Raw genomic sequence first — 71,885 nt, forward strand, 5'->3', positions numbered from 1 at the left:
TGAGAGAAGGAGCTGCAGGCTTCTGAGAGAGCGGCTGATACCCTCTTTCCACGTAGTCACAACCACCAGGACCCCGCATCCTAGTTTTTCTCACTGTGGAAAAGTAACACGACCATTCAATTCGCATCCCAAAGTTACAAATGCAAACTGTAAATTCCATGAACTCGTTTCGGTTTTGTTTGGTCCTTAAAAAGTACAACTTGCACTTGCAGATGGTGATTTCTGGTGTGTTCTCTGCTACTTTCTTTTTCTGTATGGAAATGCTGTATTGTTAACGCGTGTTTGTTTTGTGGTTGTTTTTTCTTTAATTCCCATTGGTGCACTATACAATGGGGTGTTGTAATGTACCATGAAGAACGAGATGGTATGCAGATGTACTATAAGTGTGTTTTGTTTTCAAATGACTGTGGTGTTGACAATATTTTGATTCATCAAAATACTAAGGGAAAGTTATAAATTTACCAAAATGTGTATATTTTAATAAATGCATAAAGCTTTATTGTGTGCCTTTACATTTAAATTTTCGGTTATTAAAAAAAAAAGTCAGAAACGAAACTGTCTTGCTGTTAAATATTCATAGTAATTTAAGGCTTTTATTCGGAAGATTCCAGAAGAAAGAGGAGGGAAACAGGAGCTCCTCCTGCTATTTAAGCTGACCTGCCTGAGCTGCTGCTCTCTTCCATCTTCCATGGAGATGAGTAAGTGACTCTAGCCTTACATGTTTACGGATCCTTTGTAGAAAAGATAGAAATGTGCTCTCACTTAAAACTACTCGCGTGATTATGGAACATCCATTTTTCAGCCTCAAAATATTTTAAAAATCACAGTAATAAATGTAAACGGGAATAATGTCAGAGCCATACAAGTTTTTCTGTTCACCTTTCTCCTTGGAGGACAGCACGGAGTCTCCGCTCCAGTGGACTTTTCTGGAGAGCCTTCCTCTGGCCATGTGCTCTTTCTGGGCCCTGCTCATGGCTGCCACCTTTACTGTCCCATCTCCAGTGCCACAGCGCACGCGCATACACACACACACACACACACACACACACACACACAGACACTCACACACCATGATCCTAAGATTACTATGGAACATTAAACTCATTTTTCCTATCCACTTAAAAACAAATTAGGAAAATATTGCCTGCCCACCGTCCCAACCCAGTCACTATGGCATAAATGCTGGCTTAATGTTGTCTTTTCTGATGCCACAGTATTATACCTGATAATGATCCAGCCTGGTGACATTACCTATAAACCCGGGACTTATGAGATGAAAGCAGAAGCATCAGGAGTTCAGGTAGTATTGAACTATGTTGCAAGTTCAATGCCTGCCTGGGCTGCCTCTTACTCCCACATACACATAAAAACTTACATGATCTCACAAGGAAGGCAGACAGAGGACGCGGGTGAAAACTAGCATACTCTGGACCATCAATGGCACAGCTGCACACTGGCCACATAGGCAACTCCCTGGACAGATGACCCCTAAAAAGGACTGGCCCATCTGGTCATCTGGGCTTCAGGATGACGCTTATTGTCCAAGTCCACCATCTGACACACTCGGCTGTGGTTTTCCTGCAAACTGGTGCCTCTCCGCTCAGAATGAAAGCCTTCACTGGTTCACTTTAGAAGCCATTGCATGTGGCCCTGAGACCTGAGGGGGCAGAGGCACCAGGTCAGGCCCAGGTGCGCAGCCGCATACCCGTCCAATAACACACTGTGGTTTCTGAGCTCCGTCCGCGCAAACTCTGAGCCGGCGTGCGCCACAGGTTCCTTGAAGAGGATGAATACTTTCCATGAGACCATTATTGAAATTTACGAAGAAGCTAATGTTGTTAGACAGAGGTCTAACAGATAACTGTTTTTTTTACTAATTTTTAATTTGTTGATTTGTTGTTGTTGTTGTTGTTGTTATATTACAGTTTACTGTCTGGGTTCTTGAGGTTACTTAAAGCTCTTTCATCTACGTGAAGGGACCGCTAGACAATGATTTTTACCTTTCTCCCCAATTCCATGAGGGTTAGTTCACATCGCTGGCTTGAAATTAGCCATAGTAGAAGTAGGTACACCATGCCAGTTGACAATTTTTTAATGGCGCTGGCTTTTGTTTTTCTCAAGGAGTTTATTATATATATTATAAGCTGTACATCACTGCTTTCGTCCCTTTCAATTAACTGTACCACTGCCCTGCCCACTGCCGGGGGGGCTTCCCTGCTCCTACCCTATCAGCTACTGTGGGGAAGGTTTGAATAAGTGTTTTCCCCTTCTCCATCCCACCCGTTTCTCTTCTTCTTCCCATCAGATGGTGGGAACATCAGGTAAGTTTTCAACCATCCTTTAGTCTGACTAAACCTCCCTACTGCATATTGTCCTTCGTCTTGGAGATGATTAGTCTCATAACTGGCAGGATTGCCTAATTTTCTTTTCTCCCCCCTGTGGAAAAAACTGCAAATTGCATCAGAAAGAGGTGACAGGACAGCCTGGCACCAGAAATGACCAATATTAAAAATGATTAGATTAGCATTCTAAACTACGGCCTTACTGCGTGTATCTCACAAGTAGAAGACTATGGAATAAGTGTTAGATTGCGGTTAGATTGGACCTGTGCACAGTAAGAGGCAGAAATGTAAACTGTCATAGCTGCTGTGGAAAATAATATGCTATCACCTCCAAAGCACTTCACAAGAAAATCACCGTACAATCCAGAAATTACATATATATATTACATGTTTGTGGAAGAATTAGAAGCAGGGTTTATAAATATATGTATACCTCTGCCTGCCCACACCTGCATTATTCACAATCGCTAAACCATGGTGCCCAACAGTGGACTGGCAAAAGTGGAAAATAGCAACAATGGAACATTCCACATTCGAAAGGACAGAACATTTGACACAGGCCACAGGGTGAACTTTGAAAGCATTATGTTAAGTAAAATGAGCCAGTCCCCAAACAGCACGCGCTGTAGGATTCCACTCCCGTGGGGTACTGGCAGAAGCGGAAAGGGGCTGCCCAGGGCTCTGGAGCGCAGTGGGGTGAGGTTTAGAGAGGCAGGGTTTCACTTTTGCAAGCTGAAAGTTCAGGAGGGAGCATTGGTGACAGACACAAAGCAATATCTCTGATGCCACCCAGAGACGCTGAAGATGGCGGATTTCATGTCACGTATATTTTTACCACAGGTTTGTCTCAATGAAAAGTTGTTTTTTTTATTCAGAGTGTCAGAGCTGCTTCAGAGGCAACTGCCCCTGAAACCATAACTATTTTTTTGAAAGCAAATATTTCAGGGGCTGAGAAATGGGTCAGTCAACATACTACTGGCAACGCACACATGAGGACCTGAGTTCGGATCTCTGGAACCCACATAAAAGCCAGGCGTGGCAGAGCACCTGCAATTCTAACTCTGTAGAGGCAAAGGCAGTCAAGCATCTGGAGCTCTCTCGCCAGTCAATGAACTCCAGGCTCAGTGAGAGGTCCTGTCATCATCATCATCATCGTCGTCGTCATCATCATCATCATCGTCACGTGGAGAGTAATTGAGGTACACACATGATATCAACCTTTGTCTACACACACACCTCTTTACACAACCTACATATACCATACACACTTGCACACACAATCATATGTCCCATTAGAAATTTTAGAAATGCCCTATCCCAAACATTGAAATGACAGCTTTTCTGTGTTTTCTTTCCAGTGTCAACAGTTCACTGGCCAGCGAACAGTCTATCTGGTTCTAAATTCCCTTCCTCTTCTGCCCATACGGTATGCATAGCTCCCCTGGCCAGGGTAACTCCTTCCATTCTCGGGTCTACCTCCCACAACCCCACTGCAGCAAAATTCTAGGCTGCACAGATCCAAGAAAATACCCGCAAGGCCCCATTCTGTGACCCAGAAATCCCAGGTCTCCAAGCTTTTATGACAGATATGTCAAAGCTGTTCACCCAAGGTCATTTGAAATAGTTTTGGGAAGGAATGAGCCTTCTGTTCATTTAGCTGGATGAGATAAGTCCTGTGACAGACTCTTCTTGTGGAGAAGGGAAACAGGAATGATTTGTGGCTCTAATTAACATCAAACACTGAACGGGAATGCAGTTTGGAACAGAATCCAAACTCAGCTGTGGTGGCTAAAAGACAATGATTAAATTTCCTTCCGAAAAGAGACACTCCTCAAGGGGTGGGGTGGAGCAAAGAAAGGGGGTGGGGTTTCTGGCATTAAGGTTTTCCCAGTCTATGAAGCTCTATTTCCAGTGGAGTCCCTTGAATGGGCTGGGGTTAAGTTTGTCCTAGGTGTGATAGTAATACAATGTCCTTGAACTGTCATCCCACTCAGCCTTCTGTCTTGTAGGAGAAGATGGAGATTGTGTTAGCTGAAGTAGGAAAGAATAGGCAACTAGAATCCTTTCCTATCAGTCTGGAGATTTGAGGGCCTATTGAGAAAGACCTTCTGTTGTGTCAGCAGATAGGTAACTGGACTTCCTCCATTGGAAACAATGTCTGTTGGTCCTCAGTTGAAAAAAAAAATCTCTAAATGCCTTCTGGCTAACTGCCCCCACCACTCTGCCACCACCGCCCAAAGAAGGAACACAGTGTCTTAACTCATCCACAGCAAGATAGGAATGGCTGATACCATTCACTCCTTCTCAACAAACAGGTTTGCGTAAGCCTTTAGAAATGATCACAAGGTCCCTTGGCTTGATGGGCAGAAATTGGGGGAATCCAGGAGGAGAAAGGGGCACCTCAGGAAGAGTCAGGGTAGCAGAAGACAGATTTGGCTCTCTTTACCTCACAATCTTGCCCAGAGATACCACAAACCAGCCCTGATATGAAGCTCCAAAGACCATTTTAAGGAAAGAAAGTGTGTGAGTCTTGGACCGAGCTGTCCATCACTTATCACTAATTACATGAACTAGGGCAAGACACTCTTTCTGTTTCTTCATCCTCAGACAAGTTGACCTTTGATTTCTAGCTTCCCAGATCACTGCCAGGAGAGTCATGTATCTGTCTTTCTTCCTTCTAGTGCATAGCCTGTGCTGCAAAATGCATTAAATAAATATTGGTTGGAAAAATGAATGTTGAAGCTGTCTTTCCTACCCATCCAGAGTACCTTGCTGTTCTTTCGCAAGAGCGAGACTAATTAATTTTCATCATTTTAGTCAAGTGTTCAGCCGCTCACATGTCTGACAAATCCCAGGTCCTCTCTTTACATTCACAAACTGGTCCTAAGAAAATAAATAGAGATACGGTGAAATGTTTACACCAAAGGATATATTTATGAGCAGCAGGAAAAATGTAATCAACCATGCCTCAAAATGGTGGCTGGGGTTCCAAATTAGTTCAATTACTACAAAGTAATGGGAGGCATCCATCCTTTGATTATCCCCATATGGGATGATTTGAGGTCTCCCTTAAAGTTACCAAAATGCACAGATGCTCAAGTGCCTCATACAAAGTGATGTGGTATTTGTATGTAAGTACATAAATCCTCCCATGGGATTTAAATTATCTCTAGGTTATTTACAAGAACAGCACAAATGCTGTGTAAACACTTGTCATATTGTAACATTTTGGGAGTAACAACAAGAATGTCTACATGAGTACAGTACGGTACAGACGTCTCCTCTCAAGCACTTTCAAGCTCTGCTTAATTGGATCCCAGAAAGGAGACACAAGGAGTCCTTGCACTCTGCACAGCATGCGAAGCGTGTGTTATCACGTGTGCATCCTTCACTCCCCACGTTAAGTCCCAAATGGAGGATACAATGGCTATAAAGAACTTGAAAATATGTGTATTCTACATCGTTTTGAAAAAATATTTAGAAGGAAATTATACGCAAGCTCAATCAATACCAACCCTAAGAAGTTTGGCTGAAGCTGGTTTTGTGTTTTCTTCTTCATATTCTTATCTTTTCTCTAGATTTTATTTCAAATGCAATTTTACTTTTATAACTCGTATTAAAATGCAATTCATCTTAATTCATGTAATTTTTACTCTTTGTTGCATGTGGCTGTAGACATGTGGAGGTCAGACGATGCCTCTCCTGAGTCGGTACTCTCCTTCCACCGTGGGTTCCAAGATGGAGCTCAGGTTGTCAGGTGTGAGTGTCAAGCCTCCCTTCTTGCTGACCCACCTCGCTGCACTGTCCCTAATTAATTTCTGGCCTGCTGGAAGTTTTGGTGTTTTCTTTTGTTTTGTTTTCAGATAATTGTTATGTCCTTAACAGATGACCAAAGGGTCATCCTGGTCCCTCTCACAAGTAATGCCACAACAGAAGCTGTGCTCTCAAGTTCACACTGTCCTGACAGCTCTCTCCATCTCGGTACGTGCTGGTTAAGGTACCTCATCCTTGAATGAGGATGTCTCCATCAGCCTCAAACATTTGCGTGTTTGGTTCCTGGCTGGTGAAACTGTTTGGGGAGGCTTACAGGTGCCATCTTGCTGGAGGAAGCATGCCATGGGGAGTGGGGAGGGTTTTGTCAGTTAAAACCTTATGCCACTTTGTTTTCTCTCTCTGATTTGTGGCTGTGTTTGGAGAGGTGAGTTCTCAGCTCCCAGTTCCCATCACCGTGCCCGACACTTGGTGCTCTGCGCCTCCCCGCCTCAATGGGCTCGATGCCTCAAGAATGAGAAAGCCAAGTAGGCCCTTCCTTGTTTTATCACAGCAACAGAAAAATAAGTAATGGAATTCCATGGAGTGATAGACCGCACTCAGTCAAGTGCCCCAGCTTGGGCTTGGGCGCTGGCTCAAAACTACACCGGGAAGACAGGATGCAAGCATCATTTAATGGATAGACAATAGATGATAGATAGATAGATAGATAGATAGATAGATAGATAGATAGATAGATAGATCGATCACTGTGGGGTGGGATTTGAGGTCTCCTATGCTCAAGCTACATCCAGTAGCACAGTCCCCTGCTGCTGCCTGAAGATCAAGATGTAGAACTGTCGGCTCCTTCTCCAGCACCATGTCTGCCGGCATGCCACCATGGTGATAATGGACTGAACCTCTGAGGCTGTAAACCAGCCCCAATTAAATGTTTTCCTTTATAAGTGTTGCCTTGGGGGCTAGAGAGATGGCTCAGAGGTTGGGAGCACTGGCTGCTCTTCCAGAGGTCCTGAGTTCAATTCTCAGCACCCACACCATCTATGGTAAGATCTGGTGTCTTCTTCTGGCGTGCAGGTGTACATGCAGACAGAACACTGTGTACATAATAAATAAATAAATCTTTAAAAAAAAAAAGTTACTTTGGTCATGATGTCTCTTCACAGCAGTAGAAACTAAGACAGCAACTGACTTTCATGGAAAGATCAGTTTTCCCAGAGATATTTGTGCAAATATCTTACTACTTACTTACTACTAAAGTAATGTATCTCAATTATACAAACAGTTGATGATTGTATATGAAGAAATTTTTAAATTTTTAAATTGGGATAATAACATTACAAATCAAGATGAATCTCTAGCTTTCAAAACATGTCTTGGAATTATAAAGTATAATGTAGTCAGATGAGTTTGCAAGAACAAAAGAAAAGCATCCATGAAAACGAGAACTGTCAGATTTTAACACAAGCCTTTGTAAAATTGGGGAAGTTTGACACAGAGTGTAATAATCTACTGATGTATTCTTCCAACTATGATTCTATATACGCTGAGGAGATATTTTTCTGCCAAAGAAGAAATTAAGGGACTGAGGGTGTAGCTTAGCGATCCAGTGCAAACTTCATGTGCATGAGGCTTTTGCCTCAATCACCAAAAAAGAGAGAGAAACAAAGGGAGAGACACACACAGAGAGAGAGAGAGAGACAAAGACAGAGTCAGAGAGAGAGAGCAAGGCTAGAGAGATGACCCAACAATTCAGAACATGTACTGGTCTTGCAGAAGACTGGAATTCTGTTCCAAGCACCCACACTGTATGGCTCACAACCACCTTGGAGATCTGACATTCTTGACCTCCTCAGTCACCTATACCCACATGCACATACCCACCAAAGACACACACACGCACACACATGCAAGCATACACATAATTAAAACTACGTTCCTTTTTTTAAAGATGGGAAGGAGAGACAGGAAAGGAAAAGGAATAACTAACACTATGAGCTATTGAATTTTTTAATATAAATATTAAATAGTGAAAAAGATTCAAAAATACTGGTTTGGGAAAACAGCAGTAGTTAGCTCTCTTTTAAGTTCTATGGCCTAACCAGCAATGATTAGTTCGCTCTGCTTCTAGTACCAGGTGTAATTTCTCTCCTGTTAAGTGGGCCTTAAGGTCAATTAGAGTTGGTTCTCGCTGAGACATAAGCAGCACCATTGCACCTTGGGGCTATCTTAACGATCACCCAGCATGATGAGCATTGCTGTGGTCCACAGGCGTCACAGCTGGAAAGGACTACTGACTACTTTTCTCTCCTGACAGACTGCATAACATCTTCTGGTACTATAAGAGCTAGTCCTCAGAGAGAAGGTATTCAGGTCAGAATCATTGTCTCACTAAAATATCATCCCTGGCATTAAAAGATACAAAAAAGAGTTTGTGTCTTTGGTAAATAATATGAAACACAATTTAAGTCGTGCTTTGTCTTTTCCGTTACTCCAATATTTTGTGATCATCTTATTCCGTGAATAACAGATTTATATAATTATACGTCTAAAAATAACTAAACGTGCTTACATCTCTAGACAGAAGAGACAGCTAATACAAGTTCATATAATGAAAATCTGGTAAGGTGTATTAGCATAGATATCATGAAGCTGGGCTCAGTGGTGCAAGCCTGTAATCCCAGCGTTCTGGGAGGCAGAGGCAGATGGATCTTTGTGAGTTCGAGGCCAGCGTGGTCGACAAAGCTAGGCCAGGACACTGCAGGCTACACAAAGAAACCCTATCTCAAAATAATAATAATAATAATAATAATTAAGATACCACGAGTTCTCTAAGGAAAGACACAAAACTGAGGAAAGGAAAAAATGGTTAATCTTTGCTGTCAGCTGGTTTTCGAATCACCCACACCCACGTCTGGGAGGGTTTTTCCAGAATGATTTAAAGGAGGTGGGAAGACCCAGCCATAATGTAGCTGATACCCCTTTCATGAGCTGGGTCTCAGCCTGGGTAAAAAGGGAAAGGGGAAGCCAATGGAACCCCAGCTTTCATCTTCCCCTGTTTCTGACTGCAGACAGAACGTGTCCAGCTACTATGTGCTTCTGACACCATGCCATTCCTGTCGTGTGTGTGTGTGTGTGTGTGTGTGTGTGTGTGTGTGTGTGTGTTATAAAACATATCCAATGTAGCGATTTTGGCAAATTCCTAAAGAATGATTATTAAAGAAATATACTTTACCAAACAAAAGCACATCTATCATCTTTCCTAAGAACACACTGACTTCATAGATATGATGAAAGCCTGTGGTGCCAGAAAATGCCCAGCAGTTAGGGGAAAGAACACAGAAAGAATTAGGGGCATTTTCATCATCTATCATCCTGCAGCAGTTTAGTGTTTTGAGAACGGGATTGGAACTCGTTTCGTTTTCTTCTGGCACGCTCGGCAGTGCTTTTGTTTCCACTTAACAGGTTAGAAGACGGATGCGTTTGAATTGCCTTCGCTCACGGCCCTGTCCAGGAAGCCTGAAAACAGTTAGCTGGGCTTCTTCCTCAGAGACTTTGGCCTGTGCACCGCTTTTCCAGGTGCTAAGACCAGTGTAAAGCCCTCATAAGCCGGGGGCGGCCAAGTGAACACTGGATGGGGTGAAGCAAGCAGCCTGCATGACACAATTTGAGGACAAACGAGAGGAAAAAACTACTCTCACCATGGGTGGTAAACATATGGACCTTGTTAACTCCAAGTGACAGGCTGGCTGGAACATTTCAGGGTTCAAGGAGGGTTCAGAGAAATTCGTGGAGAATAACCTCCAGCCAGCTAGGAAGAAAGCACTGGATTTGGTTGGGGGAGGCTGTCTTTGAGGAGGGTCCTTAGCCCCTCCACCTGCCCCACCAGAGGAGTCACCCAATCTGACACAGCCAGAGATTCTTTTGTTCTTTTCACAGCAGAAGGGGATTCCCAGTCCTGACAAGCAGGACTCTTTGATGACCTCCTGAGTCTTCGTACAGTGCTCTCTCCTTGCCTAGGAAGGAGAGGACCGTGCTGAGAAACCAGAGCCCTGGTTCTCCTTTTCCACAACAAAGCCAATTTAAAGCAGCAAAGAGAGGTCCTGGAGCCCTGCTGAGTGTCTTCCCAGGGTTGAAAATCGCTCTGAAGGACCTCCAGACCTAGTTGTGTTCTCTCTGGTTGTAAGCCCAAACTAGTCAACTCCAAAGACTCTAAAAGTCCTAACACTGATTGATACGTTCAAGGTTTTCCAGCTAAGTTTTTTTTTTTTTTTTTTTTTTTACTAAAAATTAAAAACAAATTAAAAAAAAAAAAAAAACGGAGTGTGGCTGGGAGGTGATTCAACGGTAAAAAGAGATAGCTACGCAAACATGAGGACTTAATTTCCAGCCTCTAGAATACACTCTAGAACACCCCAGCATGACTGCGCATGCCTACAACCCCAGGGCCTGGGGAGGAGAGCGGGACGGGCACAAAGAGTGGAGCTGAGAGCTCACCAGCCAGAGCTTAGTCTAAGCAGGGAGCCTGTGACTCAGTGAGTGGCCCTACTCAAGGCAATATGGCAAAAAAAAGCAGACACCCGATGTCCTGCTCCAGCCTGCACCTGCACGCAGCTGCTCATTTACAGAGGACGCCACACAGACACACACCTCTCACGGGCACCTCCAAGTATAGGTACTCACCTTAACGTTTTGTTAGGAAATCAAACCCACAGCCCGAGCACGGTTCACTGACACCTAAAGACTTGGGGAAGGCGCTACTTGTCACCGGAGCACTTCCGGTGTAGAGGGCTCCCTTTTGACTGCCCAGCTTTAGTAAAAACCATGATCTCCCTCGCTAATTAGGTCCTCAAAGCCCACTCCTGAGTTTACCCCATGGCTAGCTAACACCCACTCCTTGAGAGCCCAGGTGTGCTGTGGTAGCAAGATGCAGATGATTCCTCTTTCCAGAGCTGGGATCCTACTGCCTTCCACACCGTCAAGAAGCCTGCCTTCTCCTTATTTCCAGTTGATGACAGAAAAACGGTCTTTTTCTAAGAATGTCATTCGGAAGACAGACTCAGAAATTAACCCTACAACTAAAATTAATCTTTGTTTTTGTTTTCTCTGTGTTTACTGGCTGTCTTAGAACTCAGAGATCCACCCGCCTCTGCCTTCCAAATGTTTATGTCAAAGGACCTAACACTAAGTGTAAACCTATCAATATGTTTTCCAGTACGACTCACATTACCTCCTTAGGGAAAACTCTGAATGCTAGCACAGTGGAAGGCACCTCAGGACTAGGAAGCCTTAATTTTATTTTGCTTCACTTGCTCTGTTTTCTATTCTGAAAAATAGATGCATTAATTAACACCATTATCTAAGACTCCTAAGAACTGAATGAGCTAGTGCTTGCATCATAAGCAGGAAGCCCAGGGTTCCAACCCAGCACCACACAAATCAGGCATAATGGCACACAGTTGTAATCCTAGCACTCAGGAGGAAGAGGGAGGAAGGTAGAGAGTTCAAGGCCATCCTTCACTATATAATGAAATACCCGAGACCCTATAAAAGGAAAACACAACAGGAATTTCCTAGGGTGGTAATTCAGTGTTAGAGTGCCCGCCTCATGCAGTTATGCTTAGTCCCTGATGCTAGGAAAAATTTAAACGAACAAATCTCTGTGCCGTTTATTCTGCGCTATGATTTTAAATAGAAATGTTCCTGCTCCTGCCCAGCGGTAAAGATCTTCATTCCTTCTGTTCTCGCCTTTATTTGGCTCAACACGATTCTGCTTCATTTCAGGGTGGGGGGGAAGCAGCCTAAGCACTAGCACACAGGATCTTACTGACCCTGTGACCCTGGCTCCCGTCTGCAGCAACCTGAGCGCCGCCTAGTCCTTCCTATGGCAAGGAGAGGACACGCTCCCCCAGGAACTGCTGAAAGTCGTGGCTTGGGCTGCAAGTCTCCCTCACCATCTATTCTCTTTTTTTGCAGACTTAATCAAAATTACAGCTGCGCATCCAGACAGCCTCACAGAGAAACGTTATCAGTCTCACCAGCCTAAAGACAGAGGGCACCTGCCATTAGCTTAAAAGCTCTGCTGTCAACATCTGGAAATCGCTGATAACTTCATCAACGAAGCTGTATTTTTAAAGTAAGTTCTAGGGGGGCAATGGCACGTGTTGGGGAGCAGATGAGGTCCTTAACCGTCATCTTCTTTCCACCCGGCATGTAGGTACCACTCATTCACAATGTCCCATGAGCACAGAACACAGGCGCACCCTGCTAGGTAAGGGTTCAGCAAGCTCACCGCTAAATGTGTGTTAGGTCTGTGACTGAGCAGATGAACGCAGTATACGGTGGTCGTGAGGGGCCACACTTACCAAACCAGAACTGCTTTCAGAAAAGGCTGGAAACAGAGTTCTGAATAACACGAATGACAAAGGAGCCCAGCATATCCTTGCTTCTGCTAATTTTATTAGTCAATGACTTAATAATGCAAGTGATGACACAGAAGGAAAGAGAATGAAGGGCACCCGCACTTTCCTGGCAGCCCAGTTCTTCCTGACTCAGCACAGGCAGAGCCTATGCACACTAGGGAATTTTTTTTTTTTTTTTAAGATTTTATTGTGTCAGACACAGTGCCGCACGCCTGTAATCCCAGCACTCGGGAGGCAGAGGCAGGCCAGGATTTGGTCTACAAAGCAAGTCCAGGACAGCCACAGCTATACAGAGAAAGCCTGTCTTGAAAAACAAATATTTTAAGTGTGTGTGTGTGTGTGCATCCAAGGCAGCCAAAAGAGAGTGTCAGGTCCTCTTAAATTAGAGTTACTAGCAGTTGTGAGCCACCAGATATGGGCGCTAGGAACCAAATTCCAGCCCTCTGCAAGAGCACTCTTGACCACTGAGCCATCTCTCCAGCCCTAGAAATGTCTTTTTAATCGAGGTACAAAGCTGGTATGGTGGCTCTTGCCTAAGAACCCAGAACTTGAGAGGTAGGAACAAGAAAACTGGCTACAAAGTAAGTGTGAGACAGCTTGAACTGCATGAGACACTGTCTCAAAAGGAGTTTGAGTTGTTTTTGTGATATTTTCATTGCCCCATTAAAAAAGTAAAATATAAGTACAAGTTGCTACATATGAACTGTCATGCTTCTCTGGGAGTAGAAGTTAAACGTGCCTTTGCTTATATGTACAATTCATGTTGCAGCTGAAGGTCTTGCTCCTCTTGCTCTGGGCCTAAGTTTGGTGTGCAGAAGCCACCTCCGACATCCAGCATCTTGAGACCAGCTGTTACTCCAGTTCCAGGGGATCCTATGCTCTGCTTTCCTCAGGGTCCCACACAGGTCGCACACATGCACACAGACATAACCACAAATAAAAGTCATAATAAATATTTTTTATAATTGGTATTGCACTGTATAAAAATCAAATGGCGGGCTGGAGAAATGGCTCAGAGGTTAAGAGCACTGGCTGTTCTTCCAAAGGTCCTGAGTTCAATTCCCAGCAACCACATGGTGGCTCACAACCACCTATAATGAGGTCTGGCGCCTTCTTCTGGCATGCAGGTAGGATATTATATAAATGATAAATAAATAAATCTTAAAAAATCAAATGGTAAAACAGCATAATATTTATTTGTCTTTACTGAGAACAACATTAAATAGTAAAAAACACAGTAAGAGGAAAACCATTTTTAAGTTATTTTTATGTTTTCATACCTTTAATGAGGAAGTAAAAATTGTTCTACATTTCTGTTTCACACTGAGCACCCCAAGCTATGAAATGAGCCTTGACACCAGCTGTATTTGCTCAGCCTCCTTTACAGCTATGTGTGCATGCACGCTAACTCAAGAGGAGCTCTGTGGGGTTGAAGAAATAGCTCTCAGTAAAGCACTCACCTTGTGGCATGAGGGCCTGAACTGAGTTCAACACTTGGAAGCCACGTGTGGTAGCATACACTTGTAATCCCATTGCTGGGGAGGCAGAGACTGGCAGATCCCTGGGGCTCACTGGCTAGCCAGCCTAGCATGCTCAAGCAAACTCCAGGCCACTGTGAGGACCTTATCTAAAAAGAAAATTGGTGGACAACACCTGAGGAGTGACATCTAAGAATGTCTTCTGGCCTCTATTAGACATGCAAGCCTCACACACACAGATCCTCATACCTACACACACACACACACACACACACACACACACACACACACACACATGTCCTGTGGCAACATCAAGAATTTCCCCCAGAGATCAGGCACCTTTGCACCTGTTCTTCAGCCCCTCCCACCTGCAGTACGGATGCTGTCACCATTTACTGACATCCTGGGATGGATGAAGCAGTGATCTAGAAGGAGTTAGGATTCCCAGTGAACACTTCCAAACTAAACCTGGGCTGGATCGCAAGACTTGTGCTTTGTAAAATGGATTTCAGTAATGTCTTATCCAGTAGTGTATTTGTCTTTATTGTCAATCAATCAGTGCCCAGATTAGTGCCAATTAATGTCTGTTTATGGGTGGCTTTTAAAGTAGTTATGCAAAGCTGTATTCTTCTTCATCTCTGCCTTTGGATCAGCATCCTTACACCATCCACAGTCCCAGCAAGGAGGCCATTGCTCCAAGTGCCTGCTTCACTAGCTACCCACTATGTGCCAGAGGGTGCCAGCAGAGCCAGTTGTATTTTCACTGCACAGCTGCAACAGAAACTGAGTTCTGACACCGTCAGGGTACATTTAGAAATCATTTTGATAAAATAAGATTGCTGCCTTCAGCTAACTTGCAGCACTAAGAAGAAACGCCATGTTCCTCAACAGATCTCAGCAGGAAATCTCGAAGAAGCCTTCATAAGAGAGTTCTCTCTGATACCTCACTGTTTCCTCATACTTCGATCAGACTTCATAAAACTTAGGAACTGTCTGATTCTTCACGCTCATGACAAAAGTGCAAGGCTGAAGACCTAAAGTCGGTGTGCAATCATACATCAAGTATCATATAGCTTATAATCTTTCCAGTGATGGGACTGTGTTGATGTTTCATTCTCCCTTTCCAGAGTGTGACTGCCCAGGATAGGTTAAAGATGAAAATGACAAGGCACTGATAGTGTCATCACTCATGGCTACAACCCTAGACTGGGTTATTTTGAGGGCTGAGGGTGTCATTATATTTCTGTTTTATATCTCGCAGTTAATGTATGGCTGTCATGTGACAGATGCTCATTAAATGCTTATTTAATCAACAAAAGAATGATGGATCCTATTCAGCTAATGGGCCAATGTAAAATTTTGTATCTTCTAGAAACTGTTAAAACTAGAGCATGCAAACAACAACAACAACAAAACAACAAAAAAACTAGAGCATGCATTATTAAGAATTGTGTATGTGATTATTCTATTATTACATCAATTCCTGGCATCAAGCTTACTTGCATATCGCCATTTTTATGTCTAGTTTTACTGATTTTATTTGCCAATACATTAAAATCCACTGTGTCTCAAAAAGAAAAGAAAAAGAAAAAGAAAGAAATAATGATAAATCAACAACATAGGGCTGGAAATGTAGCCCAGTTGATGAAGTGCTCACCCTGCAAGGACTCTGAGTTTAAGCCCTGGAACTCCTGTTTCCTGTCCCTAAACAGGATATCTATCTCAAGCCCTTCCCCCAAAGCTCAGAGAATATCCCAGAAGAGAGGACTGAAAGAACGCAAGAGCCCGAGCTTGGGGGAGAAACATGTGAGCTAATGTCTTCTGGACGTGACATGGGTGTTACATCTATGGACTCCCTCCAGCTTCAGTTACACAAGATCAAGCCAGAAACACCAGTCAACACCCAACATCAGCACTAACTGGACTCAATGGGTTAAAAAAGGAAAGGATAGGGCATGCAGCACAGAGGGGCCATGCTGGGTGTGTGCCTAAGTGAGCAGGAGGGGACAGCTGGAGGCAGATATGATCAAGATACGGGCTTACATGTATCAAATTATCAATAATTAAATCAAATATATCCTTTTTCTTTAAGTAGTAGAGGCTGGGGAGATGGCTCAGCAGGAAAGAATAGCTCCGCTCTTCTGGGAGACCGTGGTTTGCTTCCCTGAACCCACATGGCAGCTCACAACCACCCATAACTCCAGTTCCAAGAGACCCAAACTCTTCTGGCCTCCTTGGGCACCAGGTACTTACATGTGCCCAGACATACATGTAGGCAAAGCATTGCACATAAAATAAATAATTTTAATTAAACAAATAAAAGTGACCCAGGCATGGTGGCACACTCCTGTAATCCCAGCACTCAGAGACAGAGGAAGGTGGATCTCTGTGAGTTTTGAGGCCAGCCTGGTCTACAAAGTGAGTCAGGACAGCCAAGGCTACACAGAGAAACCCTGTCTCAAAAAAAAAAAAAAAAAAAAAAAAAAAAAAAAGAAGGGAAGAGGCTAAATTTAGTTCAAGCTGTAGGCATATTTTGGGGGGCCTACTTTATTTGGGTACTTATTTCTCTACCTCCCTTCCAACCTTTATTCTGCCCCAATCCCTTCCATTCCCCACCAGCCAACACTAGGTAGGAAAGAAAGGTTAGAGGGGGAAAGGGGACGTAAACATCTTTAGACTATTTCCTTCTGGTTAGGGTAATTGGGTTCTTTCGGGCAAGTCCAATCTTCTTTGTCAGGATATCCAGCAGTTCAGCAAACCAGCAATCCAGCAACAGCAAAGGCAACAGCAAAAAGCAGGACAAACCAGCAGAACCAGAACAAACCGGCAGTAGCAGGGCAGCAACAGCCCTCTCAGGCCCTCTTAGGGCTCTCCCATTTATACCCTCTCCAGAGCCCCCAGATTTAAACTATCAGCAGCTGGCAATGATCACGCCTCTGCTAGTGCATGAGGCAAATCATAATCACCTGCTGTGAGGCAGCTTCTTCTCCCACACCCTTGGTAAAACAAAAACATATCACATAACATAGCTTGATTCTTAAACCAAAACTCTCCCTGCAGCAAGCCAAATGGTTCAGTGAGTCACAGTGCTTGCCACAAAAGCTGGGCAACCTGTGTTCGATTCGTGAACTCACATAAAGGTGGAAGGAGAAAACCGACTCACAGAAGTTGTCCTCTGAGCTTCTCGTGTGTGCTGTGGCACACGCACATGCATGAACACACACACACAAATACTAATAATAGCAGCAGTAGTAGTAATAATAATAAATGTTAACTTTTTTAACTAGAGTACAGCCAGGCATCAATTAAATATTATTAACATTTAATAATAAATGTTAACTTTTTTAACTAGAGTACATTACACAACTTTAATCCTAGCATTTGGGAGGCAGAAGTGTAAAGTGTGAGTTTGAGGCAAGCCTGCTCTATGTAGTAAGTTCTAGGCCAGCTAGGCATATACAGTGAAACCCTGCCCAAAAAAAAAAAAAAAAAACAGCTCACTTGTAATCCCAATGCTGAAGAGACAGAGAGATCCCCGAGGCCCAATGGCCAGTCAGCCCAGCCTACTTATCGAGTTCCAGACCAATGACAGATCCTGTCTCAAAAAAAGATGGATGATGCCTGGGCAATGACACCCGAAGTTGTCTTTTGGCTTCTACATGTGTCTTAGTGTGGGTCGCTATTGCTGTGATGAAACTCCATAACCAAAAGCAAGTTGGGGAGGAGAGGGTTTATTTGGCTTACAGTTCCCTGTCATAGTCCATCACTGAGCAAGAACTGAAACAGGGCAGGATCCTGGAGACAGAGCCATGGAAGAGTGCTGCTCACTGGCTTGTTCCTCATTGCTTACTCCATCTGCTTTCTTATAGAACCCAGGACCACCAGCCCAGGGAAGGCACCCCCCACAATAGGCTAGGCCCTCCCACATCAATCACTGATTAAGAAAATGCCTTACAGCCGGATCTTATGGAGGCATTTTCTCAATGGCGGTTCCCTGCTCTCAAATAACCCTAGTTCTTTTACTTCAAGTTGACAGTAAAACTATCCAGGACAACATGTGTGCACCCACACATACATGCACAGGTAGATACACAAAATATATAACCTTAGCTGATGCTCACAAAACCTATTAAAATGACCAAACTTTTAAGCATTTGTGAATTCACAAACACCAAGTAAGCAGATTTCAAAGCCCCATACCAGAAAGCTAACTTGGTCAAGAAACAAAATGTAGCCACAGAGTGTGTAGCTCACGACCCACCCTGCTTCTTCAGAATCCATCCTTTCTGTGCAGAAGGCAGAATAGGGGAAATGTTTTCATTAATGTAGGCCTTGAAGATTTACTGAAAATGCAAATAGCTTTAGAGGAAGGGCTTGTCACAATTGCCCAGGATCCAGACCCACAGGGTGTCCTTTGTTTACTGTTTGGCTTGCCCTCAGTGAGGTCATGGCTCTGCAGCAGCTGGGGGTGGGGACATCGCACAAGAAGTTAAGAGCTTGAATTAAAGCACTGGCTGTTGGTGAGTGTCGTGGACACCCATTATCCTCTACCATCACCATCCCCTTTCCTTGGTAAAAACACCAATTCTCTCTTGGTTTGGTTTGGTAGTTTTAGGCTTTTTTTTCTTTTAAGGTTTATTTATCTTTATTTGATGCATATGCGTGTTTGCACTCTGTGCCTGTATCTTTTTGCCCACAGAGGCCAAAAGAGGGAATTTGGCCACCTGGAATGGAAGCCACTATGTAGGTACTGGGAACCCAACCTGGGTCCTCCGCAAGAACAGCCAGTGCTCTTAACCATCGAGCCACCTCTCCAGGCCCCCAGAAGAGATTTTTAATTGAAAATAACAGTGATTGGCGAGCGCTGTGGCTCACACACATAATCTCAGAAGCTGGCGAGAGGTCTCAGACACGAGAGACTGAGGCAAGATGGCTGCTGCGAGTTTTCAAACCAGAGTTATCTGCGTAACGGGTTCCAGGTTAGCCTGGGCCGTAAGGTGAGACTGCCTCAAAGAAGCTGAGGAGGAGGAGTCAGAGGAAGGGAAGAGGAGAAGGAGTGGAGTAAGGGGAAGGTAGGGGGGAAGAGGAAGATGGAAAGAAGAAAAGAAAGTGACAGGGCCTCACCTGAAACCAGCTGTGACAATATTCTTCATCCTCTACGTGACTGGATCACCTAAGAGACACAGCTCTGGGTGTGTCCATGATGAAAGACCATCCCTGACTGTGGGTGGTACCCTCCTAGGGGTTGGGTATACTGGGCTGAATTAAAACATGGAAGATAGTTGAGCACTGGCGTTTGTCTCTCTCTGCTTCCTGACTGTAGACAGAGGCTGACTCCACTCTCCTGCAGTACTTTACCCCAGGACAGGTCGTGTCCTCAAAGGGGCTTCTCCTTTCTTTTTCCTCTCCATCACTACAGACTGTCCTCCACACCAGGCTACTGGACACCATGAGAACTGGGAGTCCTCATAACTAGGAAGAACCCAAGCATGAGAAGGACTTGATTGACCTGGAACACACACACACACACACACACACACACACACACTTCTGAGCCTCCAAAGTAATTGAATGGGGTCACAGTTCCACTCAGATTGTACAGCTAGTAAATCAAAAGGTTCAATGTTCCCAAGAAAAAGCAGAAAATCCAAGGACATTTCCATACTGACTAAAATAACTACAGTTCACCTAGGCACAATGTTTCAGGCTACAACTGACAGATCCCAAGGAAGAAAATGAAAGGTATGCTGGCCATACTCGTTTGTATAACCAAAGGGCCCGGGGAACTGTGAGGCAGTCTCCACATAGTCTCTGCTTAGTTTTAGGCTCCTGCTTCCCTATTGATGTCGACCTCATTGTCCCAGACCATGTTTTATGTTTGGTTTGGTTGTTGGGTTTTGCTTGTTTTTTGTTTGTTGTTTTCCTTCCACACAGCTAATATGGCAGCTACTGGGAGCCTCAAGGCTCACATCCTTCCAGTTTGCTGTCAAGGCAAAAAGGTGCTGTCGCCCACAGCTCCAAAGATAGACAATAGTTGATCTTAACTGGGTGAAATATTGACCTCCTGGGCCAATCCAGCTCATCTTGTGTGTTTCCATGACCTTTCTTTAAAATAATGGGGGGGAGGGAAAGACAGGCAGAGGAGGAGTGGTAAGCTATCCACCCATGGCATGCATACACCTGTACACACACACACACACACACACACACACACACACACACACACGCCCAGTATTCAGAAGGCTTGGGAAGGGGCAACCCATTTGTTCTCCCTAGTTTTATTTGTCTCATGGATTATGCTTAGCAGTAAAGTAAGAAGTAGCTTAACTAACCACGCCAGAAGCCCTCACCCAAACTGGGAGCTGTGGGTATAAGGTATTCGAGTGTCCCACATGTAAAGTCTCTGGGGTGTGAGCAGGCTCCTTCCCCTGAGGAGCACAACCCACTGAGGTGAGCACAAGAGGACTCTGGGTCCCCACTTCTCTTTTTGTGAATATTTTCAATTTTTTTCCTATCAACTACTTATTCCAACTACTTATTATTTTTATTTATCTATTTAATCCCACACCATTGAAACTGAAAAAAAATATTTATTGCAATTAATTTTAAAAGAATATCATCTTAAATTGAAATGCTACCTTCTGCTATAAGTACTAGGGAAAGCTAGTCATCCTCTCACTACAAATAAAAGATCCTTGGGGCCAGGAACTACTTCAAAAGAACTCCTAAGGAGCTCATCATATATAGATAAGCAAAGGTTTTCTTCTCAGAAGAAACTAGAAAGAAACCAGATTAGTAAAGGTATTTCTGAGAAGCCACTCTAATAGACCCAGACATTAGAACATGTACAGGAATTTAAACACTAGAAAAATACATCAAGGTCAGGGGAAATGCCCGATGTTGCTTTTTCTCTTTCTAGCAAACTACACAGCTACCTGGACTTCTGTTTTAAAAATGCAAGGAAGAATATTTGCAAACATATGACTGGGATGAGGAGAGCGTGGGCGGGCTTATTCTCATTTGCCTTTTTTCAGGGCTCATCTTTTCTGTCGGGACCAGGCACTGCTCAGTAGCTGTGTGACTGAGGACGCCATTGTGTCTGTAAAGGGTGACTCAGTCATGAGCCCTGTTTCGTATGAAGATCTCAGGGTTGGTCATCTGTAAGATAACTAGTTGTATCTGGCAAAGAACATGCTTTCACGGACTGTTGGTGGGTATTCGGAGCTCAAAGGAGATCAGCGTGGCTCTGGGCACTGGCCTGGTATCCCTGGAATTTGAGTTTTTCCACCTGTGCTCCAAAACTAATGTCCACACTTGTTTTAAAAGGTAGGAAAAACAGTCTCATAGAGGGCGCCCATGCCCTGATATATTTGGTCCTTGTGGAGCTCCTGTCCTCTCCAGGTCATACTAACTCCCCCTTCTCTCATAAGATTCCCTGCACTCTGCCAAAGGTTTAGTTATGAGTCTCAGCAACTGCTTTGATAGGTAGAGTCTTTCAGAGGCCCTCTGTGGTAGGCTCCTGTCCTGTTTCTTGTTTTCTCCTACTTCCAATGTCCATCCCATTTGTCTTTCTAAGTGAGGATTGATCATCTTACTCCGGGTCCTCTTTCTTGTTTATCTTCTCCAACCAAGGACTATATAAGGATATAACCTAGAACCCCTGCTCAGATGTAGCACATGGTAGCTCAGTAACCAAGCGGGTTCCCTAGTAAAGTAAACAGGAACTGACATGAACTCAACGACTGGCTCCTTTACCTCCCCCCACTCAAGGGAAGAACAGTCTTGCTAGGCCACAGAGGAGGACATAGCAGCCAGTCCTGAAGAGACCTGATAAGCTAGGGTCAGATGGAAGGGGAGGAGGACCTCCCCTATCAGTGGACTTGGAAAGCGGCAGGGAGATGAGGGAGGGAGGGTGGATTGGGAGGGAATGAGGGAGGAGCCTGTGGCTGGGATACAAAGTAAATAACCTGTGATTAATATAAAACAATAAAATTAATTTTTTAAAAAAAGGTAGGAAAAGTACTGCCTTACATGCCCAGGCCACTGATGCCTTCACACTCAATATGAGACGAGGACACAACTGCAATGTAACAACCAGCTCATCCCCTTTTCCTCAGTTTCCTCACATTCTCCTTGTCCTCCCTACCTTCCTTTATATTAAGGAAAACTGGAATGCATCATTCACAGGTAAGGTGTGATACACTCAGAGACGTCCTATAGTGGGCTGGTGTTTGAAGATTACCCGGAGAGCGGGAGCCTGCGGGACGAAATGCTTCATTTGTAGTGTTGAGTATGAGTATCCACCACAGCTGTTACCAAGCTACTGGGTGACACGAACCGGCACACAAGATTCTTAGAGTTTAACTAGCCAGCTGTCATGAGTTGTCCTACAGGCTCTTAATGCTTTGATGAGGAATGAAGGTCCTGAGCTCAAGTGAACGATTCTGCCCCACAATCATCAGCCCGCAAAGGCACAGGATGATTCCCATCACTCGTGTAGACGAGGTACCCTCGTCATGTACCCGAATCAGGACGGCCTGTGGGATGGTTGCCCCAGGTGCCAGAATGGACCGGCAGCACCAGCACATTCTGAAAACCTCTTAGAAATGCACTATCAGCACCTTATGGTATGGTATGCGTGTGACCACACACAGGTAAATAAATGAAAAATGAGAGTTTCCATCCTTTTTTTGTTTTTCAAGGAATGCAGAACCTTGGGCCTGAACACATGGATAGATCAGAATCTTCATTTTTAGTAAGACTCACAGCGGAGCTACAGGTAACCCAGCCTAAGAGAGAGATGAACCCGTTCTAACTTAAAGAAAAGTCCTAAGGGGGCAGATGGGTGCCACCGCTCTTCCGAAGCTTCCCTGCATGTGGTACTCCCCCTCCACAGTCCTCTAAGGACGGCCTCGAACACCCACAAGTTTCGTTTCTGCAAGGGGACATGAAGCAGTGACAAGTGCCCCCGTCTCCTCTCACTCTCCCAGACACGGCCGCGGTGCCTGAGCTCTGCGTATACATGAGCCACAGAAATATAGATTCCTCAAGAGCTGCTATTCAAGCCACGAGCAGCATGTGCCAATGTCCCTCCCACAATCCCGCCTCAGTCTCCGTGAAGCCGCACATCTGGCTGTCACACACTCTTTTGTGGGGCCATCTCAAAGGCTGTCCTGATGCTGCCTCTCCCCAGGGCCGGCCCCACAGTGGCCTCCCTGTCCTCCCAGCATGTGATGTCATGAGCACGAATGTCCTGCCAAACATTTAAGATTGTGTACATTGTATAGAGAAACACTGACACGCAGATTATTCCTAACTCAAACAAGAAAAGAGGCAGGACAAGACAGAGCCGGACCTTGTTCTATTGTTTCACCAAGTCCCCGGCGCAGCACGAGCGTGCAACTCGAATTCTCCAAGCTCACAGGCTTCTCCTTCTGTCCCAGCCTTGTCACCAGCATCTCCAAATCCAGTGCTTCCCTGGAAACATTCTTAGGTTTGGTTCCTGTCAAGTTCTTGGAAAGCATGAACAGAACCGGTTCATTTTCAACGCAAAGGTCCCTCCATGCTGTCTATTCAGAACAGGCTGGAGAGAGAGCTGATAGTCTCACCCTCAAAAATCATCCGATCTCCAATGACCATCACAGACGGGACAAAGGACAAGATTTCTGCACTCCGGGAAAACATGAGGAAACGGTTGTCAGCTCAGTGCTCCTCAAAGTGTGTTATGGCGGCCACCCGGGCAGTACACAAAAATGTCCCCACTCAGGACAGGGGAGAGGAAAGGAAATACCGACCCCCTAGAGCGATGAGGTCTCTAGGTGTGGAGTGAAGGCTTAAATCCCTCCCAGCTCTGTACAAACAGAGTGGGGTACTTGGCCTTCACAAGCCACGGAAACGCTCCACTCTCGTTTCCTCATCCAAACAGCAGGCCCGTGAGGAGGATTAAAGACGGGAAGTTTCTGACAGGACCAGGTCTCAGGAACATGGCTCCCTGCCCCGTGTGGGTTAGGTAGAAGGTATATTGAGGTGTGGGTTAGGTAGAAGGTATATTTGGGGTGTGCTTGAGAGGTGGGCAGGGAGTGGGGGTCACCGTTCAAAAGAAGTGTGCTGGCCACATGCCAAAAAAATACTCTAAGGAGCGCAGATAAAATAAAATTGAATTCCTTTTAGGATTACAGAGACAGAGCCTACTGTTTTACGGCTGGGCTAGCCAGCCCAATGGCCTCTTATCCTCTAACGGCTCACCCCTTGCCAAATGGCTGGTCCAAACTGATAGGTGCTGGAAGAATACGACCTACCAAAACCCGAAATCCTAATGCCAAGAGAACATTTTGGAGACTCTGAGAGCTGCATACATACCGAAATGAGAATAATTTAGATGAACTACATTCAACCAAATATATTAAAAACTCACTTCACTTGTTTATTTTTCCTTTTAATGTGGCTATCAGAAATTTTCAAGGGTCAGACATGGTTTACAGCTTCCCGTCCGATGGCAGCATTCTCAAACATCATCTAGCCTCCTACCTCACACTGACAATGAGCCCTAACACTGCAGGTGTGACCTGCAAGATGAGCTCCTCAGCTGGTCAGGCAGCAGCATGGAGGACAGACTTGAAGTCTCCCTTTTCATGCTACAGAGGTAACACACTCCCCTCCCGAGGAGTAGGCAAGCAGCCCCCTCAGAAAAAGAGATCCAGGAGAGAAAAACACAAGTCCCCAAGAAAAAGAACACCTTGCTTGATGCTGTTGCTTCAGGCTGGTTGAGAACAGGAGGCCTTCAGGTGTGTCTTGCCTACTCTCCGAACAGGCTGTCTGTCCTTCACCTTCATAACCCTAACACCCTGACAAGTACAGTGGGGAAGAGTGTCCCCAGCATGAGTCCTGAAAACACTGAGCATAACAAATCAAACACTTCTGTTAACATGAAGGAGACCGACGTAGAAATAGTTTCTACTGTGGTATTTTGGCATGGCTGTTTCCAGAGAGAATGTTAGTCAGTCTTAAGTGTAAGCTATACTAATGAAATTAGTGTTTTTAAGCTGTGTGTGTGTGTGTGTGTGTGTGTGTGTGTGTGTGTGTGTGTAGGGGAGCACAGTGTGCGATGGGGAGAGAGAGAGAGAACAACCCTAGCTATCCTTCCTCTCTGCCAACCTTGCTGTTTGAGCCTGCCTCTCTCTTGCTCACCGCGGCTAGCTGCTGCACAAGCTTCCGGGGTTGTCCTGTTTCCGCCTCCAGTCCCATGGTATGGGTGCACTGCTGCCTCCAGCTTTTACATGGGTTCTGGAGCTTGGAATTCAGATCTCCAGGCTTGCACGCCAAGCACTTTATCCACTGAGCCATCTCCCAAGCCAGAATAATTGGGGGTATTGGAAGCCAAAATACATTGTAACCTGGTGTTTCAGAGCAGAGCTGATAACCTAACAGTTTCTGAAACAGAAAATAAAACCTTAATATGTCTTTGTCCAAATGGTCTTGTGTTTGCACAAAACACACGGAGGTATTACAACTAAAACCCAATAAATGAATTTGTTCACATCTCCTTCCAGACTTAGCCAATCCTTTCATCAAGTGTTCAAAGCAGTAGTTGGGCTGCATTGTGCTTGAAATTTGGCTCTTGTGGCTACATGTTTTCCCCTGACACAAGGGGCAGTAAAGTCACATTTAAGAAACCAAAGAAAACTAGGCTATATTTTATGATACTACACTATCACCATGATATAGTGAATAAAGAATAACTTCTAACCAGTCAGAGCAATTCATACTCATTTGTTCTCTCTCTCTGTCTCCTCTCTCTCACTCTGTGTGTGCATAAACCACGGGTTAAAGTCAAATATCTTTTCCAACCACTCTTATATGTTTTGTTGTCTGTTTTGTTTCATTTCATTTTTAAGACACAGTCTCTATGTGTAGCCCTGGCTGTCCTAAAACTCACTTTGCAGATGAAGCTAGACTCACAGAGATTCCCCTGCCCTTGCCTCCCGAGTTCTGAGATTAAAGGTGTGAACCCCTGGGTCAGACTCATTATCTTGTATTTTTAAAATAAGGTCTCTCGCTGAACCTGGAGTTCTTCAATTGTCCAGACTCCCTAGGGATCCACCTGACTATACCACACACACACTCACACACAACATACACACACCACACACTCACAAACAACATGCACACCATGTACAGAGAGAAGGAGAGAGAGAGAGAAGGAGAGAGAGCACACTGGGATTACCAACTTTTCCTTAGCTGGTGAAAATTGAACTCAGATCCTCATCCTTAACCATTTACCTTAACCTTAAACATTTTATGGACTGCGTCACCTCCCGACCCCAGATGATCTGTTCTTAGCTCAGTGATCAGAAATTAACTTGTGGAGTTTGTTTGTTTGTTTGTTTGTTTTTTAATCAGACAATACTCTGATTCAACAGAAGACTAAAGAGCAGCTTTGGAGACAGTTTGTTATTTTATTGCACAGATTTTACCTGAACAAATGCACCGACTGTGCTTGCAGTGTCCAGTCAGACACTGACAGAGCATCAGTTTTTACACCCAGGAAGCCAAATTCAACAGTACAACTTATGTTAAACAACATTGCCTCAAGAGCGCTAACAGAAAGGAGACGGAGATAGAAGGGGAGAAAACGTTTTAAAATGTGTTAATCTGAAGTATGTGCAACTGTAGAATTAAAAACTACAGCATACAAACCTGGAACGGGTGGACGGTCAGTTAAAGTTATAATCTTTGTACTGTTACTTATTGCATAACTAAAGTCTGTTTGGTTCATTTCCTTCATACTGGTGAACTGAGAATTTCAGGAAACCCATGGTTATAAAAAAATGATCAATCTTGAAGAAGTATGTACAGAAAAATGTAAAATCACAAACTAAAAAAAGAGTCCCAACCCCTCAACTTATAAAAGGGAAGCTTTCCCACAGAGAGAAAGTCCCGAGGTTCCCCTCCCACCAGTGTTCCCGAGTCTATCCTTTTCTATATCTTATATGTAAGTGACCTTGAAACTAAGAGGCGAGAGAAAAACAGAGCGGTATCTCTAGGAAGCTTCCATTGTCGTTGGTAAGCATTTGAAAAGTGTCTTTTATTTCTCTCCCAGTCCACACCCACGTCAGAAAGGCTCCCAAGACATCTGAATTTAAGAGAGAAACAAAATATCTTTTTTTTAATCAACAACAATGGAATGCCCGAAGAAAGAGCTAACGGCCAGCTACACCATGAGAAAACTAGGTGGGCATTATCTGAGCTGGAGATTTCTTAAGGCAGCCAAGAAGTGGTGGGGTGGGCTGGGTTACGACTGCGGAGTGCCAGGCAGGATACGTTCTAGACCTTTGGTTTTAGTGCCTGGCAGGAGAGTGGGCTTCTCCCCACTGTGGCGAGCAAACCCGGGGCCCCAGGCCCAGCATCTACAGCACCTCGGTGGGCAGTGGAGCCGCCCTCTTAGACGTGGGCACTCTTGGCATGTGTTGGCGAGCTGGAGCCAGAAGAGTAGTAGAAACGGTTTTCTCCGAATGACTGTGCGTCCCCAGAGCAGCAGACGATGACACAGCCACCCACCAGGCACAGCACAGCACCGATCCAGCCCGCATACAGCGAGTAGCCGAAGCTCACGATGGTGATCTCACGGTGGGCACACACAGGGAACCAGATGGTGGCAACAATGGCGCAGAGAGCTGGGGAGACAGGGAGAGAGGGTGACTGGACTCACGCATCACACGCCAAGTGTGCTGGGCAAGCAGGTTCACTCCACACACGTCCCTTTCTGTCAGCTACCAAACCACCAAAACACAAATCACTGCACCTTTGGCAATATCTGCTCCATAGAACAAGCTGGCTTACATAAGCTTGTGTCCAGTGTCTGGTCCTTGGTTTTCTCAAGGACCAGGTAGCAGAAACCCCCTTATCCAGACTTAATACAAACAGTTCAAGTCCAAAACCCACGTATTTGTTTTTGCTTGTACATCATGTTATTTTTTCCTTTGGGTCCAGGTTTTGTGTGTGTGTTGTTGCTGTTGTTTGGGGTTTTTCAGGTCAAGGCCTCATATAGCCTAGGGCAGCCATGCTGCGTAGCCAAGGATAACCTTGAACCTCATTCCTGAGTTTTAGGATTTCAGGCATGAGCTGATACAACCAGTTTATGGGGTGCCAGGGATGGAACCCCCTGGTTTTCTAGGCACACTTTATTGACTGAGCCTTGTTCTTAGCTCTGTAGCTCTGTACAGTTACAATTCTATTATTATATACTTACCTAATCATTACACTTTTGGATTTGAGCATCCGTTCCCCACGGCACACTCTACGCTCTGTGAAGGCAGGGGCCTTGCCTTATTTATGTCTATAAACTCCAAGCTCAGCACAGCTCAGTGTTTCCTGGCTGGATGGCTGAATAACCAGGCTCTGCAGAAATGGAAAACTGTTTTCCATCCCGTCTTGAGTTAGTCAACCCACAGTAAAAGACCTGCACCAGCTGCCCCTCTTCTCTTACTAGAGCAAACATTGCTAGGCACTGACGGAGGACCATGCAAGGGTCTGAGTTTGTGTGAGGCCATTCCTGGCCACAAACCACCAACACACAAATGGACAGTTCCAGAGGTAAAAAAAAAAAACAACCTGGCCAAGGCTTCTAACTGTTGTTACATTTTAACGGATTTATTGTGTGTGAGCATGCGTACTGGGGGCGCACACCCCACAGGGCGTTGTGTGGAGCTCAGAGGACAACTTCCATGAGTCCACCGTGCGGGTTCCAAGGACGGAACTCAAATCGTCAGGCTTGGAGGCAAGTGTCTTTATCTCCTGCGCTTGCATGCTAGTCCAGGTTTTGTTTTAAGGAAATTTGAGCATTTAAACTGGCTCTTAAACAGGGCAGCAACAAGCTACACGGGGCCATTTTTTCACTTAGGCCATGGGGCTACTGAGATTGAAAACCTGACTTTTTTTAGTTTTAATGATTTTCATTAAAATGGCCACATGTGTCTAATGAGTGTTTTACAGGGTGACACAGCTCAAAACAATTAGTATCCTCTAATTTCTCTCAAACACAGCAGGACAGAAATTTTAGGAAAAACCTTAACTTGAGCTAGACCGTTAGAATTGCCAGGCATGAAGCTAATCAGAAAGGTAGGATTTCCAGCTGGTATCCAAAAACCCACAGACAGATTCAAGACAGAGCACTGCTCTGCCAGCCCAACATTTGCCACCTGGGGTGCCCCTGTCAACTTCAATGCAGCAAGTGACTTTTCAGGTTTCTGCCAAAGTTTCTAACTTATGATATCTGCCCAAGGAGAAGAAATAGTCTTTCTTTAACAGCGACTGTAAACTAAGGATTCAAGCCTTACCCATTTTGAATGACTTGAAATAACTCATCCATTTGCCTTGTAGCTTACAACACTTATTATTAACAATAGACTAAGTGTACACCGTGAGCAGAGACACAATAAAAAAGAGGTCATTTCCGGCCTTAAAGAGTACAGACACACCCCCAAAGCAGAGGACAGAGACAAGAGATTGGGATTGGAAGGGTTTGATTTTCTTTTTGTTTACATTGTTTTGAAAAAAGGCCTTGTGTGTCCCAGACTGGCCTGGTTTGTCTTATGAAAGGAAAGCATTTCCTCTATGGAGACAGGGTGCAGAAATTCTGTTCTAGAGTGTTTCAGCCCGAGAAAATTGCCATGAGCTTCTCATGGCAAGAAGCAATACAGCAGACACTCCTAGCCCACTCTGCTACTGGCAAAACTAGCAATCAGCAAGCACTTTTCAATGTCCAGGCACACTGAGAGGAACAGCAAAGGAGAGAGATGGGGTAGGGGAAACAGGACTCATTCCCAAACAGCTGACTTGGGCCAGTGCAACCGGTCCAGCCCACAAACAGCTAACGGATTTCAAAACAAGCGTGATTCTCTTCGGCTGCTTTGTATTTACACATAGAACATACATACACACTCATGCCCAGGAGCGCACAACCATGTTTGTGCGAGTGCACACACACACGCACTTAAGCCATTCTTCACCTTTGTGAAAACTAAGAACAGTCAGATTCGTTTTACATTTCATAGAGAGAGACGAGAGATGGTCTCCAATGTTTCCTAAGCATAGATAAAACAGCTAGGAAGAGTTAGGCTCTGTGTTCCAAGAGTGATGGCTCCACTGATTTTACATGTGTCAGAGATGGTGTTAGTTTACTGTATGCAACTCACTAAAGAAGGAACGCCTATACATTCATATAATGATCGCCTGAGTGGGTAGACAAATAAAAGACAGGCAGACTGATAGATGGATGGATGGATACATGGATGGATGGATGCATGAATGGACAGATTAATAAAAGGTAGTCTAATTTTGGCTCTACTTTCCCCTACCTACACCCCAATCACAAATTTTAATGTGACTTTAACACACTGAGAGTCACAAACTCACATTTTACTTAATTAAAATCTTCCCTCTTTCATATTCCATGCAAAACAAGGCACCAGCAGATAAATGAACTCGGGGTAGAATTCCTGTGGCACTCAAAACTGAACTACATCAAAACCGCAGAGGAACAGACAGGCCACACACAACATGAAAGGGACCTAGAGGCTGGCTAGCAGTGACCTCAGACTGAACCAAAAGAAAAAAGATTTAGACACAAAGAAAGGAGGATACGCTCCTTCCCAACAGTACCTTTTGTGGGGAGAAGATATGCTGACCAAGCAGTGCAGCTAGAAAATTCAGCCCAAATCTCCACCTCACTGAAAACAGGGCCAGGGATAAAACTGCACTCACTCTTGGCTTTCTCAAGGACTTCCTCTAGATTGGTTCCTATCTGTGTACCTACCTACACATACCCCAAAAAGAGAGTTTGAAATGGCCCTGATCTCTGGGAAAAGTAAAAGGGTCTTATAAAAAGTCATACATACCCATAAGGTAAAGAATTTTGTTTTGCTTTGTTGTTTTTTATTTTGTTTTTTTGTTTGTTTGTTTGTTTTTTGTTTTTTTTTTTTGAGGGGGGGCATTGTCGAGACAGGATTTCTCTGTGTAACAGCCTTGACTGTCACTTTGTAGACCAGGCTTGTTCTTGCTCCTTCAGTAGTCACCCTCCTTAACTACACAGGCGGGGGCAGGCGGGACTCTGCAGTCTGTTTAGGGACAAGCAGTAACAACTAAAGGAGGCGAAAGAGGAAAGAGGGGAGAAAGCTACACACACAGGATTTGGCCTTCTCCAGAGTAGAGCCCCTTCCTAGTTAAAGATTAAAAATGATTGCCTGAGGCCAGGCAGTGGTGGCTCACTGCCTTTAATCCCAGCACTCAGGAGGCAGAGGCAGGCAGATCTCTGTGAGTTCCAGGCCAGCCTGATATATAGAGAAATCCAAGGCAGCCAGGACCGTTTACACAGAGAAACCCTGTCTCAAAAATCAAAAACAAAATTTGCCTGTATTGTGGACAATTTTCAAATAATGCAATATGATGTGTTCCTTCGTTGACAGGACATATCTTTGCTAAAAGTTAATGATCTATCTTAACTAAACAAATTATTTGGGAAGACAGTTTACCAAAGCAGAACTTAAGTGTATCTTTTCATCTTTTTAGATGTTAAAGAATACATGGTAATATGAAAAAAATTAAATGAATGAGATACACACAACCTCTTAAATATGTACACTTATTAGGTGTCAGCTAAAAAAAATTAGCAAAAGAAAAATAAGTGTGGGCTAAGGACATATTCAGTGGGTAAAAGCATGTAATGCACAGCATAAGGACTTCAGTTCAAATCCCCAGCACCCACATAAAAATCTGGGCATAGCCACTTGCCCCTGTAACCCCAGAACTGCAGGGAGCAGAAGAGGAGGCTCACTGGAGCCTGCTGACTGCCAGCCTAGCTCCAGGCTGAGTGAAGCCCGTCTCAGAGGAGTAAGGCAAAAAGGGATAGAGCAGGATAACTGAGGCCCCCCTCCTCATACCTATCAGGTACACACCACACACAGACACAAATGCAAGTAAAAAAAGATACAGTGATGTTAGGTAAAATTATGCAGGTGTGCCTGATATTTTAGGTAACAAATGAGAGAAAAACAGAGGAAGAAAAAGGCAATGCAGGAAGTCCACAGACACTAGCCTTTCTTCTTTTGTGATGTGCTCGTTTTCAGGCTTTGCTGCTTCCTGTACTAGGCTAGGAAGGGACTTTTTTAAAGCACCGTTGAATTACTTGAGTTTTTTTTAACTGTACCAGGATGGTAAGTTTGAGGCCTACGTATGGGACCTGAGAGGGGAAAAGGAGCAAGCAATAGTCCTCAGTGAGTCATACTTATCAGCTGTCCTTCCCCATTCGAAGCTAGAAGAGCTTGAGTTGTTCTTTTCTCGCCTGTCATCTTCTAAAGCACGGACATAAGAAAGCAGCCAGCAGGGGACATGGTCCTCTCACACCGGTAATCGGCAGGAAAACCCAAATTTGCCATTGCCATCAAGTCAAATGGAATATTCGAGTACGTTTTTTTCCTGGCCAGCTTTCCACACCGACATTTTTCCTGTTGTTTTTCCTCCCCGCATCCCCTCCCTTCTCCTGCAGCAATCTAAAACAAGCCTCATGGGGGTCTGCTGAATTTACCTGCATTCTTATTTGTTGCTTAGGTGTATGTGGCTAGGGATTGAAGCAGTTGTTGCTCTACACAATACTGCATATCCAGGTACTTGTTAGTATTTTGTCAAGAAAAAAAAAGAATTCAGAGACAGGAAGGGTTCACACAGCAGTTAGTTAGGCTATCTGCTGACGGGCACGGTCACTGCCATACTGAAATGCCACATCCTCTTCCCACACACAAGGGTTCCCTTTCCCTGTAGAAAACCCATGTGTACTACAAGAAGTTCACCTCACATTTGCCCTCACCCTTAATTCTAGCACAATCCACCATAAGCCCAAAAGTTTATAACAGTAACAACTTTCTCCAGCATAAATAAAGCCACCAGGCCCAGATGTTTAAAGGGAAGAAGAAAAACTGAAAGGAGTTCCCTGAGGAGGCCAAGTACAGCTTCCTTCCTGCCACTCCCAAGAGACATTTGGAAGAACTGCTTTCCACTGTGCAGCAAGGCAACAACAGATTGCATCAGAGCTAGGATTCAGGGTTCCTTCACAATGAAGGACACAAATCAGGTCCCCACATCCTGATTTTCATTAAGCCAGGATGCAGGATGCACAGTCGTGCTGTGGACGAGACCCTCGCAGAACTCAAACATGACTGCGTTGGCTCTTTATTTCCCCTAGCCAACAACAACTGCAGTCGTGGCAAGCATGGCTTACTATGTGCCTGATGCCATGCTGAAGACTTCCCATACTTCATTGTGCCGTTCCTACTAAGCTGGGAAGGACGCATGGTTGCTAGCGACAGTAACTGTTCACTCAGCTGACACAACTGGGGAGTCAGTGGGATCCTGATTCAGTCCAGTTGGTTTGACACCAACCAACAAGATAAAATGTTAGGGCCCAGAGCCTTGTGCCTTGAAAATTAACAGATGAGATTCCCCTCATTCTCTCCCCCAGCTCGGAAGCATCTGTTGCTCCTTGAGCACTGCAGAACCATGCCCCTACTTCTTCCCACTAAGATGGAGCTGGCCAGCATGCAGGCTTCCTTTCAAGCCTTCAGAAAAAACAGTCAGAGGTTGATTCACATTTGGTTTCCACATCAGAACCAGCTGTGACAGTGCCCACTCCCAGGTCCCCCAGCTCCTGCACTACCCCCTGCCCTCTTCTTCACAGCCACACTTCAGCTGGAACATCATCCGTGACCCCTCAGGACTGGGCATGGGTCCATCATCAACATCTCCCCAAAGAGGGGAGAGTGGCAGAAAGCAACCCAGAGCCGCACACAAAGGGAGTCTTCACACTCTGGCTTCTCCCAGCCATCCCTGACCGGAAGGCAGGGGCCGAGAAGACTCCAAGGAAATCAGCAGGTGATACTCTTGAGACAATGAGCTCTACGGAGCCAGCTCCATCCAGTCAAAACAACATGAAACCCAGGGACAAGCAGAGACCTGCCGAGAGAGAAATCTGACAGCAATCAAAAGAAAAGGAGGGCAGCAGAGAAAATGTGAATCTGGAACTGCCGCAGGCCCCTGCTCTGGCACCGAGTTGATGCCCAGAGCTCCCTCAGGCTCAGATTTCTTCTTCTCCACAGATTGGGTGGAGACAGACAAACAGGGACCGAGCGATGCCCAGTCCTGCCTCACTTTCCTCAGCCCTCAAACAGTTCACCTATACAAGCCACCTTAAAAAGATAAAGAAAAACTTGGGCCAGTATGAGAGCTCGGTGGGTAAAGGTGCTTGCTGTCAAGGCCGGGAGCCTGAGTTTGTTCTCCAGGTCACACTCGGTGGAAGGTGAAAACCCACTGTCCTCCGTGCATGTGCACACACACATAGACATATGTTTAAAAAAAAAACAACATAGTAATAAGACAAAGAAAAAACCAGCCAGGCATGGCGATGAAAGCCTTTAATCCCAGCACTCTGGAAGCAGAGGCAGGTGAATCTCTGAGTTCAAGGCCAGCCTGATCTACAGAGCAACTTTTGGGACAGCCAGAACCACACAGAGAAACCCTGTTTAAAATAATAATAATAATGATAAAGATAAAGAAAAGTCAATTCATCTGGGAAGTTTCAAACCACACATTGTGTCAGCGCCACCCCCAAAAAGCAGAAACCACGGTGAGCATTAATAGAGTCCACTCATCTCTCTCCTTCCCACAGGCTTGTTTGCAGCTATTTTAACGTGCTTTCTCACTTGGAGGTGTTCTGGAACAGTTATGTGAAAGGTCAGGAAAAAAAAAATTTTTTTTTAAGACAAGGTCCTATGTACCCCAGGCTATCCTCGTTAGCCAAGAGTATGACCTTGATCCTGCCTTCACTTTGTAAGGGCTAAGATTACACAGTTGCTTCACTTTGCCAGTGTTTATTTTTGCAGTACAGGAGACAAGACCCTCGGCAGGAAGTTAATTCAAGCTACTGTGTTCACGTAGGTTCAGCGAAACTGAATGAACACGCACCACTTCCTCAGCCTAGATTGCTCCTCCCTCCAGTCACTGACCGGTCACCTTCCCTTCTGCTCTCTGGTCCCTGGATTCCTGTGCTCTGGGAAACCCCTTCACTGTGACTTAGCTGCCTTCCCTCCTGTTTACTGCACACAGGCCTTTTTAAGGTGACCCCAGGCCATATCTTGGAGTGTCTATATGCACTCAAAGTAGACATTCCTTTTCTCCGTCGGGGTCCCTGTTACTACCACAGAAACTGTTATACCCGATCAATGAACACTTACTGAACAAAACCATTGATCCATCACCTACTGGTCTACCACCCTCCATGCCTTCCCTCTGTGCTCCTCTCTTGCTGACCTTTCATTACTTATTAACAAGGCTCTCATTTCTTACTGCAATGAGAATCTCCCTGGGAGCCTCCTAAAAATATTTTTTTCTGACCTGATCTTTGGAAAACTCCAGTTCAATTGATCTGCTGTGAAGTCTGAGTAGAAGCCATACTAAACTGATTTTACTGTGAAGCCTGCTTAAAGAGCCGCCCCATGACCCACTTCCTTCAGGTCTTCCTCGGGTAGTCGTTTTCTTATTAACCTATCAGCTCCTTGCACAGATCTAACTTGGAATCCTGTCGAAACTTCCTCTGGAATACGATCTAAAGGCATCTAGATTGTGAGTTGCTGCTGCCCGCTGGATTCGCTTGACTCCTTTTCACATTTCTCTTGAAGTAGCAACTGCAAGAGCGGAGGTTCTTCACCCTCAGTGGAATTGGGGTGCCAAAGAGAAAGCTTACCCAGCAGAATAAGAAGCACCCCGGCCAGCTGCGCTCGCCTGTACTTGGCCACTCCAGGTTCGTGGCCCATTCGGATGCAGGGGAGAACTGTCAGTAACAGCAAGATGGCCGGCAGACCCAGAACTGAAGCAGCAATCATGAGGGCTCTACAAGCCTGCACATAGCCTGGGGACAAGAGAGCAGAGAGGCAGGGTTAGACTTGGATTAGAGGGCGGGGGTCCTCTTGCTCCTGAGTCCCCCCTCTCAGGATTTCAACACCACCGTCCTCCTTCTTGTTGTCCCCTGAACGACTTCAAACGTGATAAATATCCAAGATCACACCTTCAACTCAGGGAGAGTGCTAGAGAGACAGACCCAGGGTGAAGATCAAACCACATGGCCACAGTAGAGCCACCAGGCACTGACCTATAACACCTTGGTAAAGATTCCCCTAGAAATCCAAGTGTTCGGAAAGGTCAGCTGTGATGTTGGGTTGTTGATTCCAGTCTGCTGCGACATGATGGCCGGTGCAACCCCAGCACGTCAGTTACTGACTGCATCACTTTCCTCACCTGCAGAGTGATAAGACTAGATCGTCTCCACCTTCCAAGTAGAATTCTACCGGCCATCAAGTTCACAAGTCAGAGAGTCTTTAGAAAACGTTCTATGCTAAGGAGTGAAAAAAATTAGTAGCAAATAGTACTGGCAATATTGCTCTGTCCAGGCAATTCTCAGGCTTATGATCCTCCTGCCTCAGCCTCCCCGGTGCTGGGATTATAGGCATGAGGCACCACACTGAGCCTGGGGTGGTACTGCTATCTCCAGAGTACTGATTTTATCCTCAGTTCATGCTGGGTGTGACTATCTGTAGCCCTGAACTACAGTGTAAGCTAAGACTATGGTTCCCTCTCTCTCTCCTTCCTCCCAAGAGGCTGCTGTCCTCTGGTTTCCTATCCCCTCAGGTGGTCAGCTTCTACCTCCTGCTTCATGAATGGTGCTTGGGCATGTTTCTCCCCCTGCTCTGTCAATGTTTAAAAGGTGTATCTCTAGCCCTGGGGATTCCTTTGAGTAGATTCCTGTCTTGGTCTTCATGCCCCCACAACAGCTGACATAACTATCAATGGAGGAAAATATGAGTTGAGAGATGTAGAACAAAGGTATCAACTCTATACTGCCAAATAAAAAAGCTAATTGAGAACATTATGAAGATTCAGATTATAATATGCACAATTTCATGTAAGATGAACCTGAACAGATTCCAAGAGAATTTCACAGATTTAAGTTTACTGTTTCACCTTCACGTTATTTATTCCTTCTCATTAAAACCACTCTCCTTTTTTTTTTTTAAATGTCCCATTTATGAATGACGGTTGTCTGTTTTGTTTGCATAGGCAGAGGTAAAGCTAGAGGCCCCGTGGAGGCCAAGAACTGACCCTAACTCTTTCCCACGTACCACGACCCCCGTGTCAGACCCAGCCAACCTCCCTGTATGCCAACACGCAGCATAAACACTGCCCCTTTGCAGGGCAGGCCACATGGGCTCTCTTCCAACCGCTGCCCATCTCATCATAAGAATGAGATAACCTATCAGTTATCATAGACTTGTGGACCCCTGGGAGGAGCCCCAGAGTCTGAGCCCAGCGCCTGCCTCCCTTGCATCCAGGGCCCACACAAAGGCAGCAGTCAACTCAAACTGATGCTCTGAAATTTATGGCACGAGGCTGTCCACGAGCTCCCGCACCAACACCTCGTCTAGAAATCGGAAGATGGGGACAGAGGGGTGCCCCTCCCACCCTCTGGGTAAGGTTGGGGATGCGGAACAATAAATTTCTCCACAAAATATACTCCCTGCCCCCTCCCAGCATGGCCTGTGTGTTCTGAAAACAAACCATTTGGCATGCAGCACTCAGGAAATGTAATTTCAGGGGAAGGAAACAAAAGGATTTTATACATCAGTGAGAAATTGCTACAGCCAAGCCCAGCTGTTACTAGAAAATGGCATCTGCCCTTTCTAGAACATCTTTACTTCAAAGCGGGACTTCGTTTCTTGTCTCACTGGCTCCCATAAGCAATCCCGGAAGATACCTGGTTTACGTTCTTTACCGAAAGCTGCTAGGGCTTCCTGAGGTGAGCAACTCGCCCCAGACAACCCAGATGGTAAGTGCTGGGTCCCGGAGTCTGACTCAGGTCTACCAAAGCCAGCGTTAACTGATGCTGAGTCCACACCGGGGTTCCCTAATGCCTGGCCTTCTGAACGTCCAAATGGAGAACGGGGTAGCACTGTGCCCTCCTACAATGTGGTAGAGGCAAGGTATGGACCAAGAGAGAACGCAAAGAGAACTTAAAATGTCGTGTGGGTGGGAATATGGCTCAGTCTGTAGAAAGCTCACCTAACATGAACAAAGCGCCTGGGCTCAATTCCCAATACCGCATCCTGGGATAAAGAAGTCAGCAAGCAGTGAGCTGGATGGAGGGAGGTGAATTCCAAATGCCCTGTCTGGAAAGTAGGGGGCGCTTGAGGCTCTTCACAGGTCTCTAGAAAGCCAAATATTTTCCCTGGAGAATGTACAAATTTGGCTGTTGTCAGACCAGTAGCTTTAGGGCTGATTTCTCCTCATGTAAGGGTCTGACTATGCCCTTGAATACATACATCACCCAAGGCCAGAGGGACTTAGACAACCTGACCCAGGTGACAGTAAAGCCGCAGGGCATGACAGAGTTCTAGCAGAAATATACAAGTGGTGCTCACAGCAGCCCAAGTCCTCTGTTAAAACTGTTTCCACAGACTTCCCCATAGAAAGATGCTCCTTCCCAAACTCCCTCACCCAGTGTTTCAGAGGCTCGCCACCACCCCCACGCCACCCCCACCCCAGGCACCCTCCAACACACACGCAAGGAGCCTCGAACTGACCTGTGTCTCCCTGGCGGCCTTTCCTTCTCAGGGTACTGATTTTTCCCAAAACCCAGTAGCCTGCTGGGTGCAACTGGGGAAGCGTGTCACCCTAGCAGGGAAGGGGTGTCATGCAGCCTGCTGTTAAGGGATCTCTGGGCGAAAGATAGGGGTGGCAGCAGGTCAGATAAGGCCGAGAGAACCAACTGGGAGTCACTAATCAGGGCAGTCCAGAGAGTCCTTGAACATCAGCCTAGCCTCACCTGAACGCCTCTGGAGCACCGCAGTCTAGAAACCCACCCTAAACCCACTTGAGATACCAGATCGCTCTTACTTTGCTCTTTCCTCCTCAGTTCTACAGACTGACCTAATCTGAAGCCCATCGGAGAAGGCACGGGCCAGAACTGCACCATTTGTGGTCCATTGGCTTGGGAACCTGGGATGATGAAGCGATGGGATTTAATAAGTTTCTACCATGCGTATAGGATTCGATTGGTTAAATTATCAAAGCCATTGATCAGTGTTACCAGTGGCCAAATTGCCGTAATCATCTCATGTTCCAGGTGAAGAAACTGGAGCTGACAGGTGGTTTTTTTTTTTTTTTTTTAGGCAGGGATTTGAGATGCCAAAAATGTACCCAAGAAGCCTCTGAGTGCCCAGACTTCGGAGAACCCCGTCTAAAACCCCCATTTCCGGCCCATCCTGCCTCTGGGAGCTGCTTGCAAGCTCTGCGTCCTTACCCGGGAGGATGAGGATGTCCACCAGAGGCTTGCAGTGGTAGAGGCCGGTGGCCATGACACAGTCGGCCCACAGACCCTTGGATCCCAGCTCGTCCATCTTTCGGCAGGTGGGGATGGTGTAACTGCAGGTCACCACCCAGTCGTTGGTGGACGTGGTGACGATGATGCCAATCCAGCCCACGAAGCTCGTGACGAAGCCCACCACTTGCAGGCAAGTGGCTACCATGGTGCCCACAGCGACGTCCGCGCGGCTGGACCCTCGCGGACTGTGCCCCCCTGCGCCCGCCTCGACAGAGCCCGCCCTGGCCTTGCTCTCCGCGGCCCTGGCTCCGGGGAAACTCCTCCGCGGAGGGTGAGAGGTTGCGAGCGTGCAGCGGGGACAGGTGCGCCTGGAGGGGACAGCAGCGCGGCTGGGCAGCGCGCCCCCGCCCCCTCTTTAAACTCGGTGGCCCGGGCCAGCAAGCGCCAATCCGCGACAGCCCCGGGCCAAGCCAGCCAATCGCCGGCCGGGCTCCGGAGCGGGGGTGTGGAAGGAAGCAGGGGGGACCAAGAGCCGGCAGCAGGGGGTCGGTGACGCCCGGACCGCGCAGGAAAGTTAATTAACCCCATCCCGATGGAGACCTGCGGGATTTGCAAAACGCAGCCTCTCTTCTTAAGACCTCTCTCTTGTCTCCGTGTCTGGGTCTCCCGTCTCAACTTCTACCCACTTCCCGCTCACTCCCCTTCTCAGCTGTTAAAACTGCCAAGGGCATCCGGCAGAGTTTCCTATGACCCTAAGGAGAAAAGGAGACACCATTCAGAACCTGAATCCCCATCCACAGCACCCAATAAAAGGCCTGGCGTGGCCCCAGCATGTCTGTCCCCCCAGTGCTGTTGACTAAGACAGAAGGATTTCTGTTTTTGCTGGCTGCTACCCTACCTCCAGGTTCAGTGCTGTTCCCTGTCTCAAGAGAATAAGGTGGATGGTGACAAAGGACACGGAACATCCTCCTAGTGCACACTGTGTGTACACACACGCGGGCGCGCGCACACAGGCACTCCACAAGAAACAAATAACATAATGAAGATACTTTGCCCTGGTGGCAAACCAGCGGAGTTAGCTGTGGTCACAATAATGGTGCCAGCAGCTACTTGTGGTATTGTTATCGATATTTAACTATGTACGTGTGATTTTATAGTATAGCTTATTGAATCCTCCACGCTCTGTAGTGGGAACAACTGTCGATTCTACACAGAAGAAACAGCCCCCAAAAGGACGAGCTCCTCAAGTCCACACAGCTAAGAGGGAGACTAGAATCCGTGAGCCCCATCTCATCCCTGTCCCTGACCGTTCCTGGGAACCCAGCCTGGTTATCACTTTCCGAATGTTCCTAAAGGGCCTGGTGTTCCACTTGTGATACATTAGGAGGGAGGCACTGCGCCCAGATCACTGTGAATGAGATAGCCTCTGTTCTCCACTGAGAACACAGCCAGCCGGGACTGAGTGGGAAGCAGAAGCCATGGGCAACAGCAACCTGGCCGCCCTCTCCCCTCCAAGCATTCTGATAAGGCTTGTTATGTGCCCTTGGGTGGAGGAAGGTACTGGGAATGAACCCAAGGACCTGAGCATGCCAGGCAAGGGCCCTACCACTGAGCTACAACTTCAGGCTAGCGCAGTTTTAAGCCTTGAAAGTATCTGATCATCTTACTACGTATCTTAATCTTAACGTACTCTTGATGTAGTCACCTGGGCCGCTTCCCGCTCGTCATTTATTCAATTTAAAATGGTGAAAGATTTCGGAAAACACAGCATTCTGAAGCCTCAGACACCAATAGCGCACCATTGGGGTTGAGCTTAACCACATCACTGCAAGTCACCTAGGCTTCTGGGGAAGGCTGCCTTTGATCAAGGACACAAGCAGGATGTCACTTAGCCTGTGTGACCCAAGGGTTCTGCGCTTTGCAGTGAGAATGGCAAACAGTTCATCGGTGTTGTTGTGAGCTAATAACTCACACAGCTCTCGTGATACAGAGCTGGTTCTGCTGACAGCCTCAGTCACTGGTGCTACCCAGACCAGGCTGCACCATTCGAGTCCTGGCTCCGCTCCTGGCTATGGATCAAAACATTTCACATTGATTTTTCTTATTTTTAAAAGAACATAATAGTTAGCCAGGCAGTGGTCGCACACACCTTTAATGCCAGCACTCAGGAGGTAGAGGCAGGCGGATCTCTGTGAGTTCAAAGCCAGCCTGGACTACAGAGTGCGTTCCAGGACAGCCAGACCTGTTACAAGGAAAAAAAAACTCTGTATAATAATAATAATAATAATAATAATAATAATAATAATAATAATATGTTCATTCATTCCTTGAGAATATCATGCATCTTTTTATTACACCTTGATTTATTTATTTTGTGTGTGCATGATTGTGTGTTTGTGTGTGTGTGTGTGTGTGTGTGTGGTGTGCCCCGAGAATCAAAGTGAGGTCGTCAGGCTTGAAGACAGGTGCCTTTGCCCGCTAAGCCATCTCACCAGCCTTGCTCAATGTCCCTGGCCCTCCTCCCGTCTGTAAAGTGGGGGGGAACGTGGGGTCTACCTTAGAGTGCTCTTTATGGGTATGTGAGTCACTCCACGCGCAGAGCTAAAAGATGTGGTACGAGGACTCAGTAAACCTGACTACCACATTATGGTCTGGAGCTCAGAACTCCTGCTTTTGCATTCTTCTTGCCCTCATGTAAGGTGAGCATTTGTTCAAACAGTTTTGTAGGAATAAACCCCCTTTTTGAATGAATCATCAACTCCATAGACTATTTCCTCATAAGGTCTATCAATCTGGATGTTGGTATTTTCTTTAACATCCAAAACTAGCTCTGTGCTAAGTACAATATAAAATATAAAAACCCCAAGCACCATCAATCCATTGTAAAACTAGTTAAGAAATTTACATTTTGGGGACTCCATTAGAATTAATGTTCTCCACATGACACCCCAGCCAATCGGAACTGAGCACAGGTTACACACCCACACACATAAATACACACACTCACATGCAGACACACACACTCACACATATGCTCACACCCACACACACACACATATATACACAATCAAACACACACATTCACACAGGCAGACACACACACCCACATAGACACAGACACACACACACATACACACACACACACACACACACACACGTGTTTGCAAAGCCTAATTTGGGAAGTCAGGCACAAAGTAGTAAAATGACTTGCTAAACTGTCAGAATTTCTGTCTTGGAAGGCTACACCCAGGGTACACATTCCTCCTCCATCCACTCCTTCACCGCTGTGACTCTCATGACCTTCTCTTGGGAATGGGAAGAGTGGATTTCCCACTAGGGGTATTATGTTTAAGGGACCACACGTCAATAGAAAACGTGAGCTGCATTTAAGAGACAAGACACTAAATTCTCCATTATGTTCTATGACATATACACATGGACACTATCTGAGGGAGTCCGGCAGAGATAAAACCTCGATGAATAAGCCCTGAGCAAAAAGATTATCTACTCCCAAGGAAGCCACGCAGCCACTGAAGCACAGAGACCTGAGAACCCTTCACTATCCGTGGGACATGGCAGCATGGGCCACAGGCACCAAGGATGTAGTTCCACAGCAAGGCTCTAGGGCTCTGGGGCCCAACAGCTCCCTTGTGTACTGTTTTCCCCCCCCCCCCCCCCGCTGTATTTTATTTGTCATGGGGTCGCTCCCACATTATTTGCTGTGACTGCATCTCAAATCTCCCCTGCCATCAGGAGTCGACTTTCCACATAATACAGCTCAATAAACCAACGTTCTGAGCCCCACACCATCTCAGGCACCCTTCGGTGTGATGGTGAGGCTCAGAGCCCAACCACACCCAGACAGTGTCACCAGTGGGTTCCCACTATCCCACCTCGGGTCGCTTTCTCTTAGGAACTCTGACCTGTCACCTCTCCCCCTCCCCACAGTATAACACAGAACTAGAAAGTTCCAGAGGAGACCTGAGCTTCTGCTTTCTGACTGTAAACCCAATGTTATATTCAGTATGAAATTTTTTATTCTTACTGGGAGGCATTTGAGAGGGAGTGTTTAGAGGACAGATGAGTGTACTAAACCACAGATGTGTGTGGAAAAGGAAACAGCTGTGTTAAATGTTCTCCTAACTGTTACACTTGAAATTGGCTGGTGAAAATGAAGGCCATTCTGCTAGAGCTCGGTCAACTCAGAGCCAATGCTTGCTAGCAAACATCAAAAAGCTCAAGTTGGGAACGTTGGGCCAAATAAGTGTGCTCTTAGCGCCCACTAGTGATCATGTCGTTGCATGAGTGGTTTAAAAAAAAATTCAGTGTTTTAAAAAGCACTGAAGGAAATTAGTTATGAAGGAACCCTGTGATGGATTAACCTCTACTTCACACATTGAAAATAGGTGACAGGCTCAACTAAAATGTGTACTGTTCTGTGACAGTTTCTTTAATATGCTAAAAATATTTATCTCTTTAGGAAACCAAATACATGATAGCACAAGATGTCTATGCACTTCTCTAAGATTACAAATCAACTATCTTTTGTGGGGGGGGGGGAGGGTACACACAGGCATGTGTGTGTGGAAGAGTGGGATCTCATATGCGTGGGTGTGCACACGCAGAGGCCAGAGGACAGCATCGAGTGTGGCTCCCTAGGCACCATTCTCCACCTGGTGTTTTGTTTTTCTGTTTTCACTGGCCTGGAAGCTCAACAAGTAAGCTAGCCTGGTGGACCAGTTGGCTTTGGCGACTGTCCGTCTCCACCTTCCCAGATACGGAATTACCACTGCACACAATCCGGTGCACCTTTTGCACCTTTTTTTTTTTTTCCTCTCCTTTTTTACCACATTTTGTTTTTAATTACGTGTGCATGTGTGTGGTAAGTGCGTATGAGTGCAGATGCCTGAAGGGGTCGGATCTCCTAGAGCTAGAGTTACAGGCACCACCTGATATGCTGCTGTGTATCTTTTTTATATTAAATTTTTATTTTTTATATTAATTACAGTTTATTTACTTTGTATCCCAGCTGTAGCCCCCTCCTTCATTCCCTCCCATCCTCTCTCCCTCATCTCCCTGCCCCTCTCCAAGTCCACTAATGGGGAGGTCCTCCTCCCCTTCCATCTGACCCTAGCTTATCAGGTCTCTTCAGGACTGGCTGCAATGTCCTCCTCTGTGGCCTAGCAAGGATGCTCCTCCCTCGGGGGTGGGGAGGTCAAAGAGCCAGCCACTGAGTTCATGTCAGAGACAGTCCCTGTTCCCCTTACTAGGGAACCCACTTGGATATTGAGTTGCCATGGGCTACGTCCGAGCAGAGGTCTAGATTATATCCATGCATGGTTGGAGAATCAGTCTCAGAAAACAATCACTGTGTGTATCTTAACCACTGAGCCACCTCCCTAGCCCAAATCAACCGTTTCTTACACAGGTCTTGAGACTCAAACTCAGGTCCTCTTGCTTGTAAGTACGCTACTCACTGGGCCAGTTCCATAGCCCCTCGAGTTCCTTTGATAAGATCTATTTTCAAACAGCAAATTTCTCTAGTGGACTTAAGACATTTGATAATACAAAAAGTTCGTATACACATATTTTTAGAATTACTAAAGTGCAACTTCATGGTGTAAGCAAGTGTCTCAGAAAAAAGACTTGAAATAATGCTGTGCTGTGGTGGTGCACACCTTTAATCCCAGCACTTGGGAGGCAGAAGCAGGCAGATCTCTACAAGTTTGAGGCCAGCCTGGTCTACCAAGCAAATTCCAGGCTACACAGAGAAACCCTGTCTCAAAAACAGAACAAAAAAGACTTAAAATAAGTTAAATGCCCTGTGCTTTGAGGATTTGATCTATCGTTTGTCCCTGAAACTTAAGATGGCACCCATGAGGACACTCAATACATAATGATCCAATAGCACAAAATCAGAAAGAGAGAGAGTGCCAAAACTCCCGAGTTCCTAGTCCCCCTAGGAAGGGAATCTAAAGATGCCGTGTGCAGACAATGTCGGACAGAATCGGCACTGATCAGGGAGTGGGCCACAGGCAGAGCCCAGCCTCTGTAGTCGGCTCCTGCTGCCCTTACAGAGAGAGCTTTTCCAACAGAATAGATGCTGTTCCTGCTCAGCATTTAGTCAAACCCCCCTTGCCTCTCTGGGGTGCCAATGGCCTCTTCTGCAAATCTATCCCCAGAGTGAGCAGCACACACGGCCCCGTGGTGCCCCCACAGCCTAGGCTACTGAGGCCAACCTGAAAATCCACCCGAGGAGCTTAAGCTCAGGAACTTGCAACTAGTCCTGGAAATACAGCAAGATGCAGTCCCCAAAAATAAATAAATAGAAATTTTGAAAGTCAGCTATTCAGCTGCTAGAACATGCAGAGCCCCATTTCTGGGCCTCCAGCTTCAATTAAACCACTTTCTTCAAAAGCCTTTGTTTTTCTCCTTTTAATTTTTTCACGCACAAGTACAGTGCATTTTTATCCTCTCTACCCCTCCTTCCTCCAGTTCTGCCCAAGCTCCCCCCAGTGTCTTTCTCTCAAATTCATGCCATCTTTTACATATGCCTGTATGCACATCAGGGCTAACTGCTTGGGCATGGGCCACTCATCGGGAGACTTGTCCCTAGAGGAAACTGAATCTCACTCCCTCAGTGGACTGCCTGCAAAGCCTCTCAGCTAGGAGTGGGGCCTGTGAGCCCTTCCCCCTTACTGCTGGACCGTTGGCTGGTGTGGGCTCACACAGGCCTGCTGCAGACAACCACAGCCATTGAGAGGTCACCCCTGCAACACCCTGTCCTGACCAGAAGACACTATCATGGCAATCCTCCCGATCCCTTTAGCTTTTCCAGCTGGCCTTTTACGGTGCTCCCTGAGCCTCGAGTGCAAGCATTGCCTTAAAAATGTCCTACTTGGGATGGGCACTTCACAGTCACGTATGCTCTATTTATTCACCAGCTGCGATTCTCTGTAACAGCCTCTGTCTGCTGCAGAAAGCAGCTTCTTTGCTGAGGAGTGAGAACTGTGCTCATCAAGAAAGCCCACAGGATCCAGGCACAGTGTTGCACACCTGTAATCCCAGCAGTCTGGGAGGCAGAGGTAGGTGGAGAACTCTCTGTGAGTTCGAGGCCAGCCTGGTCTACAAAAGTGAGTATCCAGGACAGCCAAGGCTACACAGAGAAACTATGCCTTGAAAAAAATGAATGAAAAAAAAGGAAGGAAGGAGGGAGGGAAGAAGGGAGGGAGGGAGAAAAAGAAGGAAGGAAGGAAGGAAGGAAGGAAGGAAGGAAGGAAGGAAGGAAGGAAGGGCGGGCCCACAGGTGCAATTTCTGGCCCAGAAGCCATTTTTATCCCAAAGTTGCCTTCCTTCTGGGAAGAAAACAATGAACTTGAAAAATAGCTGGAGTTTGAGGCTGAGTCCTTTCTTCTGTCCTCAGACAGCCCATTCTCCTTCTTTCAGAAGCCTAAGAAGACGCAGGGTGACGGCCTGTGTTTCAGCCATTAGATAACACTTACTGGTTTGTTAGTAAAAAGCCCTACACTGGAGATCACCTTTCCTAAAAACATGATAATAATAAAATATGGGCGTACTGGATGGAAAAACTAAGAAAACAATCTAAAAAGCCCCACCAGGGTCCTACAGCAAAGACAGAACAAGTATTGACAATTAACTACATAGGACATCAGAATAATGGCAAATTTGTCAAGTTTTAGACCTTCTACCAAAAACATATGAATTACAACATGACCAAATCATCACATGTGCCCCTGGCCTTCATTCAATGCATGATTTAGAAAGGCTAGGTTCTGAGAGCTGGCTTGGGACCAGGGAGCCATTATGGCAGGGTGGCTTTGCACATCGGGTTAGAACCCTACCTAAAGGCTAAAGCACGCTTAGCCTTTTTGTTTTGTGACTAGTATTGTATTTCCCACCAACAAAAGAGTATTATTGACAGTAACTATTTTTATTGTAGCTGTGAAAATTGAAGGTGCAGCTTATATTCTAATTAAGAAGGCCAGGCTTTGACTGTCCTGGAATTCACTCTGTAGACCAGGCTGGCCTGGAACTCAGAGATTCATCTGCCTCTGCCTCCTGAGTGCTGGGATTAAAGGCATGAGCCACTACCACCTGGCTGGGAAAAGGACTTTTAAACAGCCAAGATAAACTCTCTGCTAAGATTTTACACAAACGTTTAATGCCACAGAAAATAATCTCTGCAAAACTCAAATAGTGATTGGCCACTAGAGGGCTCTCACAGACTCCCATTGCTTTTAGTTAAAGCTGACTTTAAAATAATTTATGCAAAAAACCAATGTTAACAAAATACCACCAGCCTCACTGGCACACCCTTCTCAGAGAATCTGCCAAGAGAGAACAAAAAGATTAAAGATACACATGTTCTTTGACCCAGCTTCTGTAAGTTTATCTAAGAAATTTGTTAAAATATTAACCTAAATTTTTTTGCAATTTACATTTCAATAAAGTGTCAATTAAGAACCAGATATGAGCCAAGCATGGTGGGGCACACCTTTAATCCCAACGCTCATGAGTCATAGGCAGGTATATCTGTGTGAGTTCAAGGCCAGCCTGGTCTACAAAGTGAGTCCAGGACAGCCAGGGCTTGTTACCCAGGGAAACCCTGTCTCTAATAACAAAAAATGTATGCACAGATGTGTGCAGGAGAGCTCTGGAGCTAAAGCATCCAACCTGGATACAGGAAATGGAACTTTGGTTCCTGAAATAGCAGTGATTACCCTTTCCCACTGAGCCATCTCTCCAACCCCAAATCATCATTTTCAAAGCATACACTCTACTAAAATCCATTTCAGTATATCTGTATAATTGTTCAAATCCATAGACATGAATTTGAAAAATATACACTAAAATTTAACAAATGATCCCTTTGAGAAGTGAGATTAAGGCGTTTTACTCCCTTTCGCTCTCTCCGATCGCTCGCGCTCTCTCTCTCTCTCCTTTGCTTTTTGAGACAGGGTTTCTCTGTGTGGCCCTGGCTGCCTCTGCCTCCCTGGGATGCAGAGTACCACTACTGCCAGGCTCTCTCTCTTGATTTTCAGACATTTTCCCACAAGAAACGTGAGCTGTCTTGATAACTAGGAAATGGTTTTAATTTTTAAGTGTAAAGTATCTTAAGCATTTATAAATCTCTGTGGCTGGTGAGATGGCTCCATGGGTAAAGACGCTCATCACCAAGCCTAATTAATGGCTTGAGTTCCATTCCTGGACACCTAGTGCTGAAAAGAGGAACTGATTCTCACAGACCGCTCCTTGGCCTCCATGACGCCCGTTATCTCCTACACATACCCTAAATCAACCAAGAACTAGGTTTTTTTAGAGACACTCTTATCTCCGGACAGCGAGCAGCCCTCTCTTTCCCCCTCCTTAGCTAAGGGTCAAACCTAGAGGGTGAAACACAGTAAGCAAGTGCTCTACCACATTTCCAGCCCAGTAGTCAGCATGACTGAGTTACAGTCTGCGTCCACAACAGGAAGGACAAGGTTCAAAACCTCAGGGTGGGGCTAGAGAGATGACTCAGCAGTCAAGAGCACTTGCTGTTCCTGCAGGGAACCAGAGTTCAGTTCCCAGGACCCTAGGCCAGCCGCTCACAACTGCCTGTAGCTCCAGCTCCAGGAAATCCCACACCACAGACACCTGAAATCACATGCACAGACACCCCACACACAGACATACACAGATGCATGATTAAAAGTAAAACAGACCTTAAAAAAAAAATAATACTAAGGGTATGCAGAGCGCGGTGGCTCACACCTTTAATCCCAGCACTCTGGAGACCAGACGGGGTGAGTTTGAGGCCGGCCAGAGCTACACGATAAGATCTTGTCTCAAAAAACAACAACAGCAAGACAAAGCAAAACAGAAGACTAAGGATACAAAATTCCCACAAGCCCTTCATGATACAACACTGCAAACAACCGGTGTGTGCAGACTGCTCTCCCAGCCACCATTCAGCCGAGCTTCTGCTCACCCCTCGTGAAAGGCAGCCAAGCTTTCCAGCCCCTGCTCTGCATTGCTGGCTCCCTGCTGTGCCGAAACCGGCTCTTTTCACTGTTACTTCCCACCATTTAAAGCCCAAGACTCTCCTACAAGATGACCTTCCTACTTCTCCCTGGTGAGTCCTAAAGGGTCCCATAGAGCCCTTGTAAATTCTCCTACCAAAATGTCCTCCAGGCTGGGGATGGCTCAGTGGGTGACATGCTTGCCGTGCTAGCAGGGGGAGGACCTGTGTTCAGATCCTAGCACCGCGCAAAAGGCTGAGAGATTCCGGGGAATTGCAGGCCAGCTGGTCTAGCCTAAAGAGAGAGCTCCAGGCTCGGTGAGAAGCAGACCTTATCTCAAACATGAGGTAGAGAGAGATAAAGGCACCCAGCGTCATCCTTTGGCCTCAACACATGCAGGTACAGACAGACACACACACACAGTCTTAGTTCTATGTTGGGCATCATGAGATGTTTTCATTGTAAGTGTAATGCTGCATGTCGCCCACAGCCCCTAGCCTATCCTCATGCAGCAACTTCTCCCTAGGACATGTCAGTCCTCCTTTCCCTTGACCACCCCACCTTGGGGGTAGGGGTGAAGGGACCACATTTATTGACTCTCACTGACTCTCCCATCTTTGAAACCTCACCTCAGGTATCCTCTTGGAGGAGGCGCCTCCCAGCCTCTGTGCTGAGCCTCCTCAGTGCAGTGCCCTGGTGAAGACCTGCTCTGTTGAGCTCACCCATGGGGCTTTGTTCAGCTGTCTGGGAGTTCCTCAAGGGCAGAAGGCCTGTCAGACTCATTTCTGCAAGTGACGGCATGGATGTCAGGCCAGAGCACAGCAATCATTACTGTCAGAGTTAAATCCAGGCCTTTACATCTCTCCAACAGAAGTCTCCAGCTTTAATATGTGCAGTCTCCTACTATCAACCACGGTCTGTTGGGGGGACTTTCTGGTTTTCTCCTGTAGTAAGCAGCCTCTAATATGTCCCCCAGTGGCCCCATCTCCTGGCATTCAGTCCTGGGTGACGCTTTCTCCCATTCTTCCAGCCTTGGTGTTGCCAACAGCATGTGACAAGATGGCTGTTTATCACTTGAGAGACAAGGTTACTGAGGCTATGGCTGAGCAGGACGGCAGTGGTCAAAATGGCCGAGTAGGAAGCTGTAGCCACTGGTTTCTCCACAGGAATGAGGAAACAAAAACTTGTCAGGACCAGCATTTTTGGTGCTCTGTGAAACGGTGAAAGCAGCTGGACAAACACAGTTGCGCACCTGGAGTGGGAAATGCCACCTTCAAAATGACAGAGAATCCGTGAAGGATTTTCATACGTCGGGCCCAAGCCCTATCCAGCAAGGCAGCCCCAGTTCAGTTTCCTCTCTCAAACCAGAGCAGGGTCAGACCTTATTTAAAATGTACTGGGTACAACTGTTATGATCTCAGACCAGACAATTAGAAAGTGCTTCTGGTAAGAGACATGGACTCCTCATACAGGCCCACAAGTGACTAAAAGTGTTTAAAAGCCTGGCATCTCTGCCTTAGTTCTTTTTTCTTTGGGACAGTCACCTGCTTGACTCTTTGTAGGCATGTTAATCTCTAAGGTGTGCCCGTCTGAAAGCTGGAGTTACCCAACACTTCTCACGGTGGTGCAAGAAAAGATAAGAGTAATTGAATCAGCACCTTTTACAATGTGTTACTGTTCCAGACCCCTAAAGGATGCCTGGAGCTGCCCAGTCACTGTCCTGAGCTGGCACTCACCTGACATTCCAGGAACAGCGGAGTCTGCAGCTGTGGACTGACACCTTATCATGACTTCACCCTCAACCAAAGCCATCGTCTCCTGGGAACTGGCTCATCCCTCAGGCGGTGAGGGCTTCTTCCTGCAAAGCACACTGGGAAACTAGAGCTGAGATACTGATCAAAGCGACCACACCTTGGCCAATGCCACTAAGCTATGCAGCCTCTTGCCCCAGCCCTGATTCTTCCCTATATAAGCCTAACACTCTCAAGGGTGTCCCAAGGCTGGACTGGAGAGGTCGCTGACCTCTTTATCTGTACTTCCCAGTGTGGCAATAGCCATTAAACCTCCTTTCTGCAGCAGCTGGGGAGATGGCTCAGTCAGTACAATGCTTGCTGTAAATGTAGGAGGACGTGAGGTCCCGTCTCTAGCACCCATGCAAAAAGCCAGGCAGGGCAGTTTCTGTCTGTAACCACAGCACTGTGGGGATGGAGGAGACAGAAGGATCTGTAGGCCTCAGTGGCCAGCCAGCCAGCAGCCAACTTTAGTGAGCTTCAGGTTCAGTGTCTCCAAATAAGGTGAAGAGTGACTGAAGAAGATACCCAACCTTGACCTGTGGCCTTCACAGACCCAAGCACACACCCATAAACAGGTACACACACACACACACACACACACACCACACCTCCGTTCTTTGCTTTCTATCATTGTTTTATTTTTATTTTTTTACTCAATAAAGTTTTATTTTTCAAAATGCACAGCTGATTGAACCTGCTCATGCATCTTCACCAGCAGCTGGGGTATCTCCACCCTTTGTGTTTCTGGTGTAAATTACTTGGGCTCTGTGTTTTGAAACCAGCTTGGTAAGTCCTTTACTAAGTAGCTCCTGAAGGGCTGCCCTGGCCAAGGAATCTTCAGTCTCTCAGAGACCACAGCTGGAGTAATAAGCTTATAGTTGGGAACTTCCTTACATAATTTGTCGTATGTGGCTTTGTCAAACAGCACCAGGTTGTTGAGCTTGTCCCGAACTTTACCTTTGGACCACTTCTTCTTTTTGGCCTTGCCACCAGACTTATTTACTGGGTCTTTGTCTTTTTTGGCTGACTTTCCGGCATCCTTCTTATTGTCCTTGGGAGGCACGGCGAAGCTCAGAGAGCAGCGACGACCCCTGCAGCCTCACTAAGATGTCGGGGGGGGGGGGGGGGGAAGGAAGCCCGTCTGCCCTCTATCATTGTTTTAATCGGTGTGTTTGCATAAGCATTAGTGTCTGAACCTCGTTTGTTGGGACTCCCAGAGCTGGGGTTTTGCTGTAATGCTGTAGTAACATGTCTCTGGTGTGGATGTTTGATAGATACCGCATACAAAAGACACAAGGTAGACTACCTGCTCGTAGATGCCGCAACAAAAATAGTGGTGGTCAAAACACTTCCAGACTGCCGAGGGGCTAGAGGAGCAGCCTGCCTAGAAGGGTGTTCACCTCGCGCACACAAAGCCCTGGGTTCAATCCCCAGCCCTACATAAACTGGGCACGATGACACATGCCGCTAGTTATAGCCCCGGGGCGGAGGCAGAAGGATCACAAATTCAAGGTCATCCTCTGCTACAGAGCAAGTTTAAGGTCAGCCTGAAGGTCTTGAGACTCTGTTGTTTTGTTTTCTGTATTTTTTTTTCAAGGCTACTTAAGGACTAGAGAGGTTGGAACAAAATTTTCTTGGCAAACAGGACATTCAAAGGAGTTGTGTTTGTAAAGGAGTTGGGAAAGCAAGACACATGCCCAGGCAAGACACATGCCCAGAAAAAAACTTGAGAAAGCCTTGAACGTTGATCTTGGATTGACCCCAAAGCTAAAGCAAACTTCAGGATCCTAGCAAGCCTAGCTCAGTGCTGAAGGAGCGCCCAGACGGTTCAGCTGCAAACACTGGGCGTATCATTGGGCATTTCTTAATCTGTTTTGGTTTTCTGATTTTCTTTTTTGGTTTTTGGAATTTTGTTTGTTTGCTTGATTATTTTCTTCTTTCTAGGTTTACCTCATACTCTTTAAGAAAAGCCATCAAAGCATTAAGTAAACATGGACAAAAATAGAAATTTAAATGACCCCACAATAAATAATCTTTACAAAAATAGTCTAGGGGAGTCTCAGAACAAACTGGCCAGTGTAGTTCTTACTTAACAATTAAAAAAAAAAAAAAATGAAGGCAGTTAATCCTGAACAAAAAAGTATCTAATTTTCGGAGTTACTAAATTATAATTTCTCACATACTCAGCTAAAAACAAAACTCATTAAGACATAGAAAAGGGTGGGGTTGGGAGGGGGTGAGGGAGGGGCTACAGCTGGGATACAAAGTGAATAAACTGTAATTAATAAAAAAAGTAAATTGATTAATTTTTTTAAAAAAGACATGGAAAGAAACAGAGAAATAATACCGGTTCAAAAGAGCAACCTTCTGCCAGGCATAGTGGTGCATGCCTTCAATCCCGGCACTCAGGAAGCAGAAGAAGGCAGAGCTCTCTAGGCCAGTCTGGTCTGCACAGTGGGACCCTGTCTCTTAAAAAGAAGTCGTCATCAAAAAGATCGATAGGAACGCTTCTGGTGAAACACATATCAGAATCACAGGCTACTGGGTGATAAGTTCATGTTATTATTTAACTCTTCATTCCTGGGACCAAAGTACTTGACAGAAACAACTTAAGAGAGGGCTTTATTTGGGCTTAAAGGTCAAGGGAGGATAGTTTATCATGTAGAGAAGTAATGGCACCAGAAGCCTGAGTTGGCTGGGCGGTGTCTACAACTCTGTGACTGCAGTCAGAAAGCAGACGAGTGGGGCTAGTTTATGAAGGCCCCTCCCTAGAGACCTGCCTCTTCCATTACAGCTCCATATCCTAAAGATTCCACAACCTTCCAAAACAGCCACCAAAGAGGGGCCAAGTGAGTCCACAGAGACATCACATATTCACAGCACAATGAGGTTGAAGCGCTGACTTGCACATTTGAAAGAAACTAAACTTGTAGCTGTGGTGGTTGAAATGACCAGAAGATTAAAAGAAGAGATGCTTGTAACTGTGAAGGAAAGAACATGGAAGAAGGGAAAGAGGGGGGTGGGGGTTACCTCTACTGAATGCATACATGCCCAGCCCTGAGGTTCATGTGGCTCATGCTTGCTTCCTGGGTGTGCCCAACACTGGCTCTGCCACCATCCTGGGCCCACACACATGTAGGACATTGAGCCTGATGAGTTCAAGAATGTCTTCAGATATATAGCAAGTTCAAGCCCACCTAAGATGCTATCTCAAAACAACAAGATAATTTATATGACTTAGGGACGTGTCAAACACCAAATGTAAGAGTCATTCATTTCAGGAGAGAAGAAAGGAATAGGATGCTTACTTAGAGAAATAATGGCAGTAAACTTTTCAAATCTAGGGCTGAGGAGATGGCTCAGAGGTTAAGAGCACTGGCTGCTCTTCCAAAGGTCCTGAGTTCGATTCCCAGCAACCACATGGTGGCTCACAACCATCTATAATGAGATCTAATGCCCCCTACTGGTGTGCAGGTGTACATGCAGGCAGAATACTGTACACATAATAAATCTTTAAAAAAAAAAAACTTTTCAAATCTAAAAGATATAAATATCTAGGTACAAGATGATCAAATTTTCTGACCAAATAGCACTTCTATGTCACACATAGAGGAGAAGTAAATTGCACACCTGAGTTCCAATACAGTTAGCACAGGCCTATGGACACTTAACCTTTCAGGCCAGGCTAGAGTGGGATCAGTATATTTAAAGTCCAGAGTGGATGAAGTACCAACAGCAAAGCTGTCTCCTAGAAATGAAGGAGGAAAGAAAACCTGCCCAAACAGAAACCTAAATGGCCTTTATCACCACCAGGCTTGACTAAATAATGCTAAAAGAATTTCTTTAAATGAAAAAAAGAGGGTGTTTTTTTTATACGTATGAAGATATAAAACTCACCAGAAAAATTAAAGACACTCAAATTCAGTATATTCAAGTACTACAATGGTGGAATGCAAATAAATCATGCATGTATCATTTATAAGAAGCTCAAAGCACAAAACTATGAAAACTAATAAAAGCTGCAATGGTTTGTTGAGAAATATACAGTGTAAAAAATCCAAAGTGTATTATCGAAATCAAAATGTTTGAGAGTCTATAACTTACTCAAAAATTAATTTTTAAGAGTTTGATAATGTTCCTTCTGCTTCTATTTTGTGGAATAGTTTGAAGAGTATTGGTGTTACCTATTCTTTGAAGGTCTGGTAAAATTCTTTGCTGAAACAATCTGGCCCTGGGTTTTTTGTTGTTGTTGTATGGGAGAGTTTTGATGACTGCTTCTATTTCCTTTGAGGATATAGGACTATTTAATTTGAAAGGGTTAAATTAGCAGAACTAACTCTAAAGTGTTTTTCAGACTCCATCCAAGGTTAGCTTGTCCCTGGAGTACCTTGGTTCCCACCCTTGAGTTCTGAAAAGAAAAAGAAAAAAAACAAAACAAAACAAAAAACAGAATGTTCACAGCAGCTTGCAGCTAGACACACAGCAATTGAGACAGGGTCAGTTAAGAAAACATAAGTTGTTCCCAGAGTTGTGGTGCTCCTCTTGGTCTCTGTGGTTTGGCCAGGGGCTGTTAACCAACTAGGTCAAAGTGCATTTCATTCCTTTACCTTTTGTCCAATCATGTAACGCGAAGGCTTAGAAGTCCCTGCTTGCGGTTTTTCCCTTTAAAAACCCTCTTCCCTTGGAGCTGGCTGTAACTCTCCCAACCTGCTATGTCAGAAGGGATTGCGACCCAAGCTTGAGCTTGAATGTTTTACATCAGACTTGTGTTCCTGATGGTCTCTTGGGGGTCTCATGACCTAGGCATAACAAATTTATTTACCTGGCCTTGATTCAGCTTTGGTAAGTGGAATCTCTCAAGAAAATTGTCCATTTTATTTAGATTTTCAAATTTTGTGACGTATAGGCTTTTGTAGTAAGACCTAATGATTGTTTGGATTTCCTCAATGTCTGTTGATATGTCCCTCTTTTCATTTCTGATTTTGTTGATTTGGATAGTGTCTCTCTGCCTTTCAGTTAGTTTGGCTAAGGGTTTGTCTATCTCATTCAGAATGGCAAACATGGTAGACACCAGAAGTGGTGGAAGAGAGGAAAACAGGATGAGAGCCTGCTAAAGACAGTCCTGTGAAAGTATCCCCACCCAAGAGGGGATTGAAGCAGATGCTGAGACTCAGGGTCAAACTTTGAGCAGAGCACAGGGAACCTTATGAAAGAAGAGAATGGTAGGGATAGAGGGATATGGAGGGGAGAGAAGTCTCACAAAAGAGACCAACAAAGCTAAAAGATCTGAGCCCAGGGGGTTCAGAGACTGATGCACCAATGGAAAACCAACCATACATGGAGAGAATCTAGATCCCTGCTCAGATGTGGCCAAATGGTTTCCATGTGTACCTCTGAGTGAAGGATGCAGGGGCTGCCTCTCTCATGAACTCAGTTGACTGCACTTTGATCATTTGCTCCTGGTGATTCGGTTTTCCTGGGTCACGGAGGAAGAGGATCCAGGCAGTCCTGATGAGATTTAACAAGCTATGGGCAGATGGCAACAATGTAGAACTTCCCCTTTCAGTGGACTAGGGGAAGGGGATGGGGGGTAAGAGGTAGGAAGGTTGGGACTGGGGGAGTTGAGGGAGGGGGCTTCAATCGGGATATATAATGAATAAATTGTGAAGAAAAAAATTAAAATTAAAAAAAAAAGTTTGACAAAGATGTCCTATGTGGGTGGATTAAGCAGCACCCAAAAGTCATAGGTTATTAAATAAAAACCCAGAGCCAGGAGTGGGCAACCTCCCTGTAAGTTGTTGGCTACGGAGACCCAGAGGCTCCCAAAATAATAATGCAGGCAACTGCCAGTGCTCTTGGTTGCTGGCCAGAACTTGATTGTAAGACTCTATTGCTAAAACGAACAAACCATAACAACACCACATAGTTTTGCTTCATAGAGAAATCAAGCTAGAATTGGTCTGAAAATTTCCTCTCTGCTGGTTAGTTTTCATAGTGCCAGCATATGCTATGCAGACTACTGGAAGAAAATTGTCATCAAAGTCTTTTTTTACTGTAGACCCTGGGTGCAACAACTCTGACCAACTGTATAAGATGAACCCACTAGTGCATAAGTGGCAAGGTTGTCATGGAGGTAACCAATCTTTTGGTGACTGGATTTTTTTTTTTTTTTTTTTTTCCCACTGCACAGATGGGAAATTCATATCTGGTACTCTAATCTAGCCAAAACCCAGTGTTGGCTGGGGAGGGAATAAGCCCTAGTGAGGAAGCTACTACTGATGTTTTGCTAATTGGACATGGGTGTGCCTGCCAAATTGCCTTCTCAATAGTTATGTTTGTGTGCATAGATTGTTAATGCCATTTTTTGGCTTTGGTCAGAGAAAAAAAAAATTTTTTTTTTCTTTTCAGAATGGTGACTGAAGAGACTCATGAGTGGTCAAAGTATTGATAATAAGCAACTGTTGAACTCCCAGTCATAATGGGTCATCCATATTGATTATTACCCCCTCTAAGGCTCAGAGCATGATGAGAGAAGAAATAGAAAGAAAGGGGGGAGGGAGAAGGAGCGGCAGGGAGGGAGGAAGAAAGGGAGGGATGAAGGGAGGGAGAGAAGGAGGAAGGGAGGGAAGAAGGAAGGAAGGGAGAAAGGGAGGAAGGAGGGAGGGAGGGAGGGAAGAAGGGAGGGAGAAGAGAGGGAGGGTTGGGTTGTGGTGTAGAATTCTGACTTCCAGGCGAGACTTGGCTATTGTGCTCTTGAATTTATAGCAGCCGTGTTTACTTACACAAGGCTCTCAGGTCTGCTTGTTTGTCTGTTTTAAGATTTATTGATTTTTATGTGTTTGAGTGTCTTGCCTGCCTATCTGTATGTGCACTACATGAGCCCCCGGTGCCTGAGGATGTAAGAAGAGGGTGTTCGATGCCCTAGGACCGCAGTTACGGATGGTTGTGAACCACCATGTGAGTTCTGGGAGTTGAACCCAGGCCCTCTGCAAGGCTCTTAAACGACTGAGCCATCTCCTTAGCCCCAGGATTTACACACAGTTAGCGGTTGACAGGAGAGAGAGATTTTCTTCAGTGGTGTAGACACTGTTAAAGCATCCATGCTTCTCCAAAGCATTACCCATACTCCTGGGAACAACCCTAGTGCAACTCATTGGAACACGGACATGCGCACACGCGCACGCACACACACACACACACACACACACGTATAAAGGGGGCTACTTGGGAAAGAAATGGGATGGGTGGGAGCAGGAAAGGAACATGAGAGTGCCCTCGGGGTTGATATGACTGAACACATCCTGTACACATATGAAACTCATGTTTATTTTTATTAGTGAACCAAAGTTATTCACATTCAAGCTATATTGGTAGGTAGGACTTAACACTGTCATTTGTTTGTTTTCTGGTTATTTTATAGATGAAGAAAGAACGTGTGCTTTTGCTGTATTCCTTTCTAATTAGATGATTACAGATATGCCATAATGAAACCCATTATTTTGTGTAATTAATACATGCTACTAAAGACATTTAGAAATGGAGAGGGGAGTGAAAATCTTAAGTTGTTTTTTTTTTTTTTCTATGCTCAGTTAAATAGCTGTTCTGGTTAGTTTTTGTCAACTTGACACAAACCAGGGCCACCTGGAAAGAGAGACCAGACCCTCATTTGAGGAACCGCCTCCATCAGATTAGCCTGTGGACATGTCTGTGGGAAATCTTGATTAGTGATTGATGTGAGGTCCATCCAGCCCTCTGTGGGTGGGGCCACCACTGAGCAGGTGGACCTGAGCAATGTAAGAAAGTTATCAGAGCAAAGCCAGCGGGAGCAAGCCAGGAAGCACCATTCCTCTGTGGTCTCTGCTTCAGTTTGTGCTTCTAGGGTCTTGCCTGGAGGGTCTGCCCTAAATCCCTTCAGAAATGGACTGGGAGTTGCAAGATCTGAAATAATTTCTTTCCTCCCTGAATTGATCTTGGTCGGCATTTTATCATAGCAACAGAAAGCAAATTGGGAGTTAGTTATTAGCTTAAAATTGCCTATTGTTAACTACCGGTGTTTTGTGTAAGGCATATGTAACCACAAACCAAAAATTTTAACAATCGTGTGCAGCAGTGTGAGATTGGAAAAACAACAGCAACAATGACAACAAAACCCTCTACCATTAAGCCACACAATTTAGAAAGGAATCAAGCGACACATGCCTGTGATCTCAGCATTTGGCAGACAGAAACTAGAGGACCCCAAGTGTGAGGCTGTTCTGAGTGACACAGGAAGATCCTGTCTCAAAAATAAATAATTTTTAAAAAGAAATCAAAAGTTACTCTTTGAAAGAATTATCTAATTACAAAGGAATACAACGAAAAGGGACCAAGGGTTATAAGATAACCACAAAACAACCAAATGGCAGTGGTAAAGCCCTACCTACCAATATAGCTTGAATGTAAATTAGTTTAGTTCTGCTGTAAGAAGATACAGACAGAATCTGGAAAGCAGATTCTGGTTAAGAAATGCTGCTGCACTTTAAAAAAAAAAAAAAAAGTTTATGTGTATGAGTGTTCTTCCTATGTGTATATGTATTCTGTGCCTGGGAATGTTAGAATTCTGGGAACTACTTACAGATGTTTGTGAGATGCTATGTAGGTGCTGGGAATTGAATCCTGGTCCTCTACAAGAGCAGCAAGTGCTCTGGCAAGATGCACAGACTCACCTCTCCAGCCCCCATGAACACTTGCTGCTCTTCCCTTAGTGACCAGAGTTCAGTAGCCAGCACACACACTGACTGGGTGACTAAAACTTCCTGTAATTCTAGTTCCCAGAAGATCCGACCCCTCTGGTACCTGCACTTCAATTATGAATACAAATTGAAGGGCTAACAGGGCCAAGCTTGGCAAACATGTTTGCTGGGAGCCCCTTCCCTCCCCCTTCCCGCTTCCCTCCCTCTTGCTAAACCATTACATTCCTAAAGCTAGCTCCCAAGGGCCATTCCCTTATTTGGCCACTTCCTTATGTCTGTCTAAAACTCCAAGGTCCAACCAATTATCAAAATGCCACGGTCTGGCAATCAAAAAAACTATTTGGCTGCACTGGCTAACAGGTCCAATCAGGACTCACCCACTCATCCTAGCGCAGGTTTCTCCTTTTCTCCTTAAAACCCACTCCTGCAGAGACACCTTGTCTGAGCCAGACAGCCTCTCCCCACCACCAACTTGCGAGGTCCCTCCAGGGTAATAAATCTCCTTTGTGCTGACAATTTGGTGTCTGGGTGTGTTCTGTGCCAACTCTGAGGTCTCTTCACTCATCTCACACACAAACATAATTTTTAAATACGATGCATATATATTTTTTAAAGATAGGGTATCTCAATGGATGGTGCTTACTCATTTTGCCTTTGCAGACACAGGGGAAAAAATTTAAGGATGACTAAGGGCATTGCTCCATAGTAGACAGAGTATGTGCATAACATGAAGGCACACAAACAGATATGTACACAAGGAAGGAAGGAAATGGGGGAGGGAAAAACAAAGTCCTGTGCGAATAAATGAAAACGAAAATGTGAAAACAATTTTTCTGACCACAATAGTGTGAGACTCTAACTCAATAATAGAAGAAATTTCAAAAATTTTCCAATTTGTGGGAACCAAATAATAGCTCCTAAAATAAAAACTAAACAAATAAAAGTCGAATGAATAAAAATAACAAAAAACACCTAAAAGGAAAATTTTAAAAATTTCATTTGAGACAAATGAAAACAGATACACAGTATGCTGAAGCTCATTATACACAGCCAAAGTGATGCTAAGAAGAGTTTATAGCAGTAAGTACCAACATTTAAACAAAACAAAGAGATTCTTTAGGGCACGAAGGTGGCTCAGCTAGTAAGAGCACTTGTCTTAAGCCAAGCAACCTGTGTTTGATCCTCGGAAGCCAGGAAGAAACAAAAAAACAAAACAGGGAAGGAGAGAAACTCCACAAACTTGTCTTCTGCCCTCAGATGACCACTACAACACGCACATTAATAAATAGTCTCAATTTCACTATGTCTCCTATCTACAGAAAGATGGCCAAGGGAAGCCTAGAAGGAAAGAACGGAGTAATAAAGATGAGAGAGAACTAACCGAGGCACCACAAAAGAAACATTAAAAAGTCTGGATATCCTCAAAAGCAATTGTTCCTTGTTAGAGCAAGAAAAAAAAATCAACAAAACTTAGTTTGGCTAAGGAGAGGAATCAAAATAAAAGTGCATTCATTCTAACCAACACAACAAGAATGCATGGGACCATGAGACTAAGAGTAATAATTACATGGGAATAAACTGGGTAGCCAGACCAGCATGTGGTGATGCATACCTTTGATCCTAGTGTTCTGTAAGGCAGAGGCAGCCAGATCTCTGTGAGTTCAAGGCCAGCCTGGTCTACAAAGTGAGTCCAGGACAGCCAAGGCTGCACAGAGAAACTCTGTCTCAAAAAACCCAAAATAATAATAATAATAAATTAGATAACCAAGAGCAACTTGTATGTTATTGGGCACATTTAATCCACCAAGATGAAATACTGAATAGAAAAACTTGAACAGTGACAAGACTGAATCATTAAAGTCTGTCATCAAGAATAATCAAGGACACCCCCCCCCACACACACACACACAGAGTGCTGATAAATCCACTCAGCAAAATGCCAGGCTACAAAATAAACATGTAAAGCTCAGTTGCATTCCTACACCCTAAAAACAAAGTCCTAAATGGAAATTAATTTATTCTATGCATCAAAAAATATTTAGGGATAAATTTAAGAAAGAAAGAGACTTGTGGAGTGAAAACTACAAAAAATGCTGGGTAAAATTAAAGGCCCAAGTGAAGAGACATCGCAAATTCAAACTCCACAAGGTTTAAATTTGTTAGATTAGCAATAAACCCAAGGCATTCCATAGTTAGTGCAAATCCTAGCAAAGTTATCATTATAAAACTCGTACGAACCCAAAGGACATCAAATTATCAAAGCAGTAAGAATAAAAAATCTGGGGCCAGGCATGGTGGCACACATGATCCCAGCACCAGGGAGGCAGGGGTAGGCATATTTCTGAGTTCTGAGGCTCTGTTTTAAAAAGAAAAGAAATTACATCGCAGCCAGTCCTGAAGAGACTTGATAAGCTAGCGTCAGATGGAGGGGGAGGAGGTCCTCCCGTTAGTGGACTTGGAAAGGGGCAGGGAGGGAGGATGGGATTGGGAGGGAATGAGGGAGGGGGCTAGGGCTGGGATACAAAGTAAATAACCTGTGATTAATATAAAAAATAAAAAAAAAAAATTTACAAGACTCACAAGTCCTGATTTTAAAAGTTACTTCAAAGTTCCACGTCAAAACAGGGTATTTTGGGAGTAAGGACAGATACAAAAGAGCCCAGAAATAATTGCTTAAGTGGTATGATTAAGTGAGGTTTTTTGTTTGTTTGTTTGTTTTTCTCCCAGTAAAGGTACTAAGACCATTTAATGGGAAAAACAGAGATTGGGTTTTGTGACTTGTTTTTTCCAACAAGAGGGCTAGGAAAACTGGATATCTGCATTTAAGAAAGAGGAGAAAGAGGAGGAGGCTGTATTACACCAGATAACAAAAGTTATGTGAAAACTGATCAAAGACCAAGATTAGTGACACTGAATTTAGTAACAACTGTTTTGACATCAAAAACACAAATAACAAAAGAAAAAAGAAACAAACTAGGCTATTAAATTTCAAAACTTGTTCACCAAAGGCGATTCTTCAGGTCAACCTGAGATGGAAGATGACCCTGGAGACACACCTCTAAACATGTCTGAGTGGGTATTTCCAGAAAGGTTTGACTGAAGAGGAAGGAAACTGAATAAAGGCAACATCGGCCCAAGAGCTGAGGAATAAAAAAGAGCAAGCAAGCTGAGCTTCATAGAAGATGCCATGTGACAGCTGCCTCAAGCTCTGTGCTTTCTTCACTTAGGACTGTATCCCCTCAAACTGTGAGCCAAAATAAACCCTTTCTTAAGTTCCTTTTGTCTACTATTTTGTCATGGCCACAAGCAAAGTAAGACTCCAATGAAAAAGACAATCCAGAAAAATAGAAAACACAGATGAGTCATAGTCTGACAAAGAAATAACAGATGCTCAGAAGGCAAGAGAGCCAGGGTTGAATATTCAGCACAGTAAAGAAGCCTAGACTAAGATAAAGGACTCATACAATTCAACAAAGCACAACAGAAGCCAATTTTTAAAACAAATAAATGGATTAAAGATATCTCCAAAAATACAAAAATGTCTAACAAGCACATGAAAGGAGGATCAACATTAGTCTCTATAGAAACGAAGGTCAAACCGTAATGAAATCACATTTCATAAGCATGTGGGTAACTATTATTGATAAGATGAAAAGTTCCACATCCTCAAAGGGACGTAGAGACACTGGTAGGGCCACTGTCTTTCCGGTGGGCACATACGGTACAGCTCTCTGGGTATTTGGAGGCTCCTAGAACAGTTATAAAATTAACAGTTGGAAAGTGAGCTTTAAAGTGCCACACAGACGTGTAAATCACAAGAACTACAAAGCAGAAACAAGCCAATAGCCATCAGCAGACAATGGGATGACTAAACTTTGCCATAAACATAAAGGAGTATTATTCAATGGTAAAGGGAATAAAATTTGGATGCTTGTGACATGGAAGAGATCCTGAAAGCACACCATGTAAGCACCAAATTAGAAGAAGCAAATTAGACACAAAATAAAGCAGAGGAAGCTACAGCTCAGTCACACTGATAGTCTGGAAATAATGACTGTGCCCAGTGGCACTGAATCACAACCTAAAATGGCTGTAATGTGTATCTAAGTATGTCACAAAAAATAAACTGTCATAGTAGTATAACTACACTCTACCCCAGTGACTGTTGTCTCTTGGTATCAGTGCCCTTATGAAAAACCCTTTGGTTGAGTATGAGCTGTACTCCCTTTTTTTTTTTTTGGGGGGGGGAGGGGGCAGGTTAGTGCTGGAGCCAGCATTTCTCTGTGTAGCCCTGGCTCTTAGAACTCACTCTGCAGACTAGGTTGACCTCAAGCTCAAGAGATCTGACTGATTCTGCCTCCTGAGGGCTGGAACCAAAGGTGTGGGCCACTACACTTGAGTAATGACATATTTCTAACACACAAGGCAAGACAAATGACTAAGAATTTGGTCATAAGGAAACAGTAGCATTGCTTTCTTCTGGGTCACTATTTGGGTAAGTCAGGTTCTAGAATGCCATGCCATCAACAGCCACAACACAGCACAGCCACAGCCACCCACGAGCTCACTAATGACATCACCCTTCTGGATCCCAAGGCAAAACACCCAGCCAACCTGGCCCTGTATCTGACCTCAGATACTGGTATAGAACCTAACATCCTACATAGGTGGTGATGGACAATAATGTATGCCAGGGACTGGGGAGAATGCTAAAGAGTCTAAGTAGCCCAACAAATGATCACAAAATGCTGGCGTTTTCAACACCCGAAGCATTACATGAAAGTTCGTAATTTAATCTGTGTATAATAAGTAAGGTACAGAAAAAGAAAAATGGGGTGGGCTGGAGGGATAGTTGAGTAGTTAGGTGCTCTGGCAGAGGACCCCAGTTCAGTTCGCAGCACCTACATGGCACCTCACAACCATCTCTTCTGGCCACCCTGGGCACTAGTCATTCACATAGTGAACATACATATATGAAGACACCCACACACATAGAAACAAATAAATCTATTTAATATGAAAGGAAAATGTTACCTTTGGGGGACAAGAGAGACAGCAGTTGATACCAAGATGACTTGAACCAAATTTCATTGGCATTAAAAGTTTTATTGGGAATATCATCCACAATCTATACAAGTTATGTACAAGGCATGAAAATGGAAAACAGCACAAAATACAATTGAGGTATAAGCTAAGAGCACAGTATGTCATGTTTCAATAAATATAATCCAAAATTTGTAAACTAAGTAACCAGATAGATGAGTCTTTTTTTTTTTTTAGTAAAATCATATAAAATATTTATTTCACGTGAGGTAGAGGACAGTTTTGTGTGTCATGTAATGCAACCAACCACAGCAATTTTAATCATAAAACTATACACATTGGCAAAATTATCAATTGAGTTCTGCTCAATCTAGTCAATTTATTTCAGTAGTTGCAGAGGGGCTGCTCACTCACTGCCTTCACAGGTTAGAAACTGAGGGATAATGAAAACTATTGCAGTGCTTTAAGATGACCAGGGTTAGTACGTCCAGCAGAAAAGCTAATGGTGACTACATTCATCACAAGCTGTAACAACTCAAAAGATGTCCTAGACTCAGGAATTATCCTAATGGGGTGTTTTCGTGAGAATTACTTTAAATGTGCTGTGCTTTCTTTATTTTCAAGTGAGGTATCTCTATTGAAGAAAAAAGCTTATAAATTTCTTTGATACTAAACTAACTTTAAACACTACTTTGTTAAACACTACTTTGTTTTCTGGGCTTAATTTTAAAATGTTTTATATTTGATCACTTTCTAATTCCAAAACAGTAGCACTATATAAGACATTTAATTCTATTTCTAAACAAGCTTCAAATTGTATTATGTATTTTAAAAGCCATTTAAGTGGGAAGATTAAAAAAGACTGCCCTTTTAAACAAGATACAATACAAAATACCCATATATGTTTTTCTTCCAATAGAGGAAATGCTTAAGTATTTTACACTAGAAAAAAATTAAGCTCTGTTTAAATATCTCAGTTCCACAAGTGTAATATATAATGCAGCAGTTCATAGCACATATTGCTGATTGCTTCCATGAAACCATTAGCAAGTAGATCCAAGTGCAGGAGCAGATGTACAGCATGAACACCATTTGTCATCAGTTTGTAATGTCCTGCCCCAAAGAGTAAATGCATAGCGGACAAATAAAAACTCATTCTTCCTTACTCCCTCAAAGCATAACATGTTGAGGAGACCTTCCAGAAGCGGGTAAAAGCCCTTCAGACCAGCGTGCAGCTCTTGCTAGGGAAATACCTCGGGCACATTTCTTATTACTTCTGCTTCCTTTTCATTTTGCTTTTCTGCAAACAGAAGCCATAGACACAAAGAAACTGGTTGTTCTGACGTGACTTTGGAAGGATGCAGGGAGCCTGTGAACATTGTGGCACTCATTCTGTTTCACCTACTTCTGTCTGCTTTTCACTATGTACAATGAGTTTATTCATTACTCCTTCCCACCACTGTACAAAAGATTTTACATATAAACAGGTTATATATTAAATATGTTATAAAATCAGCTCAAGAAGCATAAAACATCCTTATCCTCAAAAACACAAGAAATTCAAGCAAAAGAATATACTTCAAAAAGCCCAAGCCAAACCTAATTGCTGGTTGAACCTTGTGGTGTTCAAAGCCTCGGTTGTGATTAGCAGGTGGTTTAAAGCATCCCTGATGGCCGAGGGAGCTTCCACACTGAGTACCTGTATACACACGATGCGAGTTCCTCAGACTTTGGCCACAGAGGGAAACCACGCACAGCAAGCATTGCTCATCGCCCAGCCTGAAAGCGGACACCGTCTTTCCCCCACTCCACAGCCACTCCCAACACAGCTGTTCAGAGTGAACGGTCTCATTTTTTCCTAAACAGAATGTGGAGTCTGAGGAAAAAATCCGCTTGCTTAGTGAATTTAGCACAACATACGAGACTTAACACCAAAACAAACTCTAGGATAGCAACCAGCACACAAAATGAGCATGCATAAAATAAGTTTCATGTGGATATTTTAGCAGAGGTCACTTTTGGAGTACTATAGAATTTCAATTTTGTTTTCAAGCTATATGGTGTAATGTAAATTAAAGTTACTTTTAACAGTAATAGATATATTTACAGTTGATTAAAAATTAATTTTAAGGAAGTTCAGACAGAAAATATGGCACATTCTTTCATCTTCTGGATAGTGAAGACTATACTAAACGATCATGAGGCAAATTTCATCAAGACTTGAAGAATTACATGTACTAAGTAGCACATACGCAGAACAGTTTTGGGTAAGTCAGAAAAGTAAATGATGTAAATCCTTGATTTTGCCTCTCACATACCCAGCTGTGATACAATTAATGGACAACTAAGCTAAGGCTATTTTACAAATGCCTGTGGGGTTTTTTCTCTCCAGATCTAAATAAAATGTCATATGTGGTCCCTGTGCCATTTAAGATCTGTTTTTCCTCAAGGAGGTTATGAAAGCCAACACATTAAATGTAGCGCTAACATAGTAGAGTAAATTCACACCTAGGTCACAATATAGTTAGAAAACAAACTCCCTTTTGGAAAGTGGAAAAGTTGCTTTTAAATATGAGTATCATGAAACAAAATATGACCATAAGAAGGTAAGTGATGACCCAGGGTCCTGTGTCCCACACCACTGGAGTACAGTGACAGTCAACTCTGAGTTACTCCTAAGCACAGGTCTCAAGTCACTGCATTCAGTGCCTCAAGACAGCACTGGAAACATGAAACTGGGATGATGCCAGTGCTGCTTTCAGGAACCTCCATAAGAAACCATGAATAGCCAGGTGTGGTAGGGTTCACACCTGTAATCCTGCCACCTAGAAGGCAGAGGCAAGAGGATCCCTGCAAGCTGGAGGCCAAACACAACAAAAAGAACATACAATGCTCACTAAGAATTTTCCCTAGTAAACATCAAGCCAAGCATCAACTAATGTGAAATTTGCTGGTAAAAATGTCAGACTTTATGTGCAAAAAAACAAAAAAGAAAAGTGCAGAGGCTGCCCTTCCCAAACCATGGAATTCATCTGTCATCTAAAATTCCTGCTGGTTGCAGATACTTCAGCTGTGGATTATTAGTCTATCAGATACTATTCACTGACTGTAAATTCCTGATTTTAAGATTAATCATATGGTCCATTCGTGCAAGATTTAAGATAACATTTAAACATACAAAAGTCCAAAATAACCTTCAAGATATTTAATATTTTATAATTTAAAAGAAAAAAATTATATAAATTTTAGTAAGACCTTTATAATACTACATATAAAAACTGTACAAGAGGATTGTGAGTTACATAAGAACCAATGTACATCAGTGGAATCCATTTTCCTCGTGACCATGAGTATTTTCACACCACTATTAACAGTAAGAGTTCAGAAATCATTTAATTTTCTGAGTCACACATGTATTTAGATAAACCCACTCTAAAAAGAACAAGCTGCAAACTGCTCCCCGTGTGCAGCATCAGGGCACAGCAGAGCGAGCTCCCCCACTCTATGCTGGGGTGGTGGTGCTATCATTTCATCAGTGAACTCTTCTAGGAGGAAACCACAAGAAACTCATTCCACAACCCGAACAACATAGAGACGGGTGCATAAAAAAGAGGAGACTGTGTAATGAGAAGAATGGGATATTCTGCAATGAGAAGGAAGATACAGAGTGAGTAGCTCTGTGTCATAAACATCACCTCTGTATCTAAAATCAAGCCTGAAATACGCATAACAAAATTGACACAGCTATTTTCCACCACATAATACAGCTTTGGAAAGTATGTAACTGTTAGGCTTGTCTTAGAAACACAAGTAGACTGTCTACAGGTTGAAATTACATAGGTTATTATTATCCAGCTGATTGGAAAAAAATAATACAAAGCATATTCTTTCATTCATTTGGGAAATTTTATGTACTACACATCATCTTCACTTTTGCTGCCCTAGAAATGAACAGAATGCCTAGTTATCTTCATGCAGATAAGATGGTAGAATTCAATTTTCAAAGCAAGCAACGAACACAAAGCCTGTCAACCAAATACAGGTGCACCTCTTCTTCGGCTCCTACTCCTTGTTGGTCTTTGATGACTTCCCAATCTGCAATTTCAGCTCCTTTATCATCATCTCTAGCTTCTGTCTTGCCTCCCGCTCCTGTCTGAGTTCATCTTGGAGTTCTTGCCGGTCTGCCTCAGCATGGTCTAGTCTTTGTCTCAGCTCTGCCAACTGTGTGATTGAATACTTTGTTAGTTTTCCACCACTTTGATTTCCTTTCCCATTTAATCATCCTACCATGGTTACAAAACAAACTGCCATTTGCTTTTTACACAATGAACTATTTTCACGCATCTCTCAGAACACCTAGTACTTCTGACAACTGACATGGCAGTGAACTGGAGGAAATGAGTGTACAGTGCACTCTCACTGAGGCTTATGGCTCCACTCTGACTCCACACCTGATATTTAATGTGTTCACCTTCCTGTATTTGTGATAATAGTAACACAGGACTACTTATGTTTGCCTCCAGACTTCCAAATATAGCAGGCAGTAGTTCATGCTTGCTAATTTGGAACAAAAGCTCATCCTACTATATTAAAGTAATGAAAAACTATGTTCTGTCTACTTGTTTATTTATTTATATGGTGCTAGATTTTGAGCACAGGGTCCTATGCATAATAAGCGGTACTTTACCATTTAGCTATTTTCCCCAGCCTGAAAAGATACAAAGTTCTATACATAAAGAGTACTAGAATCTCAATTAAAATAGAAAATAATAAAGGTTAAAAAAAAAATCTTACTGGAGCCAGGTGTGGTGGCACACACCTTTACTCCCAGCACTTGGGAGGCGGGCAGATCTCGGAGTTCAAGCCAAGCCAGGACTAAGCAGTGACACCCTCTCCCACACCCCAGCCATAAAAAATAAAAAGGAGAAGGAGGGAAGGAAGGAGAGAAGGAGGAAGAATGGGAGAGAGGGGAAAGAGGTAAGAAGAGAGATAGGGAGAGGAAGGGATAGAGAGGGGGAAGGGGGAGGAGAGAGAGAAAACACGAATCTTGGTGAATAAAAACTGTTCTTAACAACTTCCCATTCTGAAAGCTCGCCTGACTTACAACTTGACAAAGGTAACTAACGCCATGGAGGCTGGGAGCCTGACGCATCTCACCTGTGCAGCATACTCAGCCTCTCTGTCTTTCTCTATGTTCGAGTCACAGGTGCACTGCTGCTGCATCACCTGCTCCAACTTTCTCTCTAAGTCTCTCTGCTCGACATAAAACGCCTCCATCCTCTGAGCATGCTCACTCTGCAAAGACTCAAGCTCTTTCTGCAGATTCTGCTGCTCTTCAGTGAGCTCCTTCATCGCCTTTGAGCTGCTCAGCATCTCCACTTCCTGTAACAGAAAGTGACAATTCTTTATTTCCATACCCTTAGGAAAAAGTAAGTCACAAGGTATCTAAGCTATGGTATCTATATATCTATATATGGTCTATACAGAAGTGACTGTCATGAGCAACAGCTTCTTAGTATAAAACTGAGCAGCTCTGAGTCCATTTGCATTGTCTCATTCTAACTTTCTTACTATGAAAAGGTGTCTTAACAGTGACTATTTCTAGCCGAGCAGTGATGCTGCACAGCTTTACTCCCAGCACTTGGGAGGCAAAGGCAGGTCGATCTCTGTGAGTTCTAGGATAGCCAGAGCTAAACAGGGAAACCCTGCCTCGGAAAACAAAAGCAAGGCAATGACTATTTGTTAAAACAGTTTACCATCTGAAGCTGTTGCTTCTTTTGCAGAATTGAATTCAGCTTCTCCTGCTTTTTTACGTAGGTTCTCATCACTTCTTCCATAATCTTTCCCTTATCATCTTCACAATTAACATCTGCGACCAGAAGTGGAGAAGCAGCTTCAGCATCGCGCTTGCTTACGTCTCTTACTAAGCTGCAAACAGCAGACTCAGATTTCGTTTTACTCGTAGAACTATTTGAGATGGATGGGTCTTTAGGGAAAAAAAAGTTAAAAAGTCACTGGAACAATTTACAAGTGAAATTTAGAAAACAATTCCATTTATAAATCCAATCAAAAGTAATAAAATACTGAGGGAGGAAAATTAACAGAAGTGCCAGATGTGTAGAATGACACCTGCAAAATAAACTACAACACGAAGATAAATGATGGCATTCCATGCCATGGGCCAAAGACTTAACCTACTCAATGTAATCCACATTAAAACCCCAACTCCTTTTGTAGAAACTCATTAGGTCATTCTAAGGTTCACATTGAAATGTGAGAAAGTCAAAATACCTTTAAAAACCTGGAAAAAGAGTAATAAAGTTAAGAGGACTCAACCCCATCAATGTCAAATATTCTTAGAGAAATCACAGTGTGGGGCTGGTAATGTGTTTGCCACGTCAGTGTGAATCCCCAAAACACTTGTAAACCGGTGTGCCGCCCCACACATTTGTAAACCCAGCCCTCCGAAGGCTGCAGAAAGGCGGATACAGCTGAATCCCAGAAGCTCGAGAGCCAAATGACAGAAAGATTGTGACTCCAGGTGGGAGGAGAACAGCAACACTCAGAGTTATCCTCTAAGCAACATATGCACCCACACAATACACACACAAACACACATCATACCTACATAAACACACAATCAAACTGTGGTACTGACATCCGACTAGACATTTTACTAAGTAAAAAAAGAACTCAGAGTCCAAGTGCTCACTTCAATAGCACATATGCCAAAAGTGGAATGACTCAAAATTAGACATGGCCTCTGAGGAAGGATGACATTCAAACTAGCTGGGCACAGTGGTGCACACCTGTAATCCCAGCGCTCTCAGAGGCAGAGGCAGAGGCAGAGGCAGGCAGATCTCTGTGA

General features: G+C 44.5%; 3 protein-coding genes and 1 pseudogene across 5 annotated transcripts in view; 1 reads left to right on the plus strand and 3 right to left on the minus strand.

Moving 5' to 3' along the window:
• The window catches only part of Slc7a14 (solute carrier family 7 member 14), a 119,278-nt gene extending 118,733 nt beyond the window's left edge, over positions 1-545 (plus strand). Inside the window, exon 8 of the mRNA XM_055626046.1 lies at positions 1-545. This exon is cut by the window's left edge and continues 6,287 nt beyond it. The gene's annotated coding sequence lies outside the window, so the exon portion shown is untranslated.
• A 25,906-nt stretch (positions 546-26,451) lies between these two features.
• Cldn11 (claudin 11) lies at positions 26,452-39,807 on the minus strand. The gene is made up of 3 exons (XM_055626013.1): positions 39,407-39,807; positions 35,798-35,962; positions 26,452-27,683 (listed from the first exon to the last, which is right to left on the minus strand). The coding sequence occupies exons 1-3, from the start codon at positions 39,630-39,632 to the stop codon at positions 27,451-27,453; spliced, it is 624 nt and encodes a 207-aa protein (XP_055481988.1). The 5' UTR covers positions 39,633-39,807; the 3' UTR covers positions 26,452-27,450.
• Positions 39,808-51,894: 12,087 nt separating this feature from the next.
• On the minus strand, positions 51,895-53,197 carry LOC129690511 (40S ribosomal protein S25-like; annotated as a pseudogene).
• Positions 53,198-65,059: 11,862 nt separating this feature from the next.
• Skil (SKI like proto-oncogene) overlaps positions 65,060-71,885 on the minus strand; it is a 27,275-nt gene continuing 20,449 nt past the window's right edge. For all 3 annotated transcript variants that reach the window (XM_055625996.1, XM_055625995.1, XM_055625997.1), the window contains 3 exons: positions 70,774-71,003; positions 70,175-70,399; positions 65,060-69,238 (listed from right to left, as the gene is read on the minus strand). In XM_055625996.1, the coding sequence (XP_055481971.1) occupies positions 69,080-69,238; positions 70,175-70,399; positions 70,774-71,003 (614 nt within the window). In that variant the 3' untranslated portion in view covers positions 65,060-69,079. The remainder of the gene's footprint in view (positions 69,239-70,174; positions 70,400-70,773; positions 71,004-71,885) is intronic.

The sequence above is a fragment of the Psammomys obesus genome, unplaced genomic scaffold, assembly GCF_907164565.1.
Source record: "Psammomys obesus unplaced genomic scaffold, mPsaObe1.curated_primary_1811, whole genome shotgun sequence".
Classification (NCBI taxonomy): Eukaryota; Metazoa; Chordata; class Mammalia; order Rodentia; family Muridae; genus Psammomys; species Psammomys obesus.

What these genes read in the sequence shown, in the direction of transcription:
- Cldn11 (XM_055626013.1), bottom strand. Translation starts at nt 39,632, where the DNA reads ATGGTAGCCACTTGCCTGCAAGTGGTGGGCTTCGTCACGAGCTTCGTG. An exon ending in GGACATCCTCATCCTCCCGG is followed by an intron (nt 35,963 to 39,406) that starts GTAAGGACGCAG and finishes TCTTGTCCCCAG; the next exon opens with GCTATGTGCAGGCTTGTAGA. An exon ending in GGTGCTTCTTATTCTGCTGG is followed by an intron (nt 27,684 to 35,797) that starts GTAAGCTTTCTC and finishes CTGTCTCCCCAG; the next exon opens with CTCTCTGCGCCATTGTTGCC.